Here is a 72089-nt window from a genome sequence, read left to right on the forward strand (position 1 = left end):
AGTGGCTACACAGTGGACAGCACGGGTCTAGAGGAGGTCATCAGACCCACAAAGGGAGCAGAGGAAAGGGCTGCTGCCGACTGAGCTCCTCGGGGCTGCCCTAGGCTTGGGAAACCCTCCCTCTTCTCCAGCTCTAGGGCTGACTGGATCCCTTTGGAAGATCTCTTAAAGTCCCTTAGTGAAGCAAAATCCTCCCACAAGTGAAACTACAAAGAGACTATACAAAACTAAAACAGAATGAGAGTGGTTTGGACTGAAGTAAACTGGCGGCCAGAGCGCACACCTCTCTCCTGTCAGCCTCAGAGCCCCTCAGACCACCACTCCCGGGGTCTGAGGGGCTGTGTGAAAAATCATACGGCTTTTCCAAAAGATTCCAACTAGAAGCACAACCACAACTGAATGTCAGGACTCCCCAGGCACTTGCATGACTTCATATAACCCTCACACCACAATTACCTACCACGGAAGCGGCAGAGGATTACAACCCAAACCGTGTCCTCACTGGACCGTGTTGCCTTGGAAAAATTGGAAGGATACCTGCACACCACTTCCCGCCTCTGACCTCACCGACAACTTTCTTACCCGAAGCCCTCCACTTCACCCTGGGTCCAAAGGTCTCCCATGAAGCAAATGAGATACCAGAGCTTTGGCCAGTCTAGAAGGCTACACAGAGCTGTGTGGACTTGATCAGAAGCCCTCCAGCACTCAAGAAAGGACACTTTTTGAAAAAAAAAAATTGTTTTTATTGGAACTCATCTGAACATCAGATATACCTGGTGTTGGTTAGCAAGAACCGTTTGTACATTTGATATTGATGGTGCCAAAACCAAAACAGTGACTGGACATGACGGGGAAAGATGTTGAGAACAAAAAACCTGATTTTGGAGAGGAAAGTAAAAGCCAGTCAGATTCAGTGAGGATGCAAAACCTGGTACAACAAAATCCTTTTACAAAATATAAATTTATTACGAAAACCTGGAAGGATCATCTGAGAAAGGGAAAGAAAAAGGAGGCCAGCGGGAATGAGGCATGAGGGGAGGAGGAGAGGAGAAGACAAAGAGATGAGAGGAAGAAAACAGAGCTGAGCACGACGGAGGTACAGAAGCTTACCTGCCCAAACGGCATGAAAGCCTTGCTACGTGATCTCATCATAAAACAAAGCATGCGGAAATACAATGCTCTACCTCCCATCCGTTCGATTTCTAAGAGGTAAATAAAGAAGCTCCCTGGGAGGGGGACATGAGGTTGCTCGAAAACCCAACAACGAAAATTTTAAAAAACCAAAAACGAAAACAAAAACACCAAAAGCCCCACACCCCACAGTCGCATTTCCAATGTTCACTTGTTAAAAAAAGACTAAATCCATCTGACAGCAGGAGGAGGAGGGGGACAGGGAGAGAAGCTGATGGATTTCAGACAGCCTGACTCCCCTGGAGGAAAGGAGGGAGGGAGAGAGACATGTGACGGTCTCCTGGTTGAGAGGAAAAGAGAAGGGACGGAAAAGAGCAGAGAAGGGCAATTAAAACACTGACGTCTAATCTAGTTTACTGTGTTAAAAAGAGCCACATGCTCAGCAGGCCCCCTGAGGGCCCACACTGCTCCCGCGTGGCCCTGGTGGACACTAGCTCCTGGCCGCGTCCCCACTCCTCCACAGGTCGGCGCGAGCTGTGCGGGTGCGGCTGCGGCGGGACCTCCGGCCGGTGTGCTGGAGCCACTGTCGGGGGGGAGGACGGGAGACAGGCCACGTGGCAGGGGAAGAACACCGAAACGCCGCATTTCAAATAAAAAAGAAAATAGCAGTCTATACACAGTTGTTTGTTTTGGTTCAGTACAAACAGAATAAAAAGTCGTTGCTTTGATGGTCAGGCAAACACCCAATTCTGAAGAGGAGGAGAGCTGACGCCCAGCAGGTGGATGAGGAGCCCCAGTGGTTGGCGGAGGGCCTGGCTTTGCGGCCCTCTCCCAGGAGGCAGAGAGCACAGCTTTAGGTAGTGTAAGCCTTTTTCCTTTTATTTAGAATAACCTTTTTTTTTTCTTTTTCTTTTTTTTTTTAAGCAATTTCCCCACTCCCAAGTCGGGCCAGTAAAGATTACATGAAAACTGGCACACCTATTGGCTGGAATACAGATGCACCAAATGAGGATTTAAAAACTTTCCGAGCGAAAAGTAGAACAAAAAGAAAAAAGAATCTCCTAGCATTTTCCCCAAAGGTTTCACTCTCCCGCCACACACACTCTCCAAAGGACCGCTACAGATCCAACTCTGCAAGAGAAGACAGAGCAGTGTCAATCGGGGAAGCTGCGAGGCCACCAGGAGGCTTTCAGTCTCGACAGGCAGAAGACAGCGCTGCCCGGGCCTGGGTCCCGGAGCCAGCACTCACCTATGTCAGTTTCTTGGCTTTGTTGTAGAGGGAATCCACTACTTTACTCATGTTCTGAATTGTTTCCAGAGCAGCTTCATAAGTTTTATCTACTGGGGGTTCATCGAAAATAATCAAGACACCCTCCCCCTGGTCCAAGATCCCTGCAGGAAACACAAGGGCAACCCAGGTAAAAGAACGGATTAGACACAAAAGCACTTGAGAAGCAGCCCGCTCCCTAGCTGCCTCCCTTTCTCCAGAAAGGAGGAGAACCAGAAAGCATCTCCATGTTCCATGTGCACATGTCTATTACACATTCTCTTATGGGGATAAGAGGGGCAAGGATCCCAGGGAGCCACCAGGTGAAACAAATGGAACATCTCCTTTCAAGATAAACAAGAGCGTGATGCCTCATCCGCATCCCCACCACCAGCAGCCCCCTCGCCTATATGACTTACTCACCATGAAATTTCTTGTCAAGAATCATCTGTGATAATTTCCTTTCCACGTCGGCCTAAAATCAAAGCACATGATGAAAGGGACTGGTATCCACTAGTCGAAGGTCACACGGGCATGAAAGTTTTGTATAAAAGGGCAAATGGATCGAAAACAAAACGGCAACAATGCAACTCGAGCTCTGAGCTCATGGTCTCCTTACCACATGAAGAAGCTTGAGGACCTTCCAACCAGGCCCATCCAGTGTAAATGCCAGCACCTCCATGTGCCCCTCTCCCCGTCCCCACCCCCAAGACAAGCTCAGGACTGCTTACCTTGGAGAGTTTGATGAGGCTAGATATGTGTTCAATCTAAAAGAAAAGGCAGAGAGACAGCGACACCGAGAGTCATGCTTCTGCCTCTAACATGGAGGTAGAGTGGGGGTGGGATTGCTGTGTCTCCTGAAACCTGGCCCAGCGTCTCTCTGGGACGGACTGTCTCTGGTCATGCTTAGGTCTCTCGTGCTCTGTCCGTCTGCCTGCCTCTCATTGCCAGACAACACACACTCCTACCCCACATGCCCCTACAGGAGTATCTACCACAGGCACGGTGACTACAGAAGCAAGGAGGGGACTGCTCTCAGATTACAAGCAGAGGCCATCTCCCCGGCCTCCACCCCACAGCACCTCCACATGAAAAGCTCAAGCCTCTAGCCCTCCAGACACAGCCCTGGAAGCAAGTTCCTATTGTGGATAGGTGTGGGAAGGGAGGGAGCTAGAGAGAACGCTTAGCCAGAGAAGAACCAGGGTCCCACGCAGGGTCCTTACCTGAACTCGGGAAAAAGGCTCAATGACCCGGATCAGATTCTGTTCCAGCAAGTTGTCATACAACTTGGCCAAGTGTGTACTGATGATTGGGTCATCCCGGAGCTCTGCCCGGTAATCTGTCAGGGCCTGCCAAGAGAGCCGGTCACAGAGATTGGCACACAGAAGCACCTGAAAGGCACACTACTCCTAGCTTCCTAAGTCGTCTGCTGGACTTTGTAAATCCATGGTTGACTGAAGTTATGGAGGATCTGAGATGAAAGACCAGTTATGACAGAAAGTAGAAGAAAAGAAACATCAAAAACTAAAAGACGGAGCCCCTTCTCGGCACCATCTTTCCATAGGAAAGTCTCACGTTGACAGCTCAAACCACGTAAGCCCCAAGAACAGCTCAGCTTGAAAGCCAGATCAACTATACAAGCAGTTCTCAAGATGTATCCACAGAGTGAATAGGGTCTCCGTGAAAAAAAAGGAAAAAAGTTTTTTGAGGTAAATAACGGGAAATGCATTCCACAACTGGCTCGTGGAGTTTTACAAGAACATCAGCATACAGTTCTGCAGTTAACAGAAACCAAAGCATCTAATTTTGTTTAGCCCTAGGGTTTCCCAGACCCTTTTCCCAAGGAACACCTACTAACAGAAGTGTCCCATCAAACATCCCAAACTTTAAAATAAAATGATCTATTTTGTTTATTCATGAATGTAATTTATCTACCCTGAGAAATGGTCTCAATATCCAGCCTCATGCCAGCTGTGCTATAAGGTGTTAAGCAAGCAAATCATGACAAGTAAGGAAGTGAATGAAACCAGCAAGAAAGCTCTGCAAAGATGATGAATCTTGGGGGACACCCACAGCCAAATGGTCTAGCCTCTGTCCACACTACGTTTTTCTTCCTAGATCTAGGTTTGTTTTTATTAGGTTGGTCAATATACTCAGACTAAGAGAAGAGAGGCTCAGAAGAGAACAGATAAGTCTCACACTACTGCTCAGGCAAGTTCTCCCTTTTCAAACCTTCACTAACAATGAGTGGAAGGCAGAGGAGACAAAGACGGCCTGAAGAGTGAACTGAGGAAGTGTGTTCCAGTCCACTAGCATACATCAAGACTTCTCCTTTGCCGACAGACGAGAAGCAGAGCTGACATTTCTGGAGCTGAAGGAAACCCTGAGACCGTGGAATGTGGAACAAGTGCCAAGCCTGGCATCGAACCCTGACATGTGAGCTGTGGGGCTTCGGGCCTTCTCGCTGAACCCCAGCTCCCTCAACTATAAAATGCAGGTAAGAGGTTGTTGTGAAAAATTAAGTAGAAAAGGATGACAGAAACAAATGTTTGAAACTGAAAATTACTATATATAAATGAGGTATTACAACTCAACAAGTTTCATTGTACAAAAGTGCTCAACTCTTTCCAGGTTTTGATACTGTACTATAATTAAGATGTAACCATTGGGGAAACTAGGTGAATGGTACATGGGATCACTGTGTACTATCTTTGAAACTTCTTGTGAAACTATTATTTACAAACAAAAAGGTTTTTTTAAGTATGTAAATGCCCCTCTCCTCCACCCAATTCCCTACCAACCCGATACCATGCTTACCTTTTCAAAATCTGCCAGTGATCTGTTCTTGCTAGCCTGAGCCACACATTTTAATGCTTCTGTCTAAGAGTAAAGAGAAAAGCAGTGAAAGTGATCTATTCTGCACTCAGACCTCATCCACTAAATGTCATAAGCAGTACACTATGTCCAAACAACTTTTGGATGCAAGGAAGAACCTGCCCCACCATTGTTTTTCAGAGGCCTGGGAAGAAAAGCTAGAAAATGACCAGAGAACTATGATCTCTTTACCCCTCCTCCAAGGCTCTTTATGCCCAAGCCCCCAGACTCTTTTTGCCCTTAGACCTGATCATACCTGTGCTTCATCAACTCTCATTCTCCCAGGTTTGGTACAGAGCACGAGCCAAGGTCTATTTTCATTAGGGCTGAGACACCAGAATTCTACATATTACACTCAATGTTAAAATGCCACAGAGGCATGAAGGTACAATCAGTGGCTGAGAGCAACTTCTAACCTGGTTAATAAAAGGCACTTCACCAAGCTATCAAGTCTCCACTCAGCAAGACATCTACAATCTTTCTGGGAGACTGTTCTGACTCCTGCTTGAAAGTGGTCATCAAGGTACAAAGGACCAGAAGGACCTCCTCTCGTACCAGCCTATGCACTTATATAAGGACGCTATGTGTTACACAGCAGACTTTGTTTTGTTTTTTTGTTTGTTTTTTTTTCTAAATTTTTTTTTTCAATGTTTATTTATTTTTGGGACAGAGAGAAACAGAGCATGAATGGGGGAGGGGCAGAGAGAGAGGGAGACACAGAATCGGAAACAGGCTCCAGGCTCTGAGCCATCAGCCCAGAGCCTGACACGGGGCTCGAACTCCTGGACCGCGAGACCGTGACCTGGCTGAAGTCGGACGCTTAACCGACTGCGCCACCCAGGCGCCCCTACACAGCAGACTTTGAAATGGTGCAAAACTAATCATTAGTCTGTCTCAGCATTTATGCCAGACAGAACAGATGTCACAATTAGAAACGCCTGGAAATGAGAGTCAGATAACCCAAGTTCAAAGTCTGGCTCCACCATTTACTACTTACCTGACCCTGTCCTGGACACTTGAGACCTCTCTTAGCCCATTTCCTGAACTCTAGTTCCATACAGGCAATGAGTCCTTCAATGTAGTAATAACGACTATTCCTGTGGTCAAAACTACGAGGGGATCTGAAACTTTTTTGGATGAAAAGCCATTTAGGACCACTTGTAGAGAAGGACAGTTTCTTCCATCTGTTAGGGCCATTCCTCCAAGGACATAATAAGATTGTTAATGGGTCTATTGTTCAGAGACAACTGCATTTGAAATCCAGAAAGATTACTTTTACTTGACTAGTGATAATCAAGCAAAGTACAAAGAAGGGATGGTCCAGACTTCTGAGACCACCTTTACACAGGTCATACTCATACCTACTCAGGCACAAAAGGGGCTCCTCCTGACTATCAAAGGCCTCTTGCACCACACACACTGAGGACATGAATTGGAAAGGTACTGAGCAACACTTGGATGAGCCATCAAAACCTAGTTTCTGCACCAAGCACTTCAACCTCCCTAAAGCACATGTGCACCAGACCTTGCCAGGCTCCAGATTCTTGGAGAACCCAAGATTTCATAGTCTGCACATATTAAGTTAACAAATCAGGCTCAAGATAGATAAAATTTTTGGTCAAAGCAAAATGCAACCTAACTTGTGCAAATGCTATGGTTCAGTTCTTATAACTCCCTCCAACCACCTGATGTCCATAAGAGCACCAAGCACAGACTCTCCAGGCCAAGAATTTAACAGTACAGGAAACACACTGCATGGCCTTAAGGGAAAGGGGTGGCAGGGGGCGAGGGGGGATCACGTGGAGAATATAGAATGGAGACCTGAAGAGCACTGGTCTCACTGTGCATCATGACTGACAATGTGCTGGCCTCAGAGTGAGTAGAGGATCAGAACTGCAGTCAAAGTATTCCCTACCTGCCTCCCTGCATACCGAAGCGCAAGTTTCCCGCTCACCAAAGCCTGGACATCTTCTGGGCTAGAAAAAAAAAGACAAACTCGGTCAACTGCTCCAGGATGTTAGGCTTCTAAGTATAGGTTGAGGCAAATTTGTCTCAGAATTCCACGGAGAAGACCGCCCATAGAGGTTAACAGTCCCCACACCCAAACCCACAGGCCCCTCACCTCACAGAAGGCAGGCTTTCTTCACTCTCTGCCTAAGCCCAGCACTTGAGAGCAGAAAAACTCCAGCATTAAAAAGAAAGCAGCACTGAACGTCCCAAAAGTCGTAGACCCAACAGACAGAATAATGTCGGTCAATATCTCATTACTCCCAAAGGAATGCTGATAAATTCTGTAGAATTCCTTATGAAAAGATCTGTCATACTTGCTGTTATCCCCTTACTCAAACCTCTCCCTAACCTCTTCCTTAACCCACCCCCATTCTGGGTGGCCCACCTGGCCAGTGCTGGACTGTAAGCTAATTTCCAGGCCCACTGTCTGGTGCTCAGCAACTCTCTGGTCATAATAATTGCAGGATGATGAGAACACTCTAAGAGAGTCTGGAAAGGAGATTTCTAAAATCTGTCTCCCTGATTCTCAAAGATAGCAAGGAAATGTGCTCTGGAACACCTTCAATCCCCCCACTCTATGTCAACCAGCCCCAGAGGTGGCCACTTCTGCTTCTGTAACCAGCCCAACTCCCTGTGCAAGCCATCTGTATGGCCAAAAACTGAGGTGAAGAACTTGAGTTCTCATACCCCCAAGTTAATGTGTACCTACGTGTTGAGCATAATTTTGCACAGCAACATGTACTTCAGAGATGTGATGGCCTTGGGGCTATCGATGGAATCATAACCCTCAAATGCCTCATAGAAATATGAGTATGCAGTTTTCCAATCCTTCTCCTCTGCTGCATGGATAATACCTGGGCATTAAAAAGAAAGGAGTAAGAACCATATGAAATAATAGAACCATCAAAGATCAGAGCTGGGAAGGGCCTCAGAAATCTATCCCAACCCCATCTACTTAGTGATGAGGTCAGGAAGGGATAAAGGGCCTGCCCTAAAGTCAATGCCGGCTAGTGGCAGAGCTGGGATTAGACCTAGTTCTTTAGTCACCAAGTTCAATGTCATCTTGACAATATAAATTCCAAAGGAGTTAGAGACCCTACTCAAAGGGGATCCTAAAAACCTTTAAAAAGCAGGGGCAGGCGGGGAACGCTAACATCCTTCCCCAGGCTTCCCATCACCACCATGGTTCTGCTATCTTCTGAAGCCACTAGAAAAGGCCACGTTTAGCCTCCAATAGGTCAGGAAGTTCAACCAAATATCCTGGACTGCCTGAATGACTTGTTTTGGTAACATGTCTTTAAGACAGCTTGCCTAAGCTTGACATTTTTATATGTAAGCTGCCCTCATAAGAAAAAAGAAATCCAATCTCTTATACTCTCATTTCAGATACTTGTCATTTACAGGTGTGCTTTTGCCTAGATGCAATCAATATACAGACTTCATATAATGCTAGACATATGAACTTAATTTAACTGGACATGGTTAAGCAGTACTTCCTTCGGCTGATAGACTACAGTTTAAATAATTCTCTATCATTTAGAAGTTGGAAGGGCACCTGGATGGCTCAGTCAGTTAAGTGTCCGACTTTAGCTCAGGTTGTGACCTCATGGTTTGTGGGTTCATCGGGCTCTGCACTGACAAGCTCAGAGCCTGCAGTCTGTTTTGGATTCTATGTCTCCCTCTCTCTCTGCCCCTCCCCTGCCAGTGCTCTCTTTCTTTCAAAAATAAAAAATAAACCTGAAAAAAAAAAAAAAAAAAGCTGGGTTGTTCCCAACAAGGCTAACTTTGATTGAACTTGCTATTACTTGCAACCTACACTATCACTTGGGATAACATGAAATTTAGTTTTTTCTAGTTTGGGAAGCATCTAAGCCCTCAGAGTCTGTATTAGTTCTAACTCCACTTCAGCCTTTATGAGGTTACAGACCTCAGCCCCATTTGTTTATTACCACAGTGCTTCCCAACATTCTTAACATCAAGACACAGAGAAAGTATTCAGCACCTTGAAATAAAAGGATAAAAACTACTTACACGTGACCCAAGGGAACAATGTTTCAGCACATTTTATTTATTTGTTTGTTTATTTACTTATTTATTTGAGAGAGGGTGCAAGTGAGCTAGGGGCAGAAAGGGAGAGAGAGAATCCCACAAGGGGGAGGGAGAGGGAGGGAGGGAGGGAGGGAGGGAAGAGATGGAGATTGAGATAGAGAGAGAGAGAGAGAGAGAGAGAGAGAGAGAGAGAGAGAAGTGGGGATCACCCAAGGCAGGGCTCAAGCTCACCCAATGCGGGGCCCGAACTCACAAACTGTGAGATCATGACCTGAGCCAAAGCCAGATGTTTAACTGACTGAGCTACCCAGGTGTCCCGTGTTTCAGCACATTTTAAACCCACCTACCATATACTTGCATGCCTGTACACCATCTGGGAACTTGTGACTTAATAACCATTTACTGAGTATATGTGCCACACCCCAGTACTTTTAAAATACTCTACCCAAGAAACCTCTCATTTTGAGGCTAAAGGAATCACCCTTCTTCTCTACTGTTCTAAACTAAAGGGAGCTGGAGAAAATCCACCCTTCTCTGTAGCCAAGGAGAGCGCCCTCAAGAATGTCCAGCAAACTATTAACACTGCTAAACTAGATTAGACAAATCCCCATTTCCCACACCTCCTGGTCCTGAGCTAGAAGAGAACAGACCAGACCCACAGTAAGACTAGTTTAAAAAAAGAAAAAGAAAAGGTAAAATAAGGGCCAAGAACTGGTATACTGCTTTCCCAAATACAGTAATAAATAGGGCCCACATTAGGACTCCAAGCAACATGGCTATTATAGGTTTATCTATTTATTTATTTAAAGAGAACATTTTTTGAGAGAGAGAAAGTACGCACGTGAGCATGGAGAGGGGGCAGGCAGAGCGAGAGAGGGAGGGAGAGGGAGGGAGGAAGAGAGATAAGGAGGGAGGAGAGAGAGAGAGGGAGGGGGGAGGGGGCGAGAGACAGAGAGAGAATGAATGAATGAATGAATGAATGAATGAATGAATGAATGAATGAATTGTAAGCAGGCTCCACACCCAGCACAGAGCCTGACTTGGGGCTCAACCTCACAACCATGAGATCACGACCTGAGCCGAAATCAAGAATTGGTCCTTTAACCGACTGAGCCACCCAGATCCCCCAGGAGGTTTATTATTTAAAAAACAAAACGGGGCACGTGGGTGGCTCAGTCAGTTGAGTGTCTGACTTCAGCTCAGGTCATGATCTCACAGTTTCGTGAGATCGAGCCCCGCCTCCAGTGCTGACAGCTCAGAGCGTGGAACCTGCCTCAGATTCTGTGTCGTCTCCTCTCTCTGCCCCTCCCCTGCTCACGCTGTCTCTCAATAATAAATAAACGTTAAAAAACAATTTTTTTAAAAAACAACACAGCAACAAAAAAACTGAGACTGTCACTCATTCAACACAAATATTAATGCCTACTATGTGCCAGGAACTGATATAATTACTACAGAGAAAATATGAAGAAAAGGCCCTCATGAAGCTCACAGTCACACAGTGGGAAAGATGGTCACCAAAACAGAAACAAGACTAGCACCATGCACAAAAGAATAGAGCTTTGATAGGGAAGTCCAAAAGAAAAGAAAGCACAACTGGATCTGGAAGGGTGCACAGGAGTCTGCCAAGGGGATAGATGAGAAGGGGGAATTTCCAGGCAAAGAAGACAAAACACACAAAGGCACAAAAGGAGGAACACATGAAGTTATCTGGTAACTGATGAAAAGATGCTTTCCTTTAGCTTGCCATGTTAAAGTAAAATGTAGCCTGGGAATAATAGGAAACCACTGGAGAATTTCAAATGAAGGAGTTACATGATCAGATTTGTGTTTGAGAAAAATGACTTTGGGGTCAGTAGTGGATTGGGAGAAGTAATCAGCAACGGTTACATCAGCAAAACATTGCTCCAATGCCCCAGACCTTTATTAGCACAGTGACTGTAGGATGGGGAAGGAGGAGGCAGGTTTGGAGACAAACTAAACCTGATCTAGCAACTGACTAGATATGAAGGGTGAAGAGAAAAAGGAGTCAAAATTAACCCAAAGACAGTAGCTTGAGAAACATTAAACCAATAATGATACTACTCACTTGAACAGGACAAAAAGGTTGAGAGAGGAGTTAGATAATAATTTTGCTTTTTGACATGTTGAGACTGAGACGCCTGAGACATTTAGGTATGTATGTCCATTATGCAGCTGGAAATCTGGACCTGGAATTTAGGAGAGAGGGAAGCTACTGAAGGTCTAGGTGAAGAGACCACTGGTGGCATGCAGCAGCGAAAGCCACAGGTGAGTATAAGATTTGAGACAGGAAACAGAACAGGAAGAGAAAGAAGCTAAGAAACACATTGAGAAACACCCACACTTAAAAGTCACAAGGAAGAGGAAACAGCAAAGTGTGACCAAAGAGAGTCAGTCAAGGGAGGAGAACCAAGAAGACACTGATGTCAAAGAAGACTAGAGTGTTCAATAGGGTCAACTTCCCCCCAAAAGGAGAGGTTATAAGGAAGTTATTGACTTCTTTCAAGGAGTCAGTAAAGGAAGGATACTTTTTCAGCTTTTTCAAGAAACTTGACAGAAAAAAAGACAGCAATTTAGAAAGGAGAAAGGCCTATGCTTTTGTAGCTGGGGCAGTTCAAGGACTAACAGGAAGATCCAAGGGGAGAAGAAAGACTGAAGACTCAGAATGAACAGAAGGACAGGTAAAAGAATCAGTGACAGAAATTCTGGAGAGGAATGAGAAGAGGGTTCATGTACACAGGGCCTCCATTTCCTCTGAGATATCAGATGCAAATTCATCTCCTGCCCATGAAGGAGGGCATAAGGAAAGAGGAGCAGCTTAAAGCAAGTGCCAATACTGGTGAAAGCTAGGTGCTGTGGTAAGAGCTCACGTTCATCATCCCATTTAATCCTCACCACGATCCTATGAGAAGGTACGACTATTATCACCATTTTACAGATGAGCTACAGATAAATAACTTGCCCAAAGCCACACAGCTAGAAACTGACAGAACCCCAATTTCAACCTAGGAAAGGTAGTTTGTAGAGCTTCTGCTCTTAACCTCTGAATGATAAAACATATCATGTGATATTCACAATACCTGATAAGCAAGTAGGACAGGTATTCTTTCACTTATACAATTATAAACAAAGATTGCAGAGGTAACACCAGGACTTCAAACTAGTAGTCTTTTTTTTTTTTTTTTTTTTTTTTTTACTGCTTATTTATTTTCAGAGGGGGGATGGGGGGAGTATGTACAGGGGGAGAGAGACAGAATCCCAAGCAGGCCCTACACTGTCAGCAAAGAGCCCAACTCAGGGGCTCAAACTCACGAACCGTAAGATCATGACCTGAGCTGAAATCAAGAGTCAGATGGTTAACCGACTGAGCCACCCAGGCGCCCCTAAACTAGTCTTCCGCCTCCAATTCCAGTGCTCTTTCAATAATGATGATAAACTAGAATAAAAGCTGCTAGCTACAAGAAAAAGCATTCTCCTGCCAATCCATGGTCTCTTAGCCCCAATATTCACACACTCCATCAGAAAGGTATCCACTACACTCAACTGCAATTGGGGGTAGTAGGGGAGGCATTCCTTTAGCCCTGATCTGAGGCCCTATGCAGAAGTCCAACATGCTTTACCAAGGTCGCCAAGTGACAAGAGACTTGGGTTAGTCTAATTCTGAAGAGAAGTGCTACCACCCTAAATGAGTGACTAAGGTGGAAGTTAAGGGAGCTTTTTAAACTTGTGAGACCATTCTAGGCTCTTGGCTATAACCATCATGTCGCCTGGACCACCACAGATAACCATGTTCTTAATATATTTTAGGCAGTTAACAGCAAGTTAATAGGAGGGAATGTATCCTTCTAATTGGTTTCTCTGAGAAGCCTGAGTAGAATCAGCCAATTACATTCTCCATCCCCATGGCCCCCATTCCTCCCCACTGTAAGATAAGATGAACTTTAAGAAAACATGCCATGAGTAGCTAGGGTGTTACCTGATTGCATATCCAATGTGGCCTGCAATTTAGGGGGGCAGTAGATAGCATTTGCTGTAGTTCGAGCAGAGGTTAAGGCAGCTCGGGCTTTCGGCAGGTTGCTCAGGGCATGGTATGTTTTGCTTTCTAAAAGCTGTACTTCCACCAAAAGGGCTTTGTCATCCATCTTTTTCAACTCCCGCAGCAGCTGAGAACCTGGAGCAGGAAAAAATATATACCCCTTTGTTAGCCATAATCTTAATACCTTAATACTGTAACGCCTCACTCTCCCACCCTCATAAGAACACTCAGGATAAAGAAACTGGCCTGAACTCAGAGAGGTAGTCTATTTGCAAGAATTAATTTTTTTTACTTATGTGCTATTTTCTCTTCCAAAAGAGAAACACAGACCTCTTTGAAGTTTTCTACATACTAAAGACAACATTAGGGCCAAAAATCCTATAAGCTTACTCAGAAGATCTGAATACAGTGAGAATCTCCACCCAGAACATGCTGAAACTAGTTATTCAGTTCAGACAGCCACCTGGTCTCATTCTCTTCCTGTCTAGCAATCATAATACTACATAAGAAACGCCAGGCACTAAGATTGGAGGGGGAAGGAAAGAGTTCTGGATATGCCACTGTTCTCCAAATACACCTTCTTCTCATCTCAGATGAGAAAATCAAATCCAAATAGACTTGCATCATATATACAAATTAACTCAAAATAAATCAAAGACCTGAACATAAGAGCTAAACCCATAAAACACAGGAGTAAATCTTTGTGATCTGGGATTAGGCAATGATTTCTTAGGTATGATACTGAAAGTGTAAGCAACAAAAGAAAAAACAAATGGGACTTTAAATTAAAATGTGCTTCTGGGGCGTGCCTAGGTGGCTCAGTCAGTTAAGCATCCAACGTCGGCTCAGGTCATGATCTCACAGCTGGTGAGTTTGAGCCCTACGTTGGGCTCTGCTGACAACTCAAGAGCCTGGAGCTGCTTCAGATTCTGTCTCTGTCTTTCTCTGCCCCTCCCCCGCTCACGTACTGTCTGGCTCTCTAATACAAATAAACATCTAAAAACAAATTTTTTTTAATGTGCTTCAAAGGACACTATTCAAGAAAGTAAAAAAGCATCCCATAAAATAGGGGGGAAAATTTTGCAAACCACGTATCTGGTAAGGGACCTGTATCTAGAGTGAACAATAAAATGACAACCAACCCAATTAAAAAACAAGCAAAGGATTGAATAAACATTTCTCCAAAGACATACAAATGGCCAATAAGTACATGAAAAGATTCTCAACATCATTAGTCATCAGGGAAATGCAAATCAAAACCACAATGAGATACCAATTGCACCCCCCACGAAGATGGCTAAAATAAAAAAGACAATAAATAAATAAAACGTGGCATAACCACACAATGGATATTCAGCAATAAAAACGAATAAAGTACTGATATATGCTACAGCATGGACGAACCTTAAAAATATGCCAAGTGAAAGACCATATACTACAAGATTCTATTTATAAGAAATGTCCAGAACAGGAATATCCATAGGGGCACAAAGTAGATTCATGCTTGCCTGGTGGGGGGTGGGGAACAATGGGAAGTGATAACTAATGGGTACATGGGTACAAGGTTTCTTTCTGGGGTGATGAAAATGTTCTGAAATCACATTGTGGAATGATTGGACAACTGTGAATATACTGTATTCGGGTAAATTCAGTGGTAAAAAAACAATGAATTGTACACTTTTAAAAGGGTGAATTTGGGGACACCTGGGTGGCTCAGCTGGTTAAGTGTCTGACTCTGGATTTCGACTCAGGTCACGACCTCACAGTTCACGAGATCAAGCCCCATGTCAGTATATTCATATTCTCTCTCCCTTCCTCGCTCGCTCGCTCTCTCCCCCTCCCCGCCCCTCCCCTGCTCACGCATGTGTGCGCTCTCTCTCAAAATAAACTTTATTAAATAAATAAAAGGGTGAATTTTATGGTCTATGAATTACATCTCAATAAAACTGTTGTTTTTTTAATGCTACTATTTGAATCATATGAAATCCCATTTTGCTGGATAAAAACTTAATACTGGCAATTTTTTCAACTTTAATAGAGAACCATAATCTTTCATCTGGGGAAAATAGCCCAGATCTACCCACTAATTTAAAAAAAAGAAAAAAGAAAAAAAAGAAAGAAAGAAAAAAAAAAAAAAAAAAGCAGCAGGCAAAGACTCCAGGGTGTTTAAAGGCCACAAAGGGAAAGCCTTTAGTCGGACCACTCTAGCTGCCATATACATTTGCACCAGTTAACTTCTTGGGCTTTAAAAGAGATTTTAAATATAATTATAAACAAGTATAGTAAATGTAATAGTCAAACACTTGCAGTTTGATCCTTTTGGTTTCTAAATCTGACAGACTAACTCTGGGTAGTTATTCACAACTTCCAAAGGCATTTTTCCATGACAGGTTCAGTAAATGTAAGCCACTTTAAATCCTTCTTAGAAGTAAACAGAACATAAGTTGTTAGTATATAACTAGTAAGAGTGGCCAGGTTCAGAATACATTTATTTAGCCAGCTAGGATGCCTTATTACTTTCTACCAGCTTACTTACCCAAATGCAATGCTTCCTGGTACCTCTTGGTATCAAAGTACAAAGACACCAGTCTTGCCTAGGAAAGAGAAAAGGCATTGACTGACAGAAAGAAAGAAAAAGGCCAAAGAAAGAAATCAAAGATTGACAGTCACAGAACTGTTACTGTTGAATACACAAGTCCTGGAGAGAGCACCAAATCCAGCCCATTATCTCCTACCATGGCCAGTGATTGTTAACTTTACTGTGCTACTGCTTACTCTTCTGAGCCAAACAGCAGGTCTATCTCAAAACTGCCACCAGAGTATTCTCCTGAGTGGGATTACTATCAATAACCTTTGGCTGCCTGGATAATACAAAATTACTGAAAATACTTTTGATCAGAATGGTGTTAATTACATTCACAGTCTAATACCCAAAGACCTGAAATCAGTACTAGTGTAGGCACATACCTCCAAAGCTTGGCGTAAGAAAGTTCTTTTCTCTGATTTGGCCCATTCGATGCACTCTAAACACAACTCGACCTGCAATGAAGAGACAGTACGTGCAACATTATGTCCTCACATTCTTCCCACAGACCTTGCTTTGGAGAACAACTTTAATTCCCTCCTTATATATTACCCATGTTGCTCTGTTTAATGTCACAGGGGACATGACTTGATCCACAGTATCTCAAAGTGTAATGGTTATATCATAATGGAGAATCAACTTCGTTTTTTACACACAAAGTATTTTTGTGCTTAGATTGTGTTCTTTTGGAAAAGAGCTTCCTTTTTAAGATTCCTCTCCTACCTTCCCAAAAGGAACCCAGAACTTCCAACATATATAGCCCTGGAATATAGATTTCTACAATGGATGAGAAATCTTTAAAGCAGAAACTTCTGCAAATAGTAACAGTAATGTGTTAATACGAACCCACTGGTAATAAAGGGGAGAAATTCTCAGACTAAGCACAAATGCCTTGTTCCTAACACTTGCTTATATGACTCTAAAGGCCCTTTCCAATACTAAGAAGTGCAACCAACCGATTCATCATCACAATACAATACACTTAGCACATACTAAACAGAGTAAAAAAAAAAAAAAAAAAAAAACTAGAATTAGCCTAGCACTTAAAAGGACTTTAAAGCTTTATTTAATGGTATGCTTTGGGAGCACATGGCTGGCTCAGTCAGCAGAACATGTGACTCCTGATCTCAGGGACGTGAGTTTGAGTCTCATAATGGGTACAGAGCCTGCTTTTAAAAAAATGAATAAAAATAAATAAAGGTGCTTTGAACCCCCAGTTCTATCTGCCATCCAAACAGTGATATAACATGCAAAGTAACTGATTTAAAGGAGTGTTGTCGCTAGATGGTCTACGTGCCATCAGGCATCTGTGACATCTTAGCTTTGAGAAAGTACATATTAACTACTTATATCACTTATATACATATTAAGATCTTATATCACTTCCGTTGAGGCAAGTTTTGTTATTAAGATTCCTAATGAAAGCATAAGATAAAAAGAAACTGAACTTTCTAGAGAACTAATTGCTAATACAACAAGTCTTTAAATCCAAAGTTCTCTTAAGAGGTGTGTAAGGAAGGAAAAGGAAAGGAACATAATCCAGATTGACAGATCATCTGCCTTTAGATCCTAAATTCCAAGCTCAGTGAAGAAACAGATATTACATGGTATTTAGCGGACTCACCACCATAAGAGTCACTGGAACCTTTACAATTCACTGAGGCCCCCTGGTGGCTACTTAATCTCCAGCACTAAATTCAACCGACCTAATAAAAATTCTACAAAAACTAAAATAAAAGCAAGCCAACCACAATTTCAGTGTTCTGCATTATGTTCTGAAAAGCCAACCTCAAAGTCAGATCAGTTCATAATGTGAATGGAACTGAAAATACTTTGCTGAATGTGTTTAACAATGAAAATACAAGAGTCCTTAGTTCTGTAAGTCTTGGGAGGGCTAAGAAATGCTTACCATGCCAGTTTTACACAGGGAGCTTTTTCAGAGAACACAAAAATGGACACCGAGGCTCCTGATTCAGTAGTCTCGAACAGAACCTGGCCACTTGGATGTAGACCTCCAGTTAAGAAACACTGAATTCTACTCCAGCATCTCACCTGTCCCCATTTCCCTGACAGTCCAGATGTCAAGTGACTCGCTCAAGGTCACGTAACAGCTACTGGGATCAGAACTTGACCCTATCTCCAGTGCTCTTGTTCAGGTCAGTACTGGTATTTCTCCTAAAGCAGGGACTTTTTTGCAAACTGAACTGAGATCTGTTACCCATTACAGGTGTGCATATTCTGCACTATCTAGGACTGTAATTGGTGACACCAGCGCCTCAAATTAAGTAAAAATTTTAAAGGCCATTGGCCTTGCTACACAACTTTTGTTTGAGGCTTTGTGCCTTGTTAATGCTGACAATGACTGATAAAGGGGATAAGAATGTATGAAAAGCCCATGTTTCTAGAGGAAGCCCTTATTTGAGTACTAAACCTTGATGTGGTCGAAATCAGACATTTAAGTTTTCGTTTTTTTTAAGTTTATTTATTTATTTTGAGAGATGGGGGGGGGACAGAGAAAGGGAGAAATGGAGAAAGGGAGAAAGGGAGAATCCTAAGCAGTCTCCACTCAAGGTCGGTGCGCAGAGCCCAATGTGGGGCTTGAACTCACAAAAACGTGAGATCATGACCTGAGCCGAAATCAAGAGTCAGGCTCTGACTCCCCGGGCTCCCATTCAGACATTTAAGTATTTTTAAAATGACTTTACTAACTAAATCCTTATGGGAGAAAAATTACTACTATTCCAAGTCTGAAGTCCTCTAGCATGAACTCCTTTCCACTGAAATAACTGTTTCAATAACAGGATTCAATATAAGGTTTCTTAAAATGTACTATTGTGGTTTCAGTTGGATAGACTATACCAAAAAATGGCTTTCCATAGTCAATTACCTAGAGATCTCTGAAAGGTAAAGTTAATTTTGAAATTTCAGTTTACAGGGGTGCCTGGGTGGCTCAGTCGGTTAAGCATCTGACTCTTGATTTCAGCTCAGGTCACGATCTCACAGTTCATGAGTTCGAGCACCTACATCAAGCTCTGTGCTGACAGTGCAGAGCCTGCTTGGGATACTCTCTCTCTCCCCTCTCTCTGCCCCTCCCCTGCTCAAGTGTGCACACACACGCACTCTTTCTTTGTCTCAAAATAAATAAATAAATTGTAAAATAAAATAAAAAAATGAATCTTTTTAAAAAATGAAATTTCAGGGGCGCCTGGGTGGCTCAGTCGGTTAAGCGGCCGACTTCACCTCAGGTCATGATCTCGCAGTCCGTGAGTTTGAGCCCCGCGTCGGGCTCTGTGCTGACAGCTCAGAGCCTGGAGCCTGTTTCAGATTCTGTGTCTCCCTCTCTCTGACCCTCCCCCGTTCATGCTCTGTCTCTCTCTGTCTCAAAAATAAATAAATGTTTAAAAAAAAAAAAATTACAAAAAAAAAAAATGAAATTTCAGTTCACTCTGGCAAGAGTCAGGTTCAGTCCCCTCCTCACCCCAATTCTCCACTCCTCTCCCCTTGCCAACCATCCCCTCACTCTCTTACCCCACCCCCTTACGTCACACATACATCCTCACTTTCTGGGCTCCAACCCTTAGTGCTGTAATTGACCCAATCCTCACCTTTTGGAATATGACAAGCTGAAAACTGTTCTGTAGATCTATCTGACTTCTGCTCAATCCCCAATCAGAAAAAGGCAAGGAAAAATTCCCTCCTCCAACCTCTTGGGTACCAAACTCCCCAGCATAAAACTCCTAGCCCTCTTAACAATGTTCTGAAACAACTTTTGCCTCAGGCTGCAATACTACTGTGACAGGGACCTATAACTTGCTTCCCCATCCTTTCCCATCACTCAATCAAATATTAAAAGAACCTAGATTTTTCCAAGATGAACACTAGCTCCAATTTCCCCAAGCCAGAGACCTTGAGTCCCCTAGAGAAATGTAGTAACAACACACTTTTATCTCAATTCAATAAATTTGTGTCTTAATTCAACAAAGTATCTCCTAAGCATCTACCACAGGGAAGGCATAATCCACACACTCCTCCAGCAAATACTAGTTCTGTAGCTCCTCTGCGCCAAACTACTCTAAGTACCAAGGGTACAGCAATGGACAGGACAAAGTAGCTACCCTCACGGAACTTACATTCTAAGGAGTAAACAGATGTTAAAAGTAAAATAAATATGAAGAAAAGTAAAGCAGAGACAAGGATATGTTAGACAGGAGGGCCTAAACAGACATGGGGCCACATGATAAGGCCTGTAAGTCCCACTAGCCAATTACAGGACAGTGCTAAATTATGATTTAATAGACTTCCACAAAGGAGTAGGAAGACTGAAGATTAAACAAATGCAGCTCTATCCGTGGAGTTAACTCTACGCTCTGTGAAGGGACAAATTCCAGAGATGTCGGTGTACAAAGGAGCAGCTTTGATAATTAATTTTTCCTGCCTAAAAAGTTCCAAGTAGGGGCGCCTGGGTGGCTCAGTCGGTTAAGCGTCTGACTTCGGCTCAGGTCATGATCTCGCGGTCCGTGAGTTCGAGCCCCGCGTCGGGCTCTGTGCCGACAGCTCAGAGCCTGGAGCCTGCTTCGGATTCTGTGTCTCTCTCTCTCTCTGACCCTCCCCCATTCATGCTCTGTCTCAAAAATAAATAAACCTTAAAAAAAAATAAAAAAAAAAAAGTTCCAAGTAACACACATCAATCTGTTTCACACTAATGTTTCTTGGTCAGCCCATTATAAGGCACCCTATTTCAAACAAAAGATGGTGTCACTTTTTCATGAGAACAAAGTATGATAAATTTTTTTGAAAGTTGAGTTAGATTAGAGTAACATCCCTTCCTTTAAAATCACTTTTTTTTTTTAAGTCATTCATAAAAATAGTTCTAATGCTTTGGTTCAAAAGGCAGCCATCTAAATATTATCTATTTTTGGGGTGTCTGGGTGGCTCAATTGGTTGGGCATCTGATTTCAGCTCAGGTCATGATCTCACAGTTCGTGGGTTCGAGCCCCATGTTGGGCTCTCTGCTGTCAGCACGGAGCCTGCTTGGGATCCTCTGTCCCCCTCTCTCTGTGCCCCTCCCAGCTCACACGTACACACGCTCTCTCACTCAAAAATAAGTAAACATTTGGAATAAATAAACAAATAAATAAATATTTTTGACCTACCATCATGAAACATAGTTCTGCCACAAATTTGAAGACTTCTCTACAAATGGATTTTCTACAAATAAATTTGGTGTATGGTATTTAAACTAGGTTTCAAAGAATCATTAAGACTAGAGAGCAGATTTTACAAAAGACCTGATTTCAAAGTGGGATCCATATGTCCTAGATTGCTGAAATTCATTATTTACTCAATGTTTACTGTGCCCTTTCATACCTTTTACTTGTATAGCCACAGAGATTACAGCAAACAATTAGACATATAACCAACCAGCAATTCCTACCCCTGTCCTTACATATCTGACATTTTATATATTTATTGTCTGCCTTCCTCATTAAAATATAAGCCTCATGAGAGCAGTGACTGTGTTTTTACAAATGTATCCCCAGTACTGAAACAGTGTGTGGCACACAGCAGGCACTCGGTGACTACTAAGCAATGTGTCTATAGGAAAGACAACTATATTCTTCCTACAAACAGATTTAAGCAACCACAATATACCCTGTTTGAATCTGCTGCTTTTTACAGAGTAAGTTTTAACTTTGGTGGGGTCTCCTCCTGAAGTGCAGAAATACAGCTATTTTTAAAAGTTCAGAAGAGGCTCACTGATTCCAAACAGGCACTGATTCCAAAGAGGCACTCTTCAATACAGGTCTGGTCTGAACTTGCAGACAACACGTACAGGTACAGGTACACCAGAGTCACTTCCGCACACACAAGACACAAACACATGGATGCTCACCCCTCAATAAAGGCATATATGCGGTACAAAACACGCCAGGAAGGGATGCCACAAGACTTAGTGCTCACAAGGAGCTTTGGGACACAGAATGAAAGGTACCACAGACACAGAAAACATTACAAAGGTGTGGCAATACAATACCTCAAAGACAAGAATCAGTTTGTAACCCTGATGTAATGAGGATTCCAGGGACCACTGACAATCTCCACTTACAAAGCAAAGCATGGAACAGACCCAAAGTATCAAATGCCCTGTAACAAAGAGAAACTGACATGATAAGTCCTGAGCTGTCCTCCCAGCTGTCCCTTCCACATTAGCACCACAGTGCAGGCAGGCATTTCTTTCACTGAAACAGATTTTTTTCCGTACGATCTACCTTCTGCCATTAAAGTAGCTTACCTCCTGCCCTGTAGCTGCTTCCATATCAAGAAATAGATCAAGAAGAGATCGGACCAGACGAGCTGCCTTAGCCTTGCTGATGGAATTCAAGAAGGGTCGCACATACTTCAGGAGTCCTCCAAGCTCTGCGTGGAAGGTAATTCAGAAAAGAAAAAGTAAACATCAATATTAGAGACAAAATACCCATTAAAATAATGATCCGAGCTCATAAAATCCATCTAAATGAAGCATAGTAGGAACATAAAGCATTCTTAGCAGGTAACAGAGTAGCAAAAATGAGTCAACAACATATACCAAATACGTATTCCATTCCGTACTCAGCTCCTGGATTACTATGAGGGCCCTGGGAAAAATTCACGTCTCTAGGCCTCATTTACCCATCTTAATGAGAGATAAAAAGCAAAGCCCTCAGTCTCAGAACACAGTTTTCTAGAACGTGAAATATGCTGTGCTTCTGACACCTGAGGCGAAAATCACTCCCTCATAGCCAACAAATCTGATCAGGTTACAGGAGGGTTGTTTTGTTGTTGTTGTTGAATTTCCAAGTCCACCGTGGCAGCTCTCCCCCTTAAACAGATGAAGATTTTCAATTCCAGGTTTCCTCCTCCTCCTTTTTCAAAGTTCTCCCCAGGTTAGACTTTTAGCAATATCCTTTCCCTGGCACTCTTCTGAAAAAACTTTTCACAGAAAAGTTAGGATGTATTCCCCTTAAAGATATACTATCCATTAAAGATATATTTAAAATTCCTCATTAATCTGCAAAGCTTAAGTCTTAAACTATGACCAAAACAGGTGTCCACCACAGAAGTTTTTCTCCTTATAGGAAAAGAAGGTGGAACAGTAATTTTAAGGGAGCATCTTTGACCAAACTGTGACCAAAACAAGTGTCCACCACAGAAGTCTTTCTCCTCTTATACAGGAAAAGAAGGTGGAACAGTAATTTTAAGGGAACATCTTTAGAAACAAGAGTAAAAACTGTAGAATATTTCAACTCAATAACTAAGAAAGTATTTGGAATGTAGGTTAAAATTACTTTAGTGCCACCGCCTCTTTAATATTCTTCAATTGTGGACTCACCCTCCTGAGGATTCTAATTCAGGGCAAGCAAACCTCACCCTCCCGAGAATGCTAATTCAGGGTCCTGAAATCCTCATCTGCCTGAACAGTAACAGGATGCATGGGGCTGCGTCAGGTACAAAAGGAACTTTATACATAGAAAAGTTCATCTTTCTCTTCACTCTCCAGTACTGACCTTTGATTCCACTAAGGTTTTTCCCATTCTGCCACTCCATTCATCCCTGCATAGACTATACATGCTTCTGCTCTCATGTCTCACTCCTGCTGCATTCCCATGTAGAATTTCTCCCCCACCTTCTTGACCTATGTAAACCTTACATATTCTTTTAGGTCCAGCTAAAGTCCTGCTGAGTCTTCCATGACAACTCCAGACCACACTGATTTCTCCCTCTCAAATTCTTTTTACATTTATACAAATCTTAATTATATGCGCATAGCTTTACAAAAAAAACTTCTTTAGTATTTATTTTTGAGAAACAGAGTCCGAGCGCAAGCAGGAGAGGGGCAGAGAGAGAAGGAGACACAGAATCTGAAGCAGGCTCCAGCCTGAGCCGTCAGCACAGAGCCTGATGCGGGGCTGGAACCCACGAACTGTGAGATCATGACCTGAGTTGAAGTCAGACGCTTAACTGACTGAGTCACCCGGGCACCCTCACAATCATAGCTTTTTAAAAGTAGTCTAGGGGCGCCTGGGTGGCGCAGTCGGTTAAGCGTCCGACTTCAGCCAGGTCACGATCTCGCGGTCCGTGAGTTCGAGCCCCGCGTCGGGCTCTGGGCTGATGGCTCAGAGCCTGGAGCCTGTTTCCGATTCTGTGTCTCCCTCTCTCTGACCTTCCCCCGTTCATGCTCTGTCTCTCTCTGTCCCAAAAATAAATAAACGTCGAAAAAAAAAAAATTAAAAAAAAAAATAATAAAAGTAGTCTAGTACAGGAGCACCTGGGTGGCTCAGTCAGTTGGGCATCCGACTCTTGGTTTCGGCTCAGGTCATGATCTCACAGTTAGCGGGCTCAAGCCCCGCATCAGGCTCTGTGCTCAGAGCTCGAAGCCTGCTTGGGATTCTCTCTCTCCCTCTCTCTGCCCTTCCCCGACTCACTCTCTCTCAAAATAAATAAATAAACTTAAAAAAATTTTTTAATAAATAAATAAAAGTAGTCTAGTACGATGTCCCTTCTCCCACAGTATTTCCTACTATGACAGAACAATTCTGAATAATCTCTAATGACAGAAATTGTTCAGAAAGTAGACTATTCGGATGTTGGTCAAACTAAATTGTTCCTTTATTTAAAACACAAGTCTGTACCCTCTTTCCACATGGCTTCAAATCTCTGAAGATAACTACCATTTATATCTCTCTAACTTTCCAAGCTAACCATCTTTAGCTATTTCAACTCTTCCCCCAATGTCCTGGTTTCTAGATTCCTTGTCACTGAATAAACTCTAGTTTGCAAACATACCATTTGTGGTAACCCAGAACTGAAAACAACTCTCCAGGTAGGATCTGACCAGTAAAGCCATGGCCTAATTCTCTTGATCTCGCCACCACATGTAACACAAGGTAGCCTACTTCCTTTTTCCTAATAGCATTTTTTGTTTAGACCGAGTCCATTAAGGTCTTTTTTGCATAGACAGGTAATTCCCCATCTCCCTGTTTTGATGAATACTTTTAAGTATGTATCTTTATACTTACCACACTGAATTTAATCTTGCTGGCTTTGGCAGTAACTCTGAATCTTAATCCTGTCCTCTACTGTACTGAGTCATCTACAAAAACAAGCAGGCCTTCTGAAATGGCTTTAGCCATAATGCCAGATGCTGACCAGAAAAATAAGGACAGATCCCCAGGACATGATGCTAGAGACTTCCCTTGAGGTTGACAAATGATTTTCATACCCTTTACCTATCATTAATATTATGGAAAATGTTCAAATATCTTGCTTACATGTAATCTGTATCATTCCTCTAACCCAGAAATGGGCAAACTTTTTCTGTGAAGGACCAGATAGTAAATATTTTCAGCTTTTTGGGCTATGTGGTCTCACTGGCAGGTACTCGATTCAGCCACTGTAGTGCAAAAGCCATCAGACAATATGTAAACAAGTGGGTGTAGCTGTGTTCCAACAAAACTTTATTTACAAAAACAGCTGGCAAGCCCCTGCCTATGGAGCTCTGCAAATCTACTGGTCTGATAAGGCTAACCAGAGAAGAGAATGGAGGTGAGTTTGGAATAATCCTTTCTTAATAAACCCACTGTCTTAAGTGATTAAAACCTACTTATCATATAATCTGTCCCAGATATTAATGATTACCAGTTTAAAGTGTCTAGAAATTATTCTTCTCATTATCTTCACGCAAAGAGAAATAATATTTGCCCATCCTCAGTTTTCTTAATACTTCTTCATCCTCCATGACTTTTCTCAGAATAATAATAGTGGCTCTATAAATATATCTGCTAGAACTACGCTTTTGATATTAAAAGACAAAAATTGTCAGAGCCTAGAGACTTGAACTTATTTAAAGAGACTATCTGCTCTCTCTTCTCTCACCTACCTTGGCTTTAATTCTCTTTCTGATATGTTCTTTCTCTTTTTGAAAATCATTTTCCTTCCTGGAAAAGGCTGAAGTGAAACATGAACTAAGCAGCCTGCCTTCCCTCTAGCACCTGCTAGCATTACAGTAGTTGCTCTAAACGCTGAGTGTTACTCTTCTTACCCTAACCAGAAAACAAATGACCTCTTCGTTGCCAAAGACTCACCAATTTTTTTTTATTCCCACAGAATCTACTGACTTTTTCCTCCTATTTATTTATATTTATATGACCAGAATTTCCTTTTTAGAACCTCACAGAATTCAACATAATCCTTTTAGAATCTCAGGCTATGATATCTGCAGATCCTGACCCCGGCCATCATGTCTGATGGTGCTCAGCACCACTTTCAACTACTATCATGCATCCAACCTTGCCTTATTCACTAATTCCCAAATGACTGCTGTAGGTCAGGGACCTTCTCTTACATTTTTTTAATGGAGTACTTAGCACAGTGCTAGCTGTATATTAAATGCATAATAAAACAAAACTGTAGGTTGGGAATAGGCATCTCTTCTCAGGGAACCAAAAATCAAAGGAAAGAACTTCTAATGTTCTCAGGTACTGAGTCACCAAAAGGAGAAGGGCAAGGAATAAGAAGATAAAATGAAAAAAAAAAAAAAAGAAGAAGATAAAATGAATAAATAAAATTATAAACAAATTCAAGCAGAAATAAATAAATAAATAAAATTCAAACAGAATAGTTAATATTTTGAGATAAATTTTTGAAGTGTTGACTATACTACATGCTACTTGTAATTATCCGTGCTACTGGAGGAAAACAAACATTTGGATATTTCAACAACCGAAAAACCTTAAATCACTTTATCTGACTTTCTACCTCTTTCAAGAAAATTACCTTATTAATTATATTGTGTATGGACTAATTATCAAAACTATTATGCAACACCAAGCTCACATTAACTGACAGTCCAAAGAAATCCATAAATATGTTAAATAGGAGGGAAATCAGTCTAAAAAAAAAACAAAAACAAAAACAAAAAAAAACACAGGGGCACCTGGCTGGCTCAGTCAGAAGAGCATGCAACTCTTGATCTTGGGGTCATGAGTTCAAGTCCCATGTTGGATGTAGAGATTACTAAAAAAAAAAATAATAAACCTCAAAAATAAGTAAATGAATAAGTAAATAAATAAATTTTCTAAATGGAGGGAAAAAAACCAGTACCAACCATTGATAATCCATAAATGATTAACTACAGAAAGCAATAACCATTATACCATAAGACTATGAGCTCTGAAGTGGGACTAATTGATTCAGATCCTGGCTCTCCCACATACTAAATAAGTGACTGGGTAAGTTATTTAACTTTTCTGTGTTCAGTTTCCTTAGGTGTAAAATGGACAATTGTATCTACATTATCAAGTTGTTTTGAGGATGCAATAAACTAAATCATTTTTGTGCTTAAAAATGCAACTAGTTGATAGTAAGCATTTAAAAACTTTTTATCATAAATATTTTTAGTGATATTTTAAGTAAGATACAAAACCCATATAAACACATCCTCCCAACTGCATACATCTTTACTCAACTTTCTATTGCCTAAGCTTAATAATAAGGTAGTCATCCTTAACTGCGAAAAATCTTAGTTCTCAAGTTCAAGAAGTTTTGCTAACTTACACCTTCTGGGGAATATTATTTCAGGGAAAGTAATCCAGGAGGTCACTTACCAGAGCTTAATCCACTTAATTAAATAAGATCTAAATTCACTTCAGAGTTGACAAAAAATCACCCGTTTTAAGCTTAAGCAGCCTTCTCTCTCAACCCTATTACCACTTTACTGGTCAAAGACCCTTCCTGGTCTCTTATTCCAAGGTCACACACACCCATCATCAGAATAGCATCTGAAGCCTACAAAGTCAGTGGTTCAATTACAACTAGAATGTTTGGGCAATGACATGCACAGAGTCCCAGGTAACAGTGGAGAAATCTCGGGAAGGCTCTTTCCATTTGTTGTCTTACTTACTCTGTATCAGGAAAAAAGGACTCACTCTCTCTCTCTCACTCTCCTCCCCCCAAAGAAACTCATACCTCTCTCGCTCGCTCTCCCTCCCTCTCGCTCTCCCTCTCTCTCTCTCTCTCTCTCTCTCTCTCTCTCTCTCTCTCTCTCTTCGACTCACTTGGATGCAAAGTCCCTAGTCATTTTCAAGACAAGGGCCCAAGTCGCTATCCATCTTAAGTATAACAGAGCTGAAGTCACTGAAGACTGCTGCTACCCGTGCTGCTGCCCTTATGTAAGGGAACACAGTGAAAATTCCAGCCAGAAGCAAATCAGAGACCACCATATCCCAGCAGGGCCAGGAGCTTCCCTCACCCGCAGAACAAAACTGTTCCACGGAAGAACAGAGTTTAAAGTTCACCCAGCTTCCTCCTAAAGAACCGACGCTCAACAAGTTGACAATAAAATGACTACCAATAAGCTGTGTGGATGCATTCCTAGGATCCTTTACAGAAACTTGAAAAACCTCACCCAACATTTCAGGCAAAAGAGAAAGCAAGCCATTTGCAGCACTTACCTGCAGCTTGTCCAGTCTTCGCCAAGAGAGACCCGAGTTCCAGGATACTCTGCTCTTTGACCTGCACTGCCTCCTCATCATTCTCCTGAATGTCACGCTTCACTAGGAGAGGAAAATGCAAACCTTCTTAAAATTCTGACAAAAAATGAAGACTGAGGGAAATTTCACCCTCACAAGACCAATTACAAACACTGTCACCAAAAGACAAGTTCTAGATAGCTAAAAACAAACAAACGCACAAACTCTAAAAGTGAAATCAACATGTGGGATACGTCCCATGTAAATCAGAAAAATGGATTTCTCTCTGACTTTAAATGTGCCTTTTCATTCTATCAATTTCAATTTCCCTTACCCACCTACACTGAAATTTCCATTGCAGTCACTTGGTTAAAGCAAAATTCAAACAAGTTCTTCTTATTTGTGGTGGTAAGCCCCATGCTGGGCACTATGTTACTGAAAATATTAAACATACGTATACGTTTACCTGCCACAAACTAAAATCAAATGACCAAGTTACTGATGAGTAAAAACCCAAAAGTCTTTCGATAAACTTTAAACCTGTGTAAAGCCTCACTGATGGGTGTGCTAGGGATAAGCAGTTCTAGGAAGCCGTTCAGGAAGAACAACCCAATCAAAGCTCCAGTGTGATCCTTAGGAAGGACTGGTGCTTTGTAATGGATGCAGGACCTGTTAAAATAACTTTGTTCTATCTGTCCCACTTTCAGCTGTTAATAACTACTCTACCACTCACACACTGAATAACCCCTCCAAGTTTGTGGTGATAATTTTAGCGATCATCACTAGTTATCACTTCTCTTACAAAGCATCATGACTTGACAAAAACCAAGATTTTGATACTCCATGATGGAGTCTGGAAAAAGTACGGCTGTAACCATCATGACTCAAGCTTGCTCTAACAGGGAGGCTTTCAGGCAACTCTCTCCTAGTAGAGTGGAAATCACAAAATGTTCCAACAATTTTTACTAATAGTTTCACATTATAAAAGACAAAATATTAGGCACTAAGCACACATACAAAAATAAAATCCATACTTCTCACATTAGTGTGTACTCACAGAATAAAAATACATGCGTGACTGAGATGACTCAGTTCTGTAACTATAATAACTTAATTCAAGATCAGAACTTCAAAACGAAAACCTTTCATTTACCAATACGATCCATCCACAGATGCATCTTAACCCCCATCTCCTCTCCGAGCCTCCAATAACCCCAAAGACAAAGACATCAAGATCCTGTCATTGTCTTTTCTCCCCTGCAAGTCAGGAATATCAAAATACAACAGACTAGGAAGTCAACACGAAAGCCAACATCCTGGAGGTCCCACATACACGTGCATTCTTACACTACTTGTTGATCCAATTCGAATCTTCTCAAGCTACATTAAAAAGATCACATTACTACATGTGCAGTGAAGAGCAAGCCCATGCCCGAACCGAACCCTTTACGACTGAACATTAAAAGCCTTCTGTCTCACAAATTTCTGTTCACACCTGAATCCCGATAGAAACCTGTCGTAAGGGACTGCTGGAGCTCCCATTTCAGTTTTCCTGTTGGGCGCAAAGCTAAGGCAATCATACTACGATGTACCGAAAAGTGTCTTTAATTTCTTCCGGCCGTGTGCAGCCGGCCGGTTCCCCGAACTCCGCGGCTGACAACTAACTCCCCGAACTCACTTCCCACCTTCTACAAGGGAGACCAGGACGATTAGTCACCTCCTCGAGTCGGACGCTCCCATCTCGCTCTTACACCCCACACGGGGGCAAAGGAACGTCTCGGGCACCTCTTCAAACCAAATGCCAATTGTCAGTGTGTGTCCCCTCGGTATTTTCCACATTCAGAGAGAGGTCTCCCTTTAGTGGAGCCTTCCGATGGGAGCCTGGGGAGAGGTAGCAGCTCCCAGCGTCCCGAGGAAGAAAACTCCAAGAGCAAAGCGAGCGCTCGCGCTGCCACCCGGAGCGGGCTGTGCTGATAACAACGGCGGGAAACCCTGTCTACAGCGGGTTTCGCCAAGGCCCTTCAACTCGAGGCTCTTAGTCCTGCTCGCGACAAGCCCGCCGGCCGGCACTGCTCCCGGTCCCGGGCCAGCCCGCATGGGCCAGAGCCGGGGCAAGGCTGGGGAGTGGTGGGGGCCCCGGCTCGGCCCACACTCCCACTCCACGCTGAGCCCACCGTGAGTCAGCAGCCGGCGAGGGAACGCCGGGGCTGCCTCGGGGCTTCCCACCCGGGTGGGACCCAGGGGGCTCCAGGGAGCTGAGAGCGGCCTGTGCCCCCGGCCCGGCCCCCCTCACACACAGTGAGTCAGCAGCACCAGAGCCGGATAGCCCGGCCCCGCTCCGCCGCCGCCGACCCGCACAGGCCGAGCTGAGCCGGCAGGGTCAGGGAGGGGGCGCGGCGACCTTTACCGATGGAGTGGAGAATGTCGATGGAGGCCTCCCGGTCGGTGCTGAGTAGAGACTGGGCTCTCTGGAACTCCACCACCGCCGCCGCCGCCATCTTACCGCTTTCACACAGTCCCCGGCCGCGGCCGCCGACGCCGGAAACACACTCCCGGAAAGCCCGCCCTCGCGTCCCTCTTCTCTCATGGCCCCTCCCTCCCTCCCGTTCCCAGAGCACCACGGGAGTTGTAGTCTCTCCGCCGGGCAGGGCATGAGGAGTGAGGGTGAGCACTGGGGCGCTGGTGGGCGGCAAACTCCCCAGCACCGCCTAGCGGTCAGCCCGCGGGCGAAAGAGGCGGTGCCTAAGAACTGGAGCCGGAGGCTAGTCTCCACCCACCCCAAAAGAGGCCTCTTAGCGGCGACTCCCTTAGCTCGCCCTTGAGAGGAGTTTTTGAACCCTCGCCTAGGTATTCGTGGAGAGCCGTTTGGCTTCCTTTGTAGCTTCCACGTTTAACCACTCATTCAGGGCAATGAACGATCTTATAAAGTGCTCGCAATGTGGCAAAGAATAGCACCATTCAAAGGCGTTCAAGTGTCTAACGACATTTGTCACACACACACACACACACACACACACACACGCACGCGCACACACTTTCCAGGCTAGGATCCTATAGAATCATAGCCAGCCTGTGATTAAACCCACCAGTGCCGGGGAGAACTGATGTTGGAAAGTGAAATATCATCCTTGCCCCATTCACTCAATAAATCCCTCTTGGGAGTCACACCAAAGTCTAACGGCTACCTGGACTCCTCGGCTCAGAAAAGAAAAAAAACTAGAGTTTTCTCTCTAATATCTCCAGTGCCTTCAACTAAAATCAGAGATACCTGAAAGGCTGTCAAGTGGCCGGAGAAAAGACCTTCTATGTGACCACTGAAGGGAGAGCCTAAGGGAAGGGCTAAAAATATAACAGAGGCAGTTCAATATGAGGAATATTTTTCTCTGGGTGAAGACAATCCAAAAAAAATACGTTGTCCCCTAAAGGGACCTGTAAAGGGAATCAACATTGCTCTCCTCTCTGACTGGGTTAGGCAATTTATATATCTTCTTTTATCCTCCCAACAATGTTCTGAAAGAAGATACTATTTACACATCTTTCCTAGATGAGGAACTGGGTTTAAAATGATTTGGTGAAATGAATATGATAACTGACAGAGCTGAGATCTGAAAGTTAGGAAATGGGCTCCTACTTCCTGGATGGATCCAGATGAAAACTGGATAACATCTCAAGTTGTAAACAGGATTGATGGCATTGGTGGGGAAACAGATTAAATGGCTTCTAGATTTCTCCAAACTCTGAGATGCCATGAATCTCAGTATAAAACTGAGACTTGCTTTGCTTAAAAAAGGCATTCCTCCCTCCTCAATTTGGCATGGATGCTAATGAGTTATAAAATTCCAAAGCAGAGAACAAGTCATAAATATCTTCACCTTCTAAAGAAGACCTACCTGTTCATCCCCAAAGACTTACTAAAAACTGACTAGACCAGTTCTAAAACCTCCACTTCCAGCCTCCATCAGGGAGAGAGAAAAATTCAAAAGGAATCCATTAGAAGAAATCATGAAAGAGGATGAACCGTTCACCTCACTATAAAGAGGAAGCACTACAAAAGACTGGTGGTATTTGCCAGATCTTTCTCCCAAGCTGGTGAGTCCTGCTGACTACAGGAACTTAGAAATCCATCTCTGTGCAACCACCATTGTGAGAGCTTTGAGGTGAACCAGACCTGTCTGTCCAGGAAATTGGGGTCTTCATGCACATTCATGAAGGCGGTTACCCACTTTTGGCCTGCAGAATTCTGAATTAGGGAAGGGGGCCGATACATTCCACAGTGTGACAAGGAGAAAGGGCAGCAATGGGGGAGCCTCCCCTACCTGTGTTTGGCATGGACAAGTGGCCAACTCAAATAAGAGGCTGGAAGAGTGGACATCAAAAAGTCATAACTGGGGTGCCTGGGTGGCTCAGTCGGTTGAGCGTCCAACTTCGACTCAGGTCATGGTCTTGCAGTTCGTGAGTTCGGGCCCTGCACCGGGTTCTGTACTAACAGCTCAGAGCCTGGAGCCTCCTTCGGAGTCTGTATCTCACTCTCTCACTCTCTCTCTCTCTCTCTCTCTCTCTCTGCCCCCCCCCCCCCCCCCGCTCATGCTCTGCCTCTCTCTGTCTCTCAAAAATAAATGTTAAAAAAAAAAAAGAAGAAGAAGTTATGACTGAAGATCTTAAGTTCCACAGGTATGGCCTCCAAGGAAGCCTTAAATGCTCCCAACAAGAGAATCAGCACCTGGACGCCTGCCTCTGATGGCATTAGTCATGTGACAGACTTTATTTACTTTCTTTTCCTTCCCACTTCTCTGCCCTCCCCAAACCCATACACCCCACCCCTAATGCCAGAGGAGACCCAGACACAGCACAGTGAGAGAGGGAAGAGAAAGAAAAGAGGAAAAGTATAAGCTAAACACAAATTTCCCACTGAGAGTCAGAGGGGGGAGAAGCTTTAAATTCTGGGTTCACAGCAAAACTGAGCAGAAAGCACAGACTGGATTTTTTTTTTTTTGAGAGAGAGAGAGAGAGAATGCATGAGCACACATGAGCAAGGGAGGGACGGAGAGGGAAAGAGAGAATGTTAAGTGGGCTCCACGCCCAACGAGTGCCCAATAAGGGCACTTCAAACTTTCTCTGCATGCATCTGATAGTCTGAACCTTGGGAGGGTCTGGTTACCATCCCCCTCACTGGGGGCCACAAAGTGTTGCATAATCTGACCGCTATTTTTCCGACCTCACCCCATACTCTGTTCAGTTGACTCCTTTTGTTTGTTTCTTTCTTTTTCTTTTCTTTCTTTTTTTTTTTTTTTCCTCAAACATCCCAAATTCTTCCCCACCTTGAAGCCTTTACATTCTCTCCCTGGGTTTCAACTCAGAGATGGTTTCTGCAAACAGGCCTTCTGTGTCATCCCATTAAAAGTAATCTTCTTGGGGCGCCTGGGTGGCGCAGTCGGTTAAGCGTCCGACTTCAGCCAGGTCACGATCTTGCGGTCCGTGAGTTCAAGCCCCGCGTCAGGCTCTGGGCTGATGGCTCGGAGCCTGGAGCCTGTTTCCGATTCTGTGTCTCCCTCTCTCTCTGCCCCTCCCCTGTTCATGCTCTGTCTCTCTCTGTCCCAAAAATAAAAAAATAAAAAAATAAAACGTTGGAAAAAAAAAAGTAATCTCCTCTACCTCCAGCCTAGTAACCATCATATTGCTTGGTTTATTTCCTTCCTAGGACTTAACACAGTCTTCGATTTTACTATCTCACTTGTCTAAAACTCACTGCCCTCCACAAGGTTTTAGGGACCTTGTCAATCTCGTCCACAGTTACAGTCCCCAGCTCCCACATAGTGGCTTACACACATGGCAAACCCTCAATAAATATTTGTCTGATGAGTGCTAGAATCTGTCCTGCCATAAACTTCTGCTGCCCTAAATGTCTATATCCTGCACTATGTGACTGTTTAGGCATTGCTATTCAGATTGCAGTAGGGGTGAAAGGACTGTCACGATCAGCCATGACCTAGGGTTTATAGGACTGGCCTGAAAAGATTAGCTGGACCAAAATCCAACTCCTCTCTCGGGAATTGGGAAACTGAAAGACTGAGCCAGTTAGCCAAGTGAACTGAACTCAAAATCTGTCACTTGGAACCAACGAGACCCAAGTTGGCAGAGGGAAAACTCACTAGAGGAGTGAAGAGAAGCAGGAATGTCGTGGAAGGGAATGCCAACACCTGCACAGAAGGCCACCACCTCAGTTCCTAACAAGTTTCTGATTTCTACTTCCACCCCCATGAGGCCCACCCATGCCACATTCCCCATTCTGGAAATACTGGGACATGTTTCCTTTCCAAATATCCTCCAAACTTCCTCATTATGTCAAGAAGAAAGGTTCAGTGTGGTGTCATTATGTGTTTAATGGCTCTTCAATATTCGTTCATCTTTCTTTTCAGCCAACTGAGAGGAGGCAACAGTATCTAGCTGGCATTAGGCTTCCTTGTTTTGGTTTTTATAGGTACATCCTAGTTATGGCCAATACTACTGATTTTCCATCGAAGGTAGAGACATATAGTTACCCTGAAAAACAAAATGGGTCAATTTAAATAGCAATACATATGGCATGTAGACATGGAAAAAACCAGGAATATGTATGATAAGCAAATGATTATTTGCTTCAGAAATCCAAATTCTGGTTTAAATACCACTATGTAGCCAACCATCTACCTCCCATCATCTTTCTTTTTATTCCGAAATTACATCTCTGATTGGAAGACCAGGAAGTCCTTTGGATCCCTGCCCTAAATTTATAATCTTTACAGATGGCTTTCAAGTTACTTCTGGCAAAGGCACTGTATACTATAGAAAAAAAGTACGGAATTTGAAGTTGGGCAAACATGGAGCTCAAATCTTCTCTCTACTACCTCTAATAGTCAAATTACTTAAACTCTCTGAGACTGGGTTTGGTTATCAATAAATTATTCTTAAAATCTACTCTACTTGGGGCACCTGGGTGGCTCAGTCGGTTAAGTGTCCAACTTCGGCTCAGGTCATGATCTCGCAGTTCGTGAGTTCCAGCCCCGCGTTAGGCTCTATGCTGACAGCCTGGAGCCTGCTTCAGATTCTGTGTCTCCCTCTCTCGCCGCCCCTCCCCCACACGTGCTCTGTCTCTCTCCGCCTCTCAAAAATAAAGAAAACTAATAAAAAACATTTTAAATAAATAAACATTAAAAATGTTTTAATAAAATAATAAATAAACACAATCTACTCCACTTGATGCATAATAACGCATATACACTTAATACCACAGACTTGTACACTGAAAAATGGTAGAAATACGTTTCATTACATATATTTTACCACAATAAAATCTACTTCACAGAATCCTTTGAAGATTAAAATTTTAAAGACACTAGATCACTTCAGCGCTATGACTGACACCTATAAGTGCTCAATAAATGGCAGCCATTAAGGGGCGCCTGGGTGGCGCAGTCAGTTAAGTGTCCAACTTCAGCCAGGTCACGATCTCGCGGTCTGTGAGTTCGAGCCCCGCGTCGGGCTCTGGGCTGATGGCTCAGAGCCTGGAGCCTGTTTCTGATTCTGTGTCTCCCTCTCTCTCTGGTCCTCCCCCGTTCATGCTCTGTCTCTCTCTGTCCCAAAAATAAATAAACGTTGAAAAAAAAAATTTTTTTAATAAATAAATAAATAAATGGCAGCTGTTAATATCATAGTTAAGTTGCTGATTAAATTAGCTAATTAGCATCACTACTCCCCTTCCTCAGGGAGCCCTCACAGAGAGCTAAAGGATCCTTTAATTAGTGAGTTTTATTGCAATCAGCTCTATCAATCAATCGTCAATTTTGTTTCCAATCTTAGACTTCCTCACTCTTGCCTCACCTCCCTTCCCTCTCTGTAAAATTTCTGTCTCTACACTATTCCGAAACACACTACAAAGCCCTAATCTCCCCCTTGCTACCCTATATTCCAGAACTATTTCTTTTCCTGAATATAATTGTTAATTTTTTAATTTTTAAGTAATCTCTACACCCAATGTGGGGCTCGAACTCATGACCCGAAGATCAAGAGTTGCATGCTCAACCACCCGAACCAGCCAGGCACCCCTATAATAGTTCATTTTTCACTGAGATTTTTAAATGTTTTATATCCCATAAATGACCAAGTAGAGAAATGCAATAATGTACTATCCTACTAATATAAGAGGATACACTTCTCTCCCTCATACTTTGTGCAGTGCAGAGACAGGGAATTAGGTTAGCAATTCTAAGCTAGTGGTGCTTCCCCAGCTATGCACGCTGGCTGCCATTGAAGTTCTAGAAGCAAAAAGAAAGTACAAAGTAGACAAAGTATATCACTATTATCCTTTCATCTCTCTTTGGAAATCCTTCTCTCTCACACTGCCACCTTTCCCCAGACCTCCAGGTACCTTGTTGTATTTATGTTTTATTACAATTCTCCTTCAGTGAAAGTCTGTTAGTGACGCACTTGGTCTTTGACTAAAAATGTCTTTATTTCGACCCTCTTCCTTTTTTTTTTTTAACACTTATTAATTTTTGAGAGACAGAGAGAGAAGGAGTGTGAGTGGAGGAGGGGCAGCGAGAAAGAGGGAGACACAGAATCTGAAGCAGGCTCCAGGTTCTGTCAGCAGACAGCCCGACATGGGGCTCAAACTCATGAACCGTGAGATCATGACCTGAGTCGAAGTCAGACACTCAACCAACTGAGCCACCCAGGCACCCCTTGACTCTCATTCTTAATTGTTCAAATGGGTACAAAAATTCTTATATTGACATTTACTTTTATCCAGCATTAAAGATATTAAAGATGACTGTTTTCAGTCTAATTGAAATTTCTTTGTAGGTAATGTCTTATCTCTCTGGTTAATTTTATTTTTATTTTATTTATTTTTTTAATATTTATTTATTTTTGGGAGAACGCAAATCAGGTAGGGGCAGAGAGAGGGGGACAGAGGATCTGAAGTGGGCTTTGCACTGACAAGCTGATAGCAGTGAGCCTGATGTGGGACTCAAACCCACGAACTGCATCATCATGACCTGAGCCAAAGTTGGACACTCAACCAACCGAATCACGGAGGCTCCCTTTCTCTGGTTAATTTTAATATTAATCTTTTCTGTGCTTGGCTCTCTACAGATTCACTACAAAAATATTTACATTCTAATGAGTCTAAAGACTCACTGCCTCCTGAATCTGAGGATTCATGTCTTACATTAACCTTGGAAACTTCTCAACCATTATCTCTTTAACGATTGCCTCCTCTGTTTCTCTTCTTTTCTGAAAATCCTTTGAGATGTAAGTTAGCTCTATGTTGTCCAATACAGTAGTCACTAGTACATGTAGTTACTGAGCATTTGAAATATGATCAGTCCACACTGAGCTGTGGTGTAAGTGCAAAATGGAAAAAAAAAGAATGTAAAATATCTCATTCATAATTTTTATATTGATTATATATGGAAATAATATTTTTATTAATTTTGCCAGTTTCTTTCTACTTTATTTAATATGGGTATTGGAATTTTTTAAAGTTTATTTATTTATTTTGAGAGAGAGAGAGAGAGCAAGCAGGGTAGTAAGTGGTAGAAAGAGGGAGAGAGGGTATCCCAAGCAGGTTCCATGCTGTTAGTGCAGAGTCCGATACAGGGCTTGATCCTGAGAACTGTGAGATCACAACCTGAGCTGAAACCAAGAGAAGGGCACTCAGCTGAGTCACCCAGGCACCCCAGTATTAGAAATTTTTTAATTATGTATAATCTCACATTATATTACAATTGGACAGCACTGTGTTAGACTATCTGCTTCTTTTCACCCTATTTCTTATCTTTCCCATCTTTTTATCTCTCTGTGCTACATTCCAGGTGATTTTTTTAAATGTATTAATAGCCCACTGATTATATCTTCAGCTGCTTCTGATCTGCTATATGCTCCATCTACTACTATGCTTTCATTTTAAACAAATTGAAATCTATATGTGCATTTCTACAAGATTTATTTGGTCCTTTTCCGAAATATTGTATTATTTTCTTATGCACTGGGTTCCTTCTTTTATGTTTTTAAGTATACAAACCAAAGTCTATAATCTGTATCTGGTAATTATTTGATCTTCCTGGGGACCCAGTTCTGCAGTTTGTTGTGTTTGCTGAATTTCCCTCCTGGAGGATTTTTTTTCTCATGTGTTTGTAATTTTGAAATATGAGCTCATCTTCAACAGGGTTTTATCTTTGTTATTCCTAGGAGACCTAGAGTGAGTTTGCTTCTGCCAAACTGTTCCAATATCACTGTTCCATGAGTGTAATTTACATTAGTTTACAGGCTTTGGGGAATTCCTAGAGATATTATTCCTAGAGATAATAATAAAGAAGAGAGAGGGACACCTGGGTGGCTCAACTGGTTAAGCATCTGACTTCAGCTCAGGTCATGATTTTCCCATTCTCTCTCTGCCCCTCCCCTGCTCACGCTCTTTCTCTCTCAATCTCAAATAAACATTAAACAATTTTTTTAAAAGTCAGGGCTCCTGGGTGGTTAAGTGGCTGACTTCAGCTTAAGTCATGATCTCACAGCTCATGAGTTCGAGCCCCGTGTCAGGCTCTATGCTGGAAGCTCACAGCCTGGAGCCTGCTTCAGATTGTGTGTCTCCCTCTCTCTCTGCCCCTCCCTGGCTCACGTTCTGTTTCTCTCTCTCTCCTTCAAAAATAAACAAACATTAAAAAAAAATTTTTTTTAATGATAATAAAGAAGAAAGGCAACTACCATAAAGATAAGTAATACCCCTGAAGTAAACAACCTAATGTATAAAATAGAAAAATTATTCAAAGAAATAATTTTTGAAATGTCTTTTTTATAAATGAAAAAAAAAAGAAGTTACAGGTGGAAATAACAAATCATATCCCAGGAAGAAAAAAAATTGGCATAGAATGATAGAACTCTCTATCCTAGTTAAGTAACTAAAAGCCAAAGTTAAAGAAAGTATTCTTTAGACAACAAGACACCAGCAAGTTGACTAAAAGGGGTAAAGTGGAGTTGTGAATCAAGCTTCCCTCACACCTAAGGCAAGGTTCGATGCCAGAAGATAGTGACATGCTCTCACAAATTTGAAAAGAAAGAAAATGTGGCCCGAGAATATTATACCCAGTCAGTATATTCAAATATAAGAGAAACAGAAAGGTACGATGTTGGCAACATTAAAAAAAAAAAAAAAAAAGTCAGGGAATATAAGACAAAGAACTTTTTTAGAAAAAACAAAGTTGATTAAATCTAATTTAGTGATGGATCAAAACAATGAACTAATAAGAGAGCACTGCTGGTGGTGAGCTCTGATTCCATATAAACATAGTACTGAGACTAAACAGGATGTAAAGCAAATGTTAAAAACCTTGACAAATAACAATATAACTACGGAAAACAATGGGACAAGGAGAGAAGATGGAAAGCTGATCAGTGTTAACTTCAATTTCTTCATCTTTCTGTAGTAAGATGTTAGGTATAAGTGTCCAAAAAGTAGCTAAAATGCACAATTATTTCAATTATTTAATGTTTTTAACACCCCTCTTAACTTTAAAGAGATAGTCTAGGAAATAATAGTTCTTCCAATGGAGAAACATTTACTGAAATTCAACCGTTTCTTCAATTTTACTTTTTTTTTTTAATGTTTATCTATTTTTGAGAGACAGAGATACAAAGCACAGGCAGGAGAGGAACAGAGAAAGAGGGAGACACAGAATCTAAAGCAGGTTCCAGGCCCCGAGCTGTCAGCACAGAGCCTGACACAGGGCTCAAACCCAGGAACCATGAGATCATGACCTGAGCCAAAGTTGGAAGCTTAACCGGCTGAGCCACACAGGTTCCCCCAATTTTTTTTAATAGAGATTTATTTTTATCTTTTTATTTTTTGGAGAGAGATGGCTAAGTGAATGAGGGGAAGAGAGAGAGGGAAGAGAGAGAGAATCCCATGAGGGGCAGAGAGAGAGAGAGAGAGAGAGAGAGAGAGAGAGAGAGAGAGAGAAGCAGGGCTCACTCAAAGCGAGGCTCAAGCTCACCCAATGCAGGACTCAAACTGACCAACTGTGAGATCATGACCTACGCTGAAGTCAGATGCTTAACCGACTGAGCTACCCAGGTGCCCCCATTTTACTTTTTCTTTTCAGTAAACTCTACTCCCAACGTGGGGTTTGAACTCACACCCTAAGATCAAGAGTTGCATGCTCCACAGACTGAGCCAGCCAGGCTCCCCTCTTCAATTTTACTTTAATTTCCTTTTTTGCTGGTTAATTTCTGACAAAAAAAATTAAGTGGAGAAAAGTAGTAGGAATTATAAAACAAAACACCTACATTGCTACCACTCAAAATTAATAATTGTGTGTCAAATTTTATTCATCTTCTTAGGAAATAAAACATTAAAAAGACAAAACTACCATCCCTTCAAGCCAGCTTTCCCAGCCCCACCATTCTCACCGAGCAAACACTTGTCATTCTGTCTAGAGACAAATCAGTAACTGATATACAGTATTGCTTTGTGTGAATAATCATTTTTTATTCACATAATGGTAGCCTATCAATCATAGTGTTCTGCATTTTGCTTTTTTCATTCTACATTATGGAGTGAACTGCATATAGAGCTATTTTATTCCTATTAACTGTATAAATTGCACATACTCTCCCAGATTTATCCACTCCACTATTAAGGAATATTTAGATTGTTATTCTTTGGCTTTTGCTGTTACAATACTCTCATGCAATCAGCAAAGCTAAAAGGCATCCAACGGAATGGGAGAAGATATTTGCAAATGACATATCAGATAAAGGGTTAGTATCCAAAATCTATAAAGAACTTATCAAACTGAACACCCAAAAAAACAAATACTCCAGTGAAGAAATGGGAAAAAGACATGAATAGACACTTCTCCAAAGAAGACATCCAGATGGCCAACTGACACATGAAAAGATGCTCAACATCACTCATCATCAGGGAAATCCAAATCAAAACCACAATGAGATACCACCTCACACCTGTCAGCATGGCTCACATTAACAACTCGGTCAACAACAGATGTTGGCGAGGATGCAGAGAAAGACTTGGGTCACTTTTGCACTGCTGGTGGGAATGCAAACTGGTGCAGCCACTCTGGAAAACAGTATGGAGGTGTCTCAAAAAGTTAAAAATAGAACTACCCTACGACCCAGCAATTGCACTACTAAGCATTTATCCAAAGGATACAGGTTTACTGTTTCAAAGGGGCACATCCACCCTAATGTTTATAGCAGCTCTAATGACAATAGCCAAAGTATGGAAAGAGCCCAAATGTCCATCAACGGATGGATAAAGGAGATGTGGTATGTATGTATGTGTATACACACACACACACACACAATGGAGTATTACTTGGCAACCAAAAAGAATGAAATCTTGCTGTTTGCAACTAAGTGAATGAACTAGAGGATATTATGCTAAGCGAAATTAGTCAGAGAAAGACAAATATCATATGACTTCATTCATATGAGAACATTAAGACACAGAACAGATGAACACAAGGAAGGGAAGCAAAAATAATATAAAAACAGGGAGGGGGACAAAACATAAGAAACTCAAATATGGAGAACAGAGGGTTACTGGAGGGGTTGTGGGAGGGGGGATGGGCTAAATGGGTAGGGGGCATTAGAGAATCCACTCCTGAAATCATTGTTGCACTATGTGCTAACTAACTTGGATGTAAATTAAAAAACAAAACAAAATAAAAATAAAAACAATGCTCTCGTCGACATCCCTGCACATATGTGAAAGTTTCTCAGTATACCTAGAAATGTCATGGCTGGATTCTATAGATAGGCTCGTTTTCAGTTTTATTAGATACTGCCAAATTACTATTGCAAATGACCATGTATCAGCATACCCAGTCCTCTCTCAGGTGGTGTGACAAAACACCATTTTCTCCATATCCTCGCCAATACTTGGCATTTTTGGCAATCTAAGTGAAATAGTATCTTGTACTCACCTAAAGTTAATAGTGTTGGGACTATTTATATGATTGTTTAATCTTTTAGATGGACTCTTCTATAAAAAGAGGGACTTATAAAAGACTATATGGACTATAAAAGATGGACTCTTTTATAAAAGTCAAATTTACTCTTAAAAATTTTTTTTCTCCACATCACATTTTGACTGGTATTAAATTGCTAGTCCAGATGACTTTTGGTTACTATTTGCCTTGTATGTCTTTTTCTATTTAATATTTAGGTTTTCTATGTTGCTTTGCATGTGCCTCTTGTACACATCATATTGCCGGATTTTGGTGTCTGAGTGTGGGTTTTTTCATATTTTTTAAGTTTATTTATGTATTTTGAGAGAGAAAGAGCACAAGTGGGAGAGGGGCAAAGAAAGAATCCCAAGCAGGCTTTGCTCTGTCAATACAGAGCCTGATCAGAGGCTCCCACTTGTGGTCCTACTATACATAGGATTTCTGCATGCACACTGGACTGCCATTACCCTCTTCAATTCAATCCCATCTGATTGTAGTCGAGAATTTCTCACGATCTCTGAGAATGCGCATTTTTTAGAGCTCATCTATGAACACATGAAATATTTTTTTTCCTATCATTTCTAGAGTTTGGGGGGAAGGACTGAAACCGCAGGGTGTGCTCAGTTCACCATCTTGGACGAGAAACTCTTCCATAAAACTCAAGTAAAATATTATTTTTGTTTAAAATCATCATGTATAATATTTCATTTATATACTTCTTTTTCTATCCATCCATCCATCCATCCATCCATCCATCCATCCCTCTGTCCTTCTATCTATCATAAAAGAAGAGATGCCTAGGGGGCTCCTGGGTGGCTCAGTCAGTTAAGTGTCCAACTCTTCTTTAAAATTTTTTTTAATGTTTATTTATTTTTGAGACGTAGAGTGCAAGCGGGGAAGGGGCAGAGAGAGAGGCAGACACAAAATCCAAAGCAGGATCCAGGCTCCGAGCTGTCAACACACAGTCCAATGCAGGACTTGAACCCACAAACCATGAGATCATGACCTGAGCCAAAGTCAGACGCTTAACCGACTGAGCCACCCAGGTGCCCCGAAGTGTCCAACTCTTGATCTCAGCTCAGGTCTTGATCTGAGAATTGTGAGTTCAAGCTCCATGTTGGGCTCTGCACTAGGAACGAAGCCTAACTAAAGAAAAAAAAAGGAGCACCTGGGTGGTTCAATAAGATTCTATGTCTCCCTCTCTCTCTCTGCCCCTCCCCTGCTCTCTCTCATAAATTAAATTAAAAAAAAAAAAAAAAGAATCAAAAAGACGTCCAGAATCCATTTAACTTAATATTAAAATAGTTACTTCTGGGTGGGTGGAATTTATTTATTTTTAATTTTTTTAACGTTTATTTACATTTGAGAGAGGCAGAGTGCAAGTGGGCTCCAAGCTTCAAGCTGTCAGCACAGAGACTGACGTGGGGCTTGAACTTACAAGCTGTGAGATCATGACCTGTGCCAAAGTTGGACGCTTAGCCGACTGAGCCACCCCGGCACCCCATATTTTTATTTATTTTGTATCTTCTATTTTTTTTAATGTTTATTCATTTTTGAAAGTCAGAGAGAAACAGCACAAGCAGGAGTGAGGCAGAGAGAGAGGGAGACACAGAATCCAAAGCAGGTTCCAGACTCTGAGCTGCTAGCACAGAGTTCAACGTGGGGCTCGAACTCACCAACTGTGAGATCATGACCTGAGCAGAAGTCTGACACTTAACCAGCTGAGCCACCCAGGTGCCCCTCACCCATATTTTTAAATGTTTATTTTTGAGAGAGAAAGAGAGAGAGAGAGAGAGAGAGAGAGAGAGAGAGAGAGAGAGAGAGAACATGAGTGGGGGTGGGGCAGAGAGAGAGGGGGACAGAGGATCCAAAGCAGGCTCTTTGATGACAGCAGAGAGCCAGGTGCAGGGTTTGAACCCACAAGCTGTGAGATCATGACCCAAGCCAAAGTTGGACGCTTAGCTGTCTGAGCCACCCAGGCATCCCATGGGTGGGTAGAATTTAAAGTGATTTATTTTCTAATTGTTTACTTTTTTTTGAGTTTATAATAAATATGTATCATTTTTACAAATAAATTCATTCTTAAAAGTATGTTAAGGTCAGCTGTCTTTGAGTGTTACAGGTAATTTTTAATTTTGCCTATCTGCATTTCCCAATTTCAACAGTGTGCCTATATTTGTATTATCATGTTGCGTTTTTTTTTTTTAAGTTTATTTATTTATTTTGAGAGAGAGAGGGAGAGTGAGCAGGGAGAGGAGCAGAGAGGGAAAGAGAGAATCCCAAGCAGGCTCCACAATGTCAGTGCAGAGCCTGACTTGGGGCCGATCTCATGAACTGTGAGCCGAAACCAAGAACCAGTCACTTAACCAAATGAGGCACCCAAGTTCCCCTATTTGTGTTACAATGTTAAGAAAAAGCTCAAAAGGTGAGCAATCTGAAATCGGGAGCCATCAGGACCTGTAAATAGTTCAGTAGCACCATCAAATACACTAGAAGGATTGAGGAGTATTGTTATTTTCTAATAGGAGTGGTTTGGGTCTTCCTATTTTGGTTTAAGTAACAAAATTGATTAAATCACAAACACATAGGAAATATCTGTATCAGGGCTTTCACAGTTGAATCGTTAAGTACAGTCAAGCCAGTCTTCTAGAAGCCCCTTCTCTGTGAAGACCAGATGCAATAGAGAGAGTTCAGAGGAAACTGGTCCAAATGACCAACTGGTGAATGGATAAATAAAATATGGCCTCTCCATAGAATGGAAAATTATTCAGCAATAAAAATGAAGTCCTGATAGATGCTACAACATGGATGGACCTTGAAAAACTCACACTATGTGAGAGAAGCCAGTCATAAAGACTCCATATTGCATGATTCCACATAGGAAATGTCCAGACTAGGCCAATGTATAAAGACAGAAAGCAGATTAATTGTTGCCTAAGACTGGGGGTATTGGAGGGAAATGCAAGTGACTGCCAACGGGTATGGGTTTCATCTGGGGATGATGAAAATATTCTAAAATTGCAGTGATAGCTGCACAATGCTGAATATACTAAAAAACAGTGAATTTGACTCTTTAAATGGGTGAATTGTATGGTATGTGAATTATGTCTCAATAATGCTGGGTTTTTTAATTTTTTTTATGTTTTTGTTTTATTTTTGAGAGAGAGAGAGAGACAGTGTGAGTGGGGGAGAGGGAGAGAGAGGGAGAGACAGAATCTGAAGTAGGCTCCAGGCTCTGAGCTGTCAGCACAGAGCCTGACGCAGGGCTTGAACTCACAGACTGCAAGATCATGACCTAAGCCCAAGGGACGCCCAACCAACTGAGCCACCCAGGCACCCCTCAATAATGCTGTTTAAAAAAAAAAAAGAAAGAAAGAAAAGAAAAGAAAAAAAGAAAAAACTGGTTGCTTACACATCTGTCTCTTTGTGAAAAGTATTCAATTTTTCCCTTGGGCCTCCAAAATCATACTTTATGCTAGGAAGTTTTGTTTGGAAACACATTTTGTGCATGAACTGGGGCATTATTAGAATCACAACCATTTATACAAGGCTTCGTGATGTCCACAACTTGCTCCGTGTGTTCCTCCTCCACCAGGTGAAGCGAAATGATTAACAACATGGATTACAGGGGCTCCTGAATGGCTCAGTCAGTTAACCATCTGACTCTTGGTTTCCACTCAGGTCATGATCTCACGGTTTGTGAGTTCAAGCCCCACATTGGGCTCTGTGCTGACAGCTCAGAGCCTGGAGCCTGCTTCGGATTCTGCGTCTCCTTCTCTCTCTGTCCCTCCCCTGCTTGTGCTCCGTCTCTGTCTCTCAAAGATAAATAAATGTAATAAAAAAAAATTTTTTTTAAGGTAAAAATAAGGATTACAAATAAGAACAGGCCTGAAGTGCTGGTGTTATCGGGGTCGCAGCTAGAGGCTAGCAGTGAAGCAACATAATGACCTGCCTATCAATCTTAGGAAATCTTTAGCATGGGGGTGCTTACCAAGTAACTGATAGTGAAAATTTCACATACATTACTTCACTTCATCCTCAAAATAACCTTTAATAGCAAGTACTACAGATCTGTGTTTTATAGATGAGGAAACTGAGGCTAGCTTAGAGAAGTGAAGGAGCTTTCCAAGAATCCAGGATCAGGAAATCATGAGTCAGGGCGCCTGGGTGGCTCAGTTGGTTAAGTGTCTGACTCTTGATTTTGGCTCAGGTCATGATCTCACGGTTCTTGGGATCAAGCCCTGCATCTGGTTCTGTACTGACAGCAAGGAGCCTGCTTGGGATTCTCTCTTTTCCTCTTTCTCTGCCCCTCCCCCATGCACACATGCACTCTGTCTCTCTCATAATAAATAAATAAACATATTTTTAAATAAAAATAAAGTACATGGGGCGCCTGGGTGGCGCAGTCGGTTAAGCGTCCAACTTCAGCCAGGTCACTATCTCGCAGTCCATGGGTTCGAGCCCCGCGTCGGGCTCTGGGCTGATGGCTCAGAGCCTGGAGCCTGTTTCCGATTCTGTGTCTCCCTCTCTCTCTGCCCCTCCCCCGTTCATGCTCTGTCTCTCTCTGTCCCAAAAATAAAAAAAAAAAAAAGTTGAAAAAAAAATTTAAAAAAAAAATAAAAATAAAAATAAAGTACAAAAGTTAAAAAAAAGTCATGGAGGCAGTCCAAATTGGACAAAGTCAAGGAGACTGACAAGATAAAGACTTAACTCACCGAGGACACCTCCAACAAAAAAAGGCATGCACTCAGATGTCACTGCTCAGTGCCTATGTTCTTAGCAGCATCTTAATCACACAGGCATGTGGTAGATTTACCTTCTCTGGAAGTCACCATTTCTCCTCGTTTTTTCAGAGTGAATTTTTCTTGACCTTTTCATTACCTGGATTCATCTCAAGAGCATTTCACTGTCCATTTTTGAAGAACTTTCTTAGCCAACTAATTTTCCTGTCTTTCCCTGAGTGCAAGCTAGGGAGTTCCAGAAAACTCTTCCCTGTATTTGCTTCTTGGGGCCAGATAAACATTTCTTCAAGGTGTAGCAACACTTCTGTGTTGTGTGCTGCAACCAGCACATCGTCAGATCTTCGAAGTCTAGTCAGTATGCTGTATATCTCAGGGTGGGAGGGTCTTTCACACCCATGTTTATTTATTTATTTTTTTAGGTTTCCGTTATTTAAGTAATGTCTACATCCAATGGGGGGCACGGCTTGAACTCATGAACTGTGAGATCATGACCTGAGCTGAAACCAAGAGTCGGACACTTAACCAGTTGAGCCACCCAGGTGCTCAACTCTTGACAGAGCAGCATGGTTACGAGACAAATAAGCATTCTGTATTAAGCCAGTACCACCAAAACTACATTTTTAGAATGTCTGTCTTCTGACTTGGCTAATTCCATAACACATATAGACAGGTGCCCATTTTTTTAAATTTTTTAATGTTTATTTTATTTTTGAGGGAGAGAAAGACAGAGCCCAAATGGGGGAGGGGCAGAGAGAGAGGGAGAAAGAATCGGAAGCAGGCTCCAGGTTCTGAACTGTCCTGACATGGGGCTGGAACTCAAGCCGTGAGATCATGACTTGAGCTGAAGTCGAACGTGGAACAGACTGAGCCACCCAGGCGTCCCGTGGTGCCCAAATTTTAAACAAGAATTTTGTGTCATCAGAATGAATCTTCCTAGTAGAAATTATTTCTGGTACTAATGGTGGTAGTTCTCCATTATACAATATATAATGCAAATGTGTTTATAATCTGAGTGGCTAACGACAGCTTTTCCTGATGTCACATAGTTTCTCTTCATCCATTAGTTTAACCCAGTCAATTAAAAGACAGAGATTTGGGGGCACCTGGGTGGCTCAGTCGGTTGAGCGTCCGACTTCGGCTCAGGTCACGATCTCATGGTTCGTGAGTTCGAGCCCTGCATCGAGCTCTGCACTGACAGCTCGGAGCCTGGAGCCTGCTTCAGATTCTGTGTCTCCCTCTCCCTCTGCCCCTTCCCCACTCATGCTCTGTCTCTCTCTGTTCTCAAAAATGAATAAACGTTAATACATAAATAAATAAAAGACAGGGATTTTTACTGAAGACTCCTTGTACACCTGGGTTTTCAATCCCATCTGTCATCTATAAACTTCCCATTTTCAAACGACCCCCTTAGAACCCTTAGCAGAGAGCAAAGAACAGAATTCTATGCCATTAAGTTGTAGCCTACAGATCATCAGATGGTAAAGGTACTCTACATATATTATTTCATTCAATCCTCCCAGAAATCATATGGAAATAAGTATTATGTAACAACAACAAAAATAAACAGACTGCTAGAAAAGATCAGAGCTAGTATCCAAATTCAGGTTATTCCAACCTAATAACCCATGCTCTTCCTACTACCATGATTGAAGAGAGAGACACATTCATGTAAAGCTATGATACACATTATAGCATGATGTCTCATAAGAGAAGGTATAAATGAAAGCTGCCCAAACCCCCTAATAAGGATTCTTATTAGCTGTAGAAAACTGGGGAAGATCTCAGGAGGAAATGGCAAATGAAAGAGGACTTTATGAATGAATAAAATGTCATCCAGTTCTGAAAATACGGCCATCAGGTAAATTCTCCATGCAGACTCACAGGGATTATCCTTCATACCCATATTTCACCTGAAAATTCCTCAGTACTTCAAAGCCCTGCTCGTCTTTTTTTCTTTTTAAGTTTTTATTTAAATTCCATGGGGCTCCTGGGTGGCTCAGTTGGTTAAGTGTCCGACTCTTGATCTTGGCTCAGGCTCAGGTCACTTGGTCAGTGTGGAGCCTGCTTGGGATTCTTGTGCACTCGCTCTTTCTCTCTCTCTCTCAGAATAAAGAAACTAAAAATTTTTTAATTCCAGTTAGTTTATATACAGTGTGATATTAGTTTCAGATCTACAGCATAGTGATTCAACACCTCCACACAATTCCGGTGCTTATCATGATAAGTGCACTCCTTAATCCCCTTCACCTATTTCACTCATCCCCTCTCCCCTCTGGTCACGAGTTTGTTCTCTATAGTTATGAATCTGTTTCTTGGTTTGCCGCTTTTTCCTTTGCTCTTAGATTCCACATATGAGTGAAATTACAAGGTATTTGTCTTTCTCTGACTTATTTCGCTTAGCATTATGTCCTCTAGCCCCATCCATGTCCATGCAAACGGCAAGATTTCATTCTTTCTTATGGCTGAGTATTATTCCATTGTATATATACACCACATCTTCTTTATCCATTCATCAGTCAATAAGACACTTAGGCTGTTTCCATAGTTTGGCTGTTGTAGATAATGCTGCTGTAAACGTCAGAGTGCATGTATCCCTTTGAATTAGTATTTGTGTATTTTTTGGATAAATACCCAATAGTGTTATTGTAGGATCATAGGGTAGTTCTATTTTTAACATTTTGAGGAAACCCCATACTGTTTTCCATGGTGGCTGAACCAGTTTGCATTCACACCAACAGTGCAAGATGGTTCCCCTTTCTCCATATCCTTGCCAACACCTGTTGTTTCTTCTGTTGTTGATTTTAGCCATTCTGACAGGTGAGGTGATATCTCATTGTAGGTATGACTTGCATGTACCTGATAATAAGTGATATTAAGCAACTTTTCATGTGTCTGTTGGCCATCTGTATCTCTGGAAAAATATCTGTGTCTTCTGCCCATTTTTTTTTTTCAACGTTTATTTATTTTTGGGACAGAGAGAGACAGAGCATGAACGGGGGAGGGGCAGAGAGAGAGGGAGACACAGAATCGGAAACAGGCTCCAGGCTCTGAGCCATCAGCCCAGAGCCTGACGCGGGGCTTGAACCCACGCCCCATCTTCTGCCCATTTTTAATTGGATTATTTGTTTTTTGGGTGGTGAGTTTTAGAAGCTCTTTATAGATTTTGGATATTAACCCTTTATCTGATATGTCATTTGCAAATATCTTCTTCCATTCCATAGGTTGCCTTTCAGTCTTATTGTTTACTTCAGTGTGCAAAAATTTTTTATTTTGATGTGGTCCTAATAGTTTATTTTTGCTTTTGTTTCCCTTGCTTCAGGAGACATATCTAGAAAGAAGTCACTATGGCCCATGTCAAAGTTACTGCCTCTGTTCTCTTCTAGGACTTTTATAGTTTCAGGTCTCACATTTAGGTCTTTAATCCATGTTGAATTTATTTTTGTGTATGATGTAAGCGGCCCAGTTTTCTTGTGCATGTTGCTGTCCACTTTCCCCAACACTATTTGCTGAAGAGACAGTCTGTATCACATTGGATATTCTTTCCTGCTTTGTCAAAGATTAATTGGCCATATAGCTGTGGATTCATTTCTGGTTTTTCCATTCTGTTCTATTTATCTATATGTCTATTTTTGTGCCAGTTACCATCTTTTCATCACTACAGCTTTGTAGTATATCTTGAAGTCTGGAATTGTGATGCCTCCAGCTTTGCTTTTCAAGATTGCTTTGGCTATGGGGCGCCTCAGTGGCCCAGTCGATTGGGCATCTGACTCTTGATTTTGGTTCAAATCATGATCCCATGGTTTGTGAGGTTGAGCCCTGCCACGGGCTCTGCACTGACAGCACAGAGCCTCCTTGGGATTCTCTACCTCTATCTCTCTCTCTGCCCCTTCTTCATTCATGCTTTCTCTCTCGCTTGCTAAAAAAAAAAAAAAAAAAAAAAAAAAAAAAAAGATTGCTTTGGCCATTTGGGGTCTTTCTGGTTCCATACAAGTTTTAGAATTGTTTGTTCTAGTTCTGTGAAGAATACAGGGGTTATTTTGATAGGGATTGCACTGAATGTATAGATTGTTTTGGGTAGTATACACATTTTAACAATATTTGTTCTTCTAATCCATGAACATAGAATGTCTTTCCATTTCTTTGTGTCATCTTCAATTTCTTTGATCAGTGTTTCATAGTTTTCAGAGTATACCTCTTTCACCTCTTTGGTTAGGTTTATTCCTAGGTATCTTATGGGTTTTGGTGCAATTGTTAATGGGACTGATTTCTTAATTCTTTGTTGATTCATTTGTGATGTATAGAAATGCAACAGGTTTCTGTACATTGATTTTGTATCCTGGCTTTATTCATTTATCAGTTCTAGCAGTTTCTAAACCTACTTTATTGAAGGGTTTTATTATAAATGAATGTTATGTTTTGTCAAATGTTTTTTCTGCATCTATTGAAATGATCATATGATTCTTACGCTTTCTTTTATTAACATAGTGTTTCATGTTAATTGATTTGCATATATGAAACCACACTTGCAACCCAGTAATAAATATCAATTGATCAAGGTGCATGATTTTTTTGATGTATTGTTGGACTCGGTTTGCTAGTATTTTGAGAAGTTGTGCACCCATGTTCATCAGGGATATTGGCTTGTAGTTCTCTTTTTCAGTGGAGTCATTCTCTAGTTTTGGTATCAGGGTAATGCTGGCCTCATAGAATGAGCTTGGAAGTTTTCCTTACTTTTCTATTTTTTGGAATAGTTTGAGAATAGGTATGAACTTTTATTTTTTTTAAGTTTATTTATTTTGAGAGTGAGAGAACATGCATGTGGGTGGGGGAGGGGTGAAGAGAGAGGGAGAATCCCAAGCAGGCTCCACACCATCAGCACAGAGCTCAATCCCACAAACTGTGAGATCATGACCTGAGCCAAAACCAAGTGTTGGATGCTTAACCAACTGAGCCACCCAGGCACCTCAAGAATAGGTATGAACTCTTCCTTATGCTTAGAATTCCCCTGGGAAGCCATCCAACCCTGGACTTTTGTTTTTTGATTACTGATTCAGTTCATTTGCTGGTTATTGGTCTGTTCAAATTTTGTTTCAGTTTTGATAGTTTATAGGTTTCCAGCAATTTATCCCATTTCTTCCAGGTTGTCCAATTTGATGGCATATAGTTTTTCATAATATTCCCTTAGAATTGTTTGTATTTCTGTGGCTGGTGTTGGTTGTTATTTCTCCTCTCTCTCGTGATTGTATCTGGGTTCTTTCTCTCCCCCCCCCCCTTTTTTTTTTTTTTTTGATGAGCTTGTCTAGAGGGTTTTCAATTTTATTAAAGAACCAGATCTTGGTTTCAGTGATCTGTTCTGTTTTTTTTTTTTTTCCTTTCTATTATCATTTATTTCTGCTCTAATCTTTATTATTTCCTTCCTTCTGCTGGCTTAGGCTTCCTTTGTTCCTTTTCAAGCTCCTTTAAGTGTAACATTAGGTTGTTTGAGATTTTTCTTGCTTCTTAAGGGAGGCCTTAATGCTATATGCCTTCCTCTTCAGACTGATTTTGCTGCATCCCAAAGGTTTTGGATTGTTGTGTTTTCATTTTTCATTTGTTTCCATGTATTTTTTTTTAATTTTTTTTTCAACGTTTATTTATTTTTGGGACAGAGAGAGACAGAGCATGAATGGGGGAGGGGCAGAGAGAGAGGGAGACACAGAATCGGAAACAGGCTCCAGGCTCTGAGCCATCAGCCCAGAGCCCGACGCGGGGCTCGAACTCACGGACCGCGAGATCGTAACCTGGCTGAAGTCGGACGCTTAACTGACTGCGCCACCCAGGCGCCCCTGTTTCCATGTATTTTTTAATTTGATTTCCTGGTTGGCCCATTCATTGTCTAGCAGTACGTGGTTTAACCTCCATGTATATGTGGTCTTTCCAAATTTTTCTTGTGATTGACTTCTAGTTTCCTAGCATTGTGGTTAGAAAAGGTGCATGGTAAGACTTCAACCTTCTTGAATTTGTTAAGGCCTGTTTTGTGGCCTAACGTGTGATCTATTATGGAGAATGTTCCATGTGCCCTTGAAAAGAATGTGTGTTCTGCTTTCTTAACATGGGATGTTCTGAATATATCTGTTGAGTCCATCTGGTCCAGCGTGCCATTCAAAGCCATTGTTTCCTTGTTGATTTTCTTTTTAGATGATCAATCCATTGATGTAAGTGGGGTGTTACAGTCCCTACAATTATTGCATAATTATGAATTAGTTCCTTTATGTTTGTTGTTTTCTGTATTTGGGTGCTTTATGTTAGGTGCATAAATATTTACAATTGTTTTATCTTCTTGTTGGATTTTCCCTTTATTAATATATAGTGGCCTTCTAGCTCTTTCTACCATCTTTCTGTGCTGCCATTATGGTGAGCATGAATGTCCTGGCAGATCCTCTCAAGAGCATTAACAATGCTGAAAAGAGAGGCAAACGCCAGGTTCTTATTAGGCCATGCTCCAAAGTCATTGTCCGATTTCTGACTGTGATGATGAAGCATGGTTACATTGGCGAATCTGAAATCATCGATGATCACAGAGCTGGGAAAATTGTTGCGAACCTCACAGGCAGATTAAACAAGTGTGGAGTGATCAGCCCCAGGTTTGATGTACAACTCAAAGATCTAGAAAAATGGCAGAATAATCTGCTCCCATCCCGCCAGTTTGGTTTCACTGTGCTGACAACCTCAGCTGGCATCATGGACCATGAAGAAGTAAGACAAAAACACACAGGAGGGAAAATCCTGGGATTCTTTTTCTAGCGATGCAATACATTCATACAAATAAAATGCCTCACTGGAAAAAAAAAGGGAAAAAGGAAAAAAATATATATAGTGGTTTTGTCTCTTAACAGTCTTTGTTTTATAATCATTTGTCTAGGGGCACCTGGGTGGCTCAGTTGGTTAAGCATCCAATTCTACATTTTGGCTCAGATCATGATCTCACCAACTGTGAGGCCCATGCTGTCAGCATGGAGTCAGCTTGGAAATATCTCTCCCAATCTCTCCACCCCTCCCCTGTTCACACCCATGCTTTCTCTCAAAATAAATAAAATTTAAAAAATAAGACTAGTTTGTCAAAAAAAAAAAAAAAAAAAGCCTAGTTTGTCCCATGTAGGTATTGCTACTCTGGCTTTCCTTTGACATCTATTTGAATGACAAATGTTTCTCCAGGCCCTCACGTATCTAGGTGTAAAATGAGTCCTGGGGCATCTGAGTGGTTCAGTTGGCTGAGTGTCCAACTCTTTATTTATTTATTTAAATATATGAAATTTATTGTCAAATTTGTTTCCATACAACACCCAGTGCCAACTCTTGATTTCAGCTCAGGTCATGATCTCATGGTGCCTCGGATTGAGCCCTGCATTGGGCTCTGTGCTGACAGTGTGGAGCCTGCTTGGGATTCTCTCCCTCCTCTCTCTCTGTCCTTTCACCTGTTCATGCTCTAAGTAAACCTAAAAAAATAAAATAAGTCTCTTGTAAGGCAGCATATAGAAGATGGATCTTGTTTTTTTATCCATTACGTCACTTTATGTCTTTTGCTCGGAGCATTTAGTCCATTGACTTTCAAAGTAATTATTGATAGATATGTATTTATTGCCATTTCATTACTTGTTTTGTTGTTCCCAGAGATTTTCTCTGATCCTTTCTTGTATTTCTTTCATGTATTGCTGATTTTCTTTAGTAATATATTTGGATTTTGTTCTCTTTATTCTTTGCATGTTTACTGGTGGTTTTTTTTTATTAACTTGTTTTACTTTTTATTTTTTAAAATTTACATCCAAATTAGTTAGCATATAGTGCAACAATGATTTCAGGAGTAGATTCCTTAGTGCCCCTTACCCATTTAGCCCATACCCCTCCCACAAACCCTCCAGCAACCCTCAGTTTGTTCTCCATATTTATGAGTCTCTTCTGTTTTGCCCCCCTGCCTGTTTTTATATTATTTTTGTTTCCCTTCCCTTATGTTCATCTGTTTTGTCTCCTAAAGTCCTCATATGAGTGAAGTCATAGGATTTTTGTCTTTCTCTAATTTCACTTAGCATAATACCCTCCAGTTCCATCCACGTAGTTGCAAATGGCAAGATTTCATTCTTTTTGATTGCTGAGTAATACTCCATTGTATATATATATACACCACATCTTCTTTATCCATTCATCCTTTGATGGACATTTGGGCTCTTTCCATACTCTGGCTATTGTTGATAGTGCTGCTATAAACATTGGGGTGCATATGTCCCTTCGATACAACTGTATCCCTTGGATAAATAGTAGTGCAATTGCTGGGTTGTAGGGTAGTTCTATTTTTAATCTTTTGAGGAACCTCCATACTGTTTTCCAGAGTGGCTGCACCAGCTTGCATTCCGAATGTGGTTTTGATATTTGGTTAGCATTTGGTTTGTATATAACCTCTTCTGCATACAGCTGCCTATATTGTTGATGGTCATTTAAGCTTGAACCCATTCTTCTCTCCTCTCCTCCTCCTGTTTTAGATACATGTTATTGTATTTTAAATTCTTTTTTGTGTGTGAGTTCCTTGGTGTATTTTTTAGAGAGACATTCACTTTTACTGCTTTTGTGTTTCCTAACTTTATACTGTCATTTTTGGGCTCTCCTTTCCACTCAAACAGTCCGCCTTAATATTTCTCACAGGGAGTACTGCTCGTCTTCAGAATTCTCTGCACTCCATCTACAAATGCTCCCTGAGCCATATCTCAAACCAAATTTCCATTATAATTTTTTTCAGGATGCCTCGGGTTATTCTTGTTTAAAAATAGACACTTAGCTCTGAGGCATAAGGCTTTTCAAGAGCACTTTTCATTCCACTCATCCCCTGCATTCTGGATCATTTGTATTGACTTAATATTGCTTAATCTTAGTTATACTTTACAAGATCTCTTTCACAACTTTTATAAATATGGCCTGGTCTAGGGGCGCCTGGGTGGCTCAGTCAGTTAAGCGGCCAACTTCAGCTCAAGTCATGATCTCGCAGCCTGTGAGTTCGAGCCCCGCGTTGGGCTCTGTGCTGACAGCGCAGAGCCTGGATCCTGTTTCGGATTCAGTGTCTCCCTCTCTCTGACCCTCCCCTGTTCATGCTTTGTCTCTCCCTGTCTCAAAAATAAATAAAACGTTAAAAAATTTAAAATAAATAAATAAATAAATAAATAAATAAATAAATAAATAAATAAGGCCTGGTCTTTATTCCCCTTCAATAACAATTTTAGTCTAAACACCTAAAAGCAGAGTGCCTGGGTGGCTTAGTTGGTTGAGTGTCCAACTCTTGGTTTTGGCTCGGGTCATTATCTTGTGGTTTCATGAGTTCAAGTGCAGACTCTGCTCTGCACAGGCAGTATAGAGCTTGCTTGGGATTCTCTCTCTCTCTCTCTCTCTCTCTCTCTCTCTCTCTCTCTCTCTGTACCTCCCCCACTCAAGCTGTCTCTCAAAAAAAATTAATAAACTTAAAATAAATAAATAAATAAATAAATAAATAAATAAATAAATAAATAGCTAGCTAGCTAAAAGCAATAGAAATGGGGTGCCTGGGTGGGTCAGTCAGTTAAGCATCCAACTTTGTCCATGATCTCACGGTTGGTGAGTTTGAGCCCCTCACTGGGCTCTATGCTGACAGCTCAGAGCCTGAAGCCTGCTTCAAATTCTGTCTCCCTCTCTCTCTGCCCCTCCCCTGCTCATGCTCTGTCTCTCTCAAAAATAAACTCTAAAAATTTTTAAAAATAAAAGCAGTAAAAATAAGCATGTGTTTATTTAACTTTAATATAAAGAATAAAGAAATCCAGAGGCTCCTGGGTGGCTCAGTCAGTTGTGTGTCTGACTTCAGCTCAGGTCATGATCTTGAGGTTCATAGGTTCAAGCCCCACATCAGGCTCTGTGCTGACAACTCAGAGCCTGGAACCTGGTTTGGATTCTGTCTCCCTCTCTCTCTGCCCCTTCCCCCACTTGTGCTCTAATTCTCTCTCAAAAATAAGTAAACATAAAAAAAAAAAAAAAAAACAGCGGTGCCTGGGTGGCTCAGTCAGTTGAGCATCCAACTTTGGCTCAGGTCAGGATCTTGCAGTTCATGAATTTGAGCCCCATGTCGGGCTCTGTGCTGACAGCTCGGAGCCTGGACCCTGCTTCAGATTCTGTGTCTCCCTGTCTCTCTGCCCCTTCCCTGCTCACTCTCTGTCACTCTCTCTCAAAAATAAATAAACATTAAAAAAAATTTAAGAAAGAAACATTTATATTTAAAATGAAATCTAACAACTAGGGTACCTGGGTGGCTCCATCGGTTAAGTGTCCAGCTTTGGCTCAGGTCATGATCTCATGGTTCATGAGTTAGAACCCCGCATCAGCTCTGTGCTTACAGCACAGAGCCTGCTTTGGATCCTCTGTCCCCCTCTCTCCGCCCCTCCCTTGCTTGCTCTCTCTCTCTCAAAAATAAATAAACATTAAGAAAATTTTTAAAAAGAAATCTAACAACAAAAAAACAGGCTACCACAATGTTTGCATTTTCTTAGATGATTAAATGTTAACAACACACAAGTTTAATAATTTACATGGTAACATTTTCACTAAAATTTCTCTAAATTAACAATGAGAAATTAACATTAGATGGGAACTCATCTGTATTGAGTTTACATACCTTTGAGGTACAAATAAAATATGCCAAACATTGCTGTAGATGTTTGTATTATTTAAAAAAAAACTTTTTTGTAAAAGTTTATTTATTTTAAGGGAAAGAAAGAGCAGGGAGGGGCAGAGAATGAGGGAGAGAGAGAATCCCAAGAAGGAACCAAGCTGTCAGTGCGGAGCCTGAGGTGGCGCTTGAACCCACAAACTGTGAGATCACAACTCGAGCTGAAACCAAGAGTCAGACGCTTAACCAACTGAGCCACACAGGCGCCCCTGTATTATTACTATCTTTTTTTAAGATTTTATTTATTTTTTTTAAATTTTTTTTTCAACGTTTATCTATTTTTGGGACAGATAGAGACAGAGCATGAACGGGCGAGGGGCAGAGAGAGAGGGAGACACAGAATCGGAAACAGGCTCCAGGCTCTGAGCCATCAGCCCAGAGCCTGACGCGGGGCTCAAACTCACGGACCGCAAGATCCTGACCTGGCTGAAGTCGGACGCTTAACCAACTGCGCCACCCAGGCGCCCCAAGATTTTATTTTTTTAAGCAATCTCTGTCCTCAACGTGGGGCTCGAATTCACGGCCCTGAGATCGAGAGTTGCATGCTCCACCAACTGGGCCAGCCAGGTGCCTGAAGCTTGTATTATTGATGACAGAATATTGTACTTACTGTATGCTAGGCACCACACTAACATTTTATTCAATTTTCCGAAGACCCTACGAAGTAATACTAGTGCCATGTTTACAAGTAAAGAAATTGAGATTCAAAGATGCTACTTGCCCAGGCTTACGTTGTTACTCAGGATTTCAATCCCAATCACTCTGATGACAGAACTTCTGTTCATTCAACTATACAATACCACTTTCATCTCCAAATCTGGCACATAAAAGGAGGTCAAATTAGCAAACCAAGATGAGATTTTCCAAACATTACCAATTATCTCACAATACCTGCACATGTGGGATCATGATTAGTCATGGATAAAATCTGCACCTCAATTCCACAAAAGCAACCAGAGAAGGTTCTGTCGGCCACCTTAACACACGCCTACCAGGTATTACACATCTGTCACCCACAGGCCAGTCCTGGTGGAAAACCTCAACTTGGCTTCGGTCAGGAGAAAGCAGAGCCTCAGGACCACCCCAAAGGCCAGCTTTCCCTGATAGAGTAGCATTGCTCAAATCTGCCTTCGGCTCAGGGCACCATCTCTCAGTCTGTGAGTTGGAGACCCACACCTGGGCCTCTGCTGCAGAGCCCACTTCAGATTCTCTGTCCCTCTCTCTCTGCCCCTCTCCCACATGTTCATCCTCCCTCTCTCTCTCAAAAACAAATAAACTTAAAAAAAAAGACTGATTAAAAAAAATAGCATTGCTCAAAATAATTCCATCACTGCATTCGGTAGAGTCTTCTGTTAGAGATTCCATTCTATTAGAAAGCTAAATTCTACAAAAGTTTTGTTACAGTGTTTACAGGCTCACTTTGATATGAACAAGGAATTCTATACAATGTACAAAACAATCTGCAATAAATTTGCAGACTTTTGTATCAGTGTAATATGTATATGTGCTGCCTTAAGAGTACCCAGTAAATGCCATCATTTATGTAATATCACCATATGAATGCAATCATAATGTATGACTGATGTATAATTAATATGAATGGACCATTTATTCATCATTGATGCTTAACTGGGAAAAAAAAAAGGTTTTCTGCATATAAATAAGAGACATACCGTAAAGCAATGGCTCCCCTATTTCCCAAATTTTAAAATCCATTTCCACTTAATTATATTATTGATATGCTGATCATCTCAACATCCCTGTGGAGTTAATAATAATGATAATAATCACAGATTTTCTGTTATTCACCTCAAGGACTTTTTTTTTTGTTTTTGTTGACATTTGCCTTGTTTCATGTACTTCAACTGCTAGACTTTTCATGTCTTATTTCTCATCTATTTCAGATCTAAAAATAACAACAAGGGGGCGCCTGGGTGGCTCAGTTGGTTAAGCGTCTGACTTTTGAGCTCAGGTCATGATCTCACAGTTTGTGAGTTTGAGCCTCACATCAGGCTCTGTGCTGACAGCTCAGAGCCTGGAGCTTGTTTCGGATTCTGTGTCTTCCTCTCTCTCTGCCCCTCCCTGACTCATGTTCTGTCTCTGTCTCTCAAAAATAAAAAACATTACAAAAAAAATTTTTTTAACAAAAAAAAATAAAAAAAAAAAATAAAATAACAACAGTAACCTACAAGGCATTAATCATCTAAAATATTTCTAACAGGGGCGCCTGGGTGGCTCAGTCAGGTAAGCATCTGACTCTTGATCTTGGCTTAGGTCATGATCTCACAGTTTGTGACATTGAGTCCCATGTCAGGCTCTGTGCTAACAGTGCAGAGCCTGCTTGGGATTCTCTCTCTCACTCTCTCTCTCTGCCCCTCCCCCACTCATGCACGTGCTTTTTCTCTCTCAAAATAAACAAACACTTTTTGAAAATAAAAAAAATTCTAATAAGCAAAATTGCACTTTAGATGCAAGGGGCCAAATTTTGCACACAGATTAATCACAATATCAAGGAGGGTGACCTAGGCTGAATGTTTTAACACATAGATTGTTCAGATGAAAAAATTTTAACTGTGGAAAATGTACTTTTCAAAAACATACCAAATCAGCCATTATCAATTGTGAAATATAATTTCAAAATGGTGCAATAAACAAAAATTCCTGGGCACCTGGGTGGCTCAGTCGGTTAAGCATCCAACTTCGGCTCAGGTCATGATCTCACAGTTCATGGGTTCAAGCCCCATGTCAGGCTCTGTGCTGACAGCCCAGAGCCTGCTTCAAATTCTGTGTCTCCTCTCTCTCTGCCCCTCCCCGCTCACACTCGGTCTCTCAAAAATAAATAAACATTAAAAAAGTAAAATAACATAAACACCAATTCTTTCTTGTAATATAAATGGTACACATCAAATCAATACATTGTACATCTTAAACTTATACAATGTTATATTCTAATTATAGCTCAGAAAAAGCTAGAGATCAAAGGGGGGAAAACATAACAAAGCCTATGAATGCCATCACCATCTATCATTACCATATCTCAATAATCTGTGTCTCTCCCTTAATCACTGTTTTCACATTTACACTTCTGGTGGTATATCCCCATGATATCTGTTGATGTTACTTAGGTCAGCATCTTTGTCTTATCTTTGGTTCCCCAAGAGCCAATACAAAACCTGGCACAAATCTGCTCCAATAAAAAAATGAAACAAGGGGCACCTGGGCGGCTCAGTCAGTTGAGCATCCAACTTTTGATTTTGGCTCAGTTCATGATCCCAGGGTCGTGTGACTGAGCCTCGCATCAGGCTCTGTGTTGATTGTCGAGCCTGCTTAAGCTTCTCTTTCTCTCCCTTTATCCTTCGCTCTCTCAAAAATAAAACAAAAATAACCCTGCCCTATAAATAATCACTGAATTGAAACAAACCTTCTTTACACATCTTTGATGAACAAATGAAACAACACATGCAAAAATGCTTTGGACACAACGCTGGTTTGTCAATGACTTTTTGAATATGACATAAAAGGCATTGGCAACAAAAGAAAAAATAGACAAGCTGGACTTCCTAAAAATTTAAAAATTTTGTGCACCAAAAGATACTGTTATCACACTGATAGTTATTGGAATAGGAGGTGGGGGCAGGGGTAGGTTAAATGGGAGATGGGTCTTAAGAAGGGCACTTGTGATGGGTACCAGGTGTTGTATGGAAGTGATGAATCACTAAATTCTACACCTGGAATTAGTATTGCACTGTATGATAACTAGTTAGAATTCAAATAAAAATTTGGGGGAAAAGGGGTGCCTGGGTGGCTTAGTCGGTTAAGCGTCTGACTCTTGATTTCAGCTCAGGTCATGATCACACAGTTGGTGAGATCGAGCCCCACACTGTGCTCTGTGCTGACAGTGTGGAGCCTGTTTGGGATTCTCTCTCTCTCTCGCTCTTGCTCTCGTTCTCTCAATCTTTTCCCCTCCCCCACTCGCACACACTCTCTCTCAAAATAAATGAACATTAAAAAAAAAAACTTGGGGAAAAAAAAAACAAAAACAAAATACTATTATCAGAGTAAAAAGGCAACCCACGGAATGGGAGAAAATATTGGCAAATCAAATATCTGATAAGAGTTTAATATCCAGAATGCATAGAGAACTCATAAAACTCAAAAACAAAAAAACAACCTGATTCAAAATTGGGCACAAGACATTTCTCCAAGGAAGATATACAAATAGTTAAGATATACATGAAAAGATGTTACACATCACCAATCATTAGGGAAATGTACATCAAAACTACAATGAGGGGCACCTGGGTGGATCAGTCAGTTGAGCATCTGACTTCAGCTCATGGTTCACGAGTTCAAGCTCCACATCAGGCTTGCTGCTGTCAGCTTGCAGCCCACTTTGAATCCTTTGTCCCTTTCTCTCTGCCCCTCCCTGGCTTGCGGTCTCTCTCAAAAACAAAATAAACGTTGGCACAAAAACACTCAGATCAATCGAACAGAATAGAGAACCTAGAAATGGACCTGCAAACATATGGCCAACTAATCTTTGACAAAGCAGGAAAGAATACCCAATGGAATAAAGACAGTCTCTTCAGCAAATGGTGCTGGGAAAACTGGACAGCGACATGCAGAAGAATGAACCTGGACCACTTTCTTACACCATCCACAATTAGAATAAACTCAAAATGTATGAAAGACCTAAATGTAAAACAGGAAGCTATCAAAATCCTCGAGAAGAAAGCAGGCAAAAACCTCTTTGACCTTGGCCACAGGGACTTCTTACTTAACATGTCTCCAGAGGCAAGGGAAACCAAAGCAAAAATGAACTATTGGGACCTCATCAAAATAAAAAGCTTCTGCACAGGGAAGGAAACAATCAGCAAAACTAAAAGGTAACCAATGGAATGGGAGAAGATATTTGCAAATGGCATATCAGATAAAGGGTTAGTATCCAAATCTATAAAGAACTTATCAAACTCAAAACCCAAAAAACAAATAATCCAGTGAAGAAATGGGCAAAAGACATGAACAAAGACATCCAGATGGCCAACTGACATGTGAAAAGATGCTCAACATCACTCATCATCAGGGAAATACAAATCAAAACCATAATGAGATACCACTTCGCACCGGTCAGAACGGCTCACATTAACAGCTCAGGCAACAACAGGTGTTGGCGAGGATGTGGAGAAAGAGGATCTCTTTTGCATTGTTGGTGGGAATACAAGCTGGTGCAGCCACTCTGGAAGAGTGTGGATGTTCCTCAAAAAATTAAAAATAGGACTACCTTACGACCCAGCAGTTGCACTACAAGGTATTTATCCGAGGGATACAGGTGTGCTATTTTAAAGGGGCAGTGTTTATAGCAGCGCTATTGACAATAGTCAAAGTATGGAAACAGCCCAAATGTCCATTGACGGTTGAATGGATAAAGGTGTGGTGTATGTATATGTGTGTATATACGCACACATACATACATACATGCAGTGGAGTATTACTCGGCAATCAAAAAGAACGAAATCTTGCCATTTGCAACTACGTGAGTGGAACTAGAGGGTATTATGCTAAGCAAAATTAGTCAGAGAAAGATAAATATCATATGACTTCACTCATATGAGGAATTTAAGATACAAAACAGATGAACATAAGGGAAGCAAAAATAATATAAAAACAGGGAGGGGGACAAAACATAAGAGGTTCTTAAATATAGAGAACAAACAGAGGGCTGCTGGAGGGGTTGTGGGATAGGGGGATGAGCTAAATGGGTAAGGGGCATTAAGGAATCTACCCCTGAAATCATTGTTGCACTATATGCTAACGAACTTGGATATAAATTATAAAATAAATTAATATTTTAAAATAATTTTTAAAAAACATTAAAAAAAAACAATTAGATACCATTTCATGCTCATTAGGATGACCACTGTCACAAAAACAGAAATAACAAGTTTGTGAAGATGTGGAGAAATTAGAACCCTGGTACACTGTTGGTGGGAATGTAAAATGGTACAGTCACTGTGTTAAATAGTATGGTGATCCATCAAAAAATAAAAAATAGAATTGCTATTTAATCCAACAATTCCACTTCTAAATATATACCCAAAAGAACTGAAAGCAGCATCCCAAACAGATATTTGAACACCCATGTTTTAGGCAGCATTATTCACAACAGTCAAAGCATGGGAACAACCCAAGTATCCATCGATGGATGATTACATAAGCAAAATGTGGAATAATCATATAACGGAATATTATTCAGCCTTATAAAGGAAGAGAATTCTAACATATGATACAACAAAGATGAATCTTGGAAACATTATACTAAGAAGCCAACCACAAAAAGACAAATACTGCATGATTCTATTTATATGAGGTACTTGATCAAAATCATAGAGACAAAGTAGAATTGTGGTTGTCAGCGATTGGGTAAGAGGTGTGGAAAGTGGGGCTGTGTTGTTAATGGATATAGTTCCAGTTTCTACAAGATGAAGAAAGTTCTGTGAGTGGATGGTGGTGATCGTTGTACATTATGCATGTATTTAATACCACTGAACTGTACATTTAAAAATTATTAAGATAGGGGGCATCTGAGTGGCTCAGTCAGTTTAGCATCCAACTCTGTTTTGGCTCAGGTCATGATCTCACGGTTTTATGGGTTCAAGCCCTGCATCAGGCTCTGCATTAATATTGCAAAGCCTGCTTGGGATTCTCTCTCTTCCTGTCCCTCTCTCTGCCCCTCCCCGACCCACGCTCTCTCAACATAAACAAATTTTTTTTTAATTTTTTTTAACGTTTATTTTTGAGACAGAGAGAGACAGAGCATGAACGGGGGAGGGTCACAGAGAGAGGGAGACACAGAATCCGAAACAGGCTCCAGGCTCTGAGCTGTCAGCACAGAGCCTGATGCGGGGCTCGAACCCACGGACCGTGAGATCATGACCTGAGCTGAAGTCGGACGCTTAACCGACTGAGCCACCCAGGCGCCCCAACAAAACAAATTTTTAAAAAGAAAGGGGGCACCTGGGTGACTCAGTCTGGGCATCCAACTCTTGACTTCAGCTCAGGTGGTGATCTCACAGTTCATAAGACTGAGCCCTGCATCAGGCTCTGTGCTCACAGCACAGAGACTGCTTGGGATTCTCTCTCCATCTGTATCTACCCATCCCCCATGCTCTCTTTCTCTCTCAAAGGTAAGTATTTTGTTTTTAAGTTGATCTTAGGAAAATTATATTAAAAAAGATTTTTTTAAATGTTTTATTTATTTTTGACAGAGACAGAGACAGGATGCCTTGGGTTACGGGCAGAAAGAGAGGGAGACACAGAATCCAAAGCAGGCTCCAGGCTCTGAGGTGTCAGCACAGAGCCCAACACAGGGCTCAAACTCACGAGCTGTGAGATCATGACCTGAGCTGAAGTTGGACGCTCAACCAACTGAGCCACCCAGGCACACCAGGAAAATTATATTAAAAAGAAAAACTTATGGGTGCTTGGGTGTTTCACTTGGTTAAGCGTCTGTCAGGTCAAGGTCTCATGAGACCAGGGGATCAAGCCCCACATCAGGCTCTATGCTAAAAGTGCAGAGCCTGCTTGGGATTCTCTCTCTCAAAAACAAACTTAAAAAAAAAAAAAAAACTTTAAAGTATCTGTATACAAATGAAACAAATTAGCTCTCTGTACTGCCCTTTGTCAGAGCCCACCTTCCCTGATCTTTGCAATCTGAGTAGCCCTCCCCTTCAAGTTCAGCCCTCCTGCAACCCTACCAGTTCCAGAGTTAATCCTGACTCCAGACAAAAGGTAATATAAGGTCAGGTAGGACCCAAGGTTACCATAACATCTGTGTGTCCACGAAGTCCATTCATCCCCTAATTATCAATCTACCCAGCAAAAATTCATGGAGTACTGTGTCAGACACTATGCTACATTCCAGAGTCAACTATGGCTTTATAATTCATCTTGTCTCTCACATTCTTCTCCTTTAAAGGGGTCTTAACATTCAGGGCTGTTTTGCTTTTTCATACGCATTTTAGGTTAAGCTTGTCAAGTTCCAGTGAAAATCATTGCATAAATCATTTAATGTACAGATTATTTGGGAAGAATTGATATTTTCCTGATATGTCTTCCCATCTACAAATCTATCTCCAAATAGTGAGGACTTCTTTGTCTCCTGATAGTATAATTTTTTTCATAAAAAGATCTTTTATTAGTTTTGGAGTAGTTTATACTTCAGGTTATCATAAACTGGTTCATTTTGCCATTATATGTACTAATTGTTACTTGTGTGTGAGAATGCTGACCTTTATATAATAGTTACTTGGGGCGCCCGGGTGGCTCAGTCAGTTGAGCATCTGACTTCGGCTCAGGTCATGATTGAGCCCCGCATCGGGCTCTGTGCTGTGTCTCCCTCTCTCTCTGCCCCATCCCTACTCATGCTGTGTCCCTCTCTGTCTTAAAAATAAAATAAAAACATTAAAAATATATAATAGTTACTTCATTGAACTAATTGTTTCACCAATTTGTAGATCCTTTTGAATATCCAGGGTAAACATCCTCCGCAAATAAGACAGCTTTGCTCTTACTTCCCAATTTTATATCCGTTAGTACTTTTTCCTGTCTTAGCATGCAGTTGAATAGGGGATAGCATGAAATGCTCCTTACAGTTGCACCATCGATTATGATGTTAAGTCTAGGTTTTTTATTGCTGGCAAGCGAAAGAAGTTCTTTTCTAGTTGTTTACTAAGAGTTCTGATCACGGATAATTTTATCCAATCATTTTCTGTATATGAACTTACCATATGACTTTTTCTTTTTTAAGTAGGCTTCACATCCAGCACCAAGCCCAACATGGGGCTTGGACTCAACGACCCCGAGATCAAGACCTGAGCCGAGATCAAGAGTCAGATTGCTTAACTGACTGAGCTTACCCCTGAGTTTCCTCTTTTAACCTGTTGGTAAGTTTTCTGATGTTGAAACTTTCATTCATTTATTCATTTATTCATTCAGCAAGTATTGAGTGCCTGTGATGTGTCAGGCACTGCTTTAGATTCTGGGGAAATAGCAACAGACAAAAATCCCTGCACTCATTAAATTCTAGTTGGGAATACAGACAACAAACAAGAAAATAAAATATACTACTATATTTGTGGATAAGAATGCTTTTGTTCTGGGGTGCCTGAATGGCTCAGTTGGATGAGCATCAAACTCTTGGTTTCGGTTCAGGCCATGACCTCACGGTTCATGGATTCTGGCCCTTGATCTGGCTCTATGCTGACAGTGCAGAGCCTGCTTGGGATTCTCTCTCTCCCACTTAATCTCAAAAAAAAAAAAAAAAAAAGCTTTTGTTCTTTGTAAACTGAGTTTTCTTTACCAATTTTTGATAGAGCTGCTTCAGAATTTTCCACCATGACCAGTGAATCTGTCAATTTCTTTTTGTAATTCTCAGTTAATACATTGGAAAATGCATACTATTTTATTTATTTTGAGAGAGAGGGCACGCACAGGAGAAGCGCAGAGAGAGGGAGAGAGAGATAGAATCCCAAGCTGATCCAAGGAACCTGCCCCAATCTCAATGAGGGGCTCGAACCCACGAACCACGAAATGATGACCCTAACTGAAATCAAGAATTGGACGCTCAACCTACTGAGCCACCCAGGCGCCCCAGAAAATGCATAATTTTTAACTATAATATCTTCTTACTAGATCTCTCTTTTGTCACTAGGTAATGTCCTTCCTCTCAATTAATGGTTTTAGCATTAAATGTTATTTTGTCTAATATTATTATTACTGTGCAAGCTTTTACTTAGTACTTGCCTAGATTTTCTTTTCAACATTTTTCATTATTCATTTTTAACTGTCTTTTTTAAGCAGCATATAGATGTTTTTCAATCCAATATGATCATCTTTTACACAGTTCATTTACTGTGACTACTCATATAGCTGGACTTACTTCCCCATATTAGTGTCTTATGTATATCCCTTTTTCTTAGGCTCTTTACTTGCCTTCTACTGAATTCATAGATTTCTGTATTTTCTTTTATAGCTCTTCTTGTTTGTAAACCATAGATTTGCCTTCTACTGAATTCGTAGATTTCTGTATTTTCTTTTATAGCTCTTCTTGTTTGTAAACCATAGATGTCTTTTTTTTTTTTCAGTAGTACTCGTTTTTAGAGGACACACTTAACATTTATTCTAAATGTTCTGCAGCTATCTTTGTCTTCTTCCTGGGGGTTCTTAGCACACCACGGAACAAGTGCTCTGTCTTGTCTATTACCATTTAGAGCAGTTCTCAGAGTATTTCCCAGGACAATTTCAAAAATCTACAAGGTTAAAACATTTTTATAGTAATACTAAGACTTTGCTTTTTCCCCCCACACTGCTGACATTTGCACTGATGATACAAAAGCAATGAGTAAAACAGCTGGCAACTGAGCATGAATGCCGGCACTGGTACCAAACTGTCCCAGTGGTCATTGTATTCTTCATCGTCATGCATTCACCAAAAAGAAAAAACAAAAAACAGTTACACTTAAGAATGCCCTTGATGAGGCAATAAAAACTGTTTAATCTTATCAAATTTTGACCCATGAATACATGTCTTTTTTAAAACTCTGAGTGATGTGGGAAATATGCATAATGCACTTTTGCTGCACAAAGAAGTACGAGAGTGGGTTCATGGAAAAGTACATGTGTGATCGTTGAGTTGAACTAGCCACTTTTTTCAAAGAACATGATTTTATGTGAAAGAACAACTAAGAGGCACCTGGCTAGCTCAGCTGTTTAAGTGTCCAACTTCAGCTCAGGTCATGATCTCACGGTTCATGACTTTGAGCTCCGCGTCAGACTCTGTGCTGACAGCTTGGAACCTGGAGTCTGCTTTGTATTCTGTGTCTCCCTCTCTCTCTGCCCCTCCCCCCACTCACTCTGTCTCTCTCAGAAATAAACATTAAAACACAAACACACCATGTTTGCCTTTCTCACTGTCACTGGGCCCAGTTTTTCACAAAGCAATAGACTCAACCATTCTGTCTGTTTCCACAAGCTGAAATCCCGGGCCCTGGCTTCACTTCCCTATTTCAGCTCATTCACCTCAGTCATGGAGCTCTCAAGGTGGTCTGTTTTACCAAAAGAGGTCACACTCCTAGCCACCTTGGTTTTAGACCCAGAGTCTGAGTCCTAAAGTGAGCCCCACTCACCACTAGGGGTTTCTTCTACATTTTTAGTCACATGAATTTATCTGTTTTTTCTTTTTCCATTTTCTCCTGGGTGTGTGAGGCCGAGGGACTATGTTGAAGCATGGACTCATTCTACTATCTCAATCACAAGCCATACTTTATTTCTACATTTTTAAAAACGAGAATCTTGTGGCACCTGGGTGACTCTACCAGTAAGTGTAGAGGCTCAGGCCATGATTTCACGGTCTGTGAGTTCGAGCCCCGCGTTGGGCTCTGGGCTGACAGCTCAGAGCCTGGAACCTGCTTCGGATTCTGTGTCTTCATCTCTCTCTGCCCCTCCCCCGCTCATGCTCGGTCTCTTTCTCTCAAAAACAAACATTTAAAAAATAAAAAGGGTTGCCTGGGTGGCTCAGTCGGTTAAGTGTCCGCCTTCGGCTCAGGTCATGATCTCATGGTTTGTGAGTTCGAGCCCTGCGTCAGGCTCTGTGCTGACAGCTCGTAGCCTGGAGCTTGCTTCGGATTCTGTGTCTCCTTCTCTCTCTGCCCCTCCCCTACTCGTGTTCTGTCTGTCTCTCAAAAAATAAATAAATGTAATAAATAAATAAATAATTAAAAAAAGATGAGAATCTTATAATCAGAAAAAATCAGGTGTATATTATATATTATATATACATATACATATACACCTGATATATTGTATAATGTATACTATATATATATATATACACACACACACCTGAGTTTTTTTCTGATTACAAGATTCTCATTTTTATTTTTTAAATGTTTATATATGTGTGTGTATACATACATATATACATAATATATATGTACACACACACATTATATTTTACATATACTCTCTTCATTATTTTGCCATAACCGAGGCAAATAATAGAGTTATGGATGCAAAGAGTAGGAAGGGCCAAATTCTCATATAGGGAACTGGAAAAGGCTCCCCATTTCAATCATTCATTTGCAAGCATCCCAAAATGTTCTACAAATTCACCGGAACCAGAAGGGAAGAAGTGAAAAAAACATCCAGGCCCATCTAATGAGCTTGTGAGAAAAGCTCCATGATGCAGTACTGGGTAGAAAGGTCCCATCACAGATGAAGTGGCAACAGTGCAGTGGGGGCAGGAGCACAGATATCAACTTTGGTTTGCTGCAGCCCATGTCTCTTCGGTCTGCTCTATTGTCATATGTGGGAACGGAGCCAGTTTAGCAGTTCAGTAAGAATCATGAGAGAGAGGGGCGCCTGGGCGGCTCAGTCGGTTGAGCATCCGACTTCAGCTCAGGTCATGATCTCACGGCTGCTGAGTTCGAGGCCCCTGTCGGACTCTCCACTCAGTAAGGAGCCCACTTCAGATCCTCTGTGTCCCTCTCTCTGCCCCCATCCCCCACTGCTCTCTCTCAAAAATAAATACACATTTAAAAAATTAAAAAAAAAAGAATCATAAGAGATATGACAGAAGGGGGGGGCATCAGCTGGTTGGGGACTCAGAGACAGCAGTGCTGAGAGTGAAGCAGAACAAATGAGTGGGCAAAAAGAGGGTCAGTTCTGAAAGCTCGAGTACGAGTAGAGAAGGTGGAAATGGGACATGGACTCAGACACTGAAACTACATTCAAGTCAGAATGAGTTCAACAGCTGAGCGCAGGAGCACATTGGTCCTGACCCTAAGGTTTAGCTGGATCTTGAGATGGGGTGGCAATCTCCCAGCAGTGGAGAGATTAGGGACGGGGTCAGACAGGGAAATTCATACATTCAGAGCGTTAGACCATTATCATCAAGATGGCTGAAGATCCATGAAACTAAACTTCAATTACCTCAGTGCTATGCTCTAGCTCTATTTTTTTTTAGTATCAAAAGTGGACATTAATCCACAAACAGCAAATTATAGAAACCTGCCTAATGTCTCAAGAAAGCAGCAATTTGCATACAGAAAGATATGAATATCAATTCAAGGTATTATTAAAGACAGCTTCATTCCTTTTTCTCCTGTCAGTTTCCTTAAAACATTAAAACTTTTAAACAACATACCCTAGGGGCGCCTAGGTGGCTCAGTCGGTTAAGCATCCGACTTCAGCTCAGGTCATGATCTGGCAGTTTGTGGTTCAAGCCCTGTGTCGGGCTCTGTGCTGACAGCTCAGAGCCTGGAGCCTGCTTTGGCTTCTGTGTCTCCCTCTCTCTCTGCCCCTTCTCTACTCATGCTCTGCCTATGTGTCTCCAAATAAATAGACATTGAAAAAATTTTTAAATAAAACAACATACCCTAGACTCAATGGTACAAACTATTAACTTTTTAAAAAACAAAAAACAGTGAAAGAAATCTTCAGATCCAAATTTCTTGGTCAAGTAAAACTGAGAGATTGGTCACTAAATTACAAAAACAAATCCATGTATAACAATCTCAACTTCTAAATAAAAGTTCCTTTTCATTAACTCCAAAATATAAAAATGTTGATGAGTTGGCTTCACAAAAGTTGTGTCTGGACCAGAAATGCCCAGTTAGAATATACACCACCCTAAGGTGCTGGGTTCTGAGTGGCTAAGCTCTACTGACAAGGTACTAGCTAGTTGGGCTTGCTGCCGGCAAAGTGAGTGTCAATGATTGCTTAGAAGGGTACCAGCAGTGTCATATATGAGATACTTAAGCATGGTATCTTACAAACCAACAATCATTTGAAGTGTCTGAGGAGATTACATACCTTAAGAATTGATTTTAGGGGCGCCTGGGTGGCGCAGTCGGTTAAGCGTCCGACTTCAGCCAGGTCACGATCTCGCGGTCCGGGAGTTCGAGCCCCGCGTCAGGCTCTGGGCTGATGGCTCAGAGCCTGGAGCCTGTTTCCGATTCTGTGTCTCCCTCTCTCTCTGCCCCTCCCCCATTCATGCTCTGTCTCTCTCTGTCCCAAAGATAAATAAACGTTGAAAAAAAAAAATTAAAAAAAAAAAAAAAAAGAATTGATTTTATTCTTCACTTATGAAATA

At 41.5% G+C, this 72089-nt stretch overlaps 2 protein-coding genes across 2 annotated transcripts; one reads left to right on the top strand and one right to left on the bottom strand.

Moving 5' to 3' along the window:
- Window positions 1-726: 726 nt before the first annotated feature.
- Window positions 727-31023, bottom strand: PSMD11 (proteasome 26S subunit, non-ATPase 11). The gene is made up of 14 exons (XM_040455231.1): window positions 30886-31023; window positions 28461-28562; window positions 22265-22389; window positions 16356-16427; window positions 15925-15982; window positions 13329-13523; window positions 7992-8136; window positions 7188-7248; window positions 5216-5278; window positions 3622-3747; window positions 3130-3165; window positions 2822-2873; window positions 2381-2523; window positions 727-2262 (listed from the first exon to the last, which is right to left on the bottom strand). The coding sequence occupies exons 1-13, from the start codon at window positions 30974-30976 to the stop codon at window positions 2381-2383; spliced, it is 1269 nt and encodes a 422-aa protein (XP_040311165.1). The 5' UTR covers window positions 30977-31023; the 3' UTR covers window positions 727-2262.
- A 22567-nt stretch (window positions 31024-53590) lies between these two features.
- LOC121017145 (40S ribosomal protein S15a-like) lies at window positions 53591-54056 on the top strand. The gene has a single exon (XM_040455240.1). It carries the CDS (start codon window positions 53617-53619, stop codon window positions 54007-54009), a length of 393 nt encoding a protein of 130 aa, XP_040311174.1. The 5' UTR covers window positions 53591-53616; the 3' UTR covers window positions 54010-54056.
- Window positions 54057-72089: the final 18033 nt, after the last annotated feature.

This window comes from Herpailurus yagouaroundi, unplaced genomic scaffold, assembly GCF_014898765.1.
Source record: "Herpailurus yagouaroundi ecotype Mexico unplaced genomic scaffold, PumYag 215, whole genome shotgun sequence".
In the NCBI taxonomy this organism is placed as follows: domain Eukaryota; kingdom Metazoa; phylum Chordata; class Mammalia; order Carnivora; family Felidae; genus Herpailurus; species Herpailurus yagouaroundi.

Bases quoted from the DNA above. Each gene is read 5' to 3' on its own strand.
- PSMD11 (XM_040455231.1), bottom strand. From the start codon at position 30,976: ATGGCGGCGGCGGCGGTGGTGGAGTTCCAGAGAGCCCAGTCTCTACTC. The intron at 28,563-30,885 runs GTAAAGGTCGCC...TTCCTCTCCTAG, and splicing joins CGACATTCTCCACTCCATCG to TGAAGCGTGACATTCAGGAG. The intron at 8,137-13,328 runs GTAACACCCTAG...TTTAATGCCCAG, and splicing joins CACATTGGATATGCAATCAG to GTATTATCCATGCAGCAGAG.
- LOC121017145 (XM_040455240.1), top strand. From the start codon at position 53,617: ATGGTGAGCATGAATGTCCTGGCAGATCCTCTCAAGAGCATTAACAAT.